Raw genomic sequence first — 60,948 nt, 5'->3', positions numbered from 1 at the left:
TCATTGCCAAATGTATTGTAATATCTACAAAGTAACAACATACAGGACTGTCTCAGAAAATTAGAATATTGTGATAAAGTTCTTTATTTTCTGTAATGCAATTAAAAAAACAAAAATGTCATGCATTCTGGATTCATTACAAATCAACTGAAATATTGCAAGCCTTTTATTCTTTTAATATTGCTGATTATGGCTTACAGCTTAAGAAAACTCAAATATCCTATCTCTAAATATTAGAATATCATGAAAAAGTATACTAGTAGGGTATTAAACAAATCACTTGAATCGTCTAATTAACTCGAAACACCTGCAAGGGTTTCCTGAGCCTTGAAAAACACTCAGCTTGGTTCAGTAAACTAAATCACAAGTATGGGGAAGACTGCTGATCTGACTGCTGTCCAGAGGACCATCATTGACACCCTCCATCAGGAGGGTAAGACACAAAAAGAAGTTTCTCAAAGAGCAAGCTGTTCACAGAGTGCAGTTTCAAAGCACATCCACAAAAAGTCTGTTGGAAGGTGTTGGTCCACTGTGTTTCATCAAGTCCAGAGTAAATGCAGCTGTGTACCAAGAGATTTTAGAGCACTACATGCTTCCGTCTGCTGAAAAGCTCTATGGAGATGAGGATTTCATTTTCCAGCATGATCTGGCACCTGCCCACAGTGCCAAAACCACCAGTAACTGGTGTACTGACCATGGCATTACTGTCCTCGATTGGCCTGCCAATTCCCCTGACCTGAACCCCATAGAGAATTTGTGGGGTATTATGAAGAAGAAGCTGAAAGACACCAGACCCAACAATGCAAATGAGCTAAAGGCCGCTATTGAAGCATCCTGGGCATCCATAAACCCTCAGCAATGCCACAGGCTGATTGCCTCCATGCCACGCCGCATTGATGCAGTAATCCGTGCAAAAGGATTCCCAACCAAGTACTGAGTGCATTAATGGACATTTTCAAATGTTTGATTTTGTTTTGCTGTTATAAATCTTTTTTTTTACTTGGTCTGAGGAAATATTCTAATTTTATGAGATAGGATTTTAGAGTTTTCTTAAGCTGTAAGCCATAATCAGCAATATTAAAAGAATAAAAGGCTTGCAATATTTCAGTTGATTTGTAATGAATCCAGAATGCATGACATTTTTGTTTTTTTAATTGCATTACAGAAAATAAAGAACTTTATCACAATATTCTAATTTTCTGAGACAGTCCTGTATGTTTAGTTTGCCAGCATTAAAAGCAGTTTTCCCGAAACAGTTATTTCACCTAGGTCCTAAAATGGCCTTGTGTAATTAGATACAGTATATTATCATGAATAAAATGTGTGTACGTGCTGATCTGGAGTCAGTTTGGTAGGATTTGGGTATGAATAAATTATTTCATTTAAAATATGGATTTTTATTTAAAGATATTCATGTAATTTGCATGCAAAATAGGTCTACCCGAACCAACGGATAACAAATTCAACCCGCGGCAACACTTCAAAAGTAGCCCGATTCCGCGGGGAAACCGCGGACCTGGCAACACTGCTCTCTGGGCTGAGGGAACATACGGGTCTCTGATCTGCCGAAAAGTCCACGTGACGTGACCAGTGGCCATGGCGCACATTTTTGTGACCCAAGATTCACGTTTCATCCGCCAATGAGAAGCCGTCCTTGCCGAAACGACTGAAATGTTTTCTCGATGCCGTACACACACATTGGGCCGTTGTCCCGAAGAAGGGGAGGGGCTTCTCTCCGTGATAATGGCGATATATTATATTTTTTCACATTAACTTAAGTGGTTGTTGACAGGCTGACGGTCTCCCACACACATTTAGCGCGTCAACACGGTATATTTACTATTTAAATGATTTGGCATATAATGTTTTTTGACAGGATGTATTTATTTTTTTCTTCTTTTTGCGGGTACCATTTAAAGAAGCTGCCAGTTGAGGACCTGTGAGGCGTCTATTTCTCAAACTAGAGACTCTAATGTACTTGTCTTCTTGCTGAGTTGTGCACCGGGGCCTCCCACTTCTCTTTCTGCTCTGGTTAGAGCCCGTTTGTGCTGTTCTCTGAAGGGAGTAGTACACACCGCTGGAGGACATTTTCAGTTTCTTTGCAATTTCTCGCATGGAATAGCCTTCATTTCTAAGAACAAGAATAGACTGGCGAGTTTCACAGGAAACTTCTTTTTTTCTGGCCATTTTGAGAGTTATCGAACCCACAAATGTGATGCTCCAGATAATCAACTAGCTCAAAGGAAGGCCAGTTTTATAGCTTCTCTCATCAGCAAAACAGTTTTCAGCTGTGCTAACATAATTGCACAAGGGTTTTCAAATCATCCATTAGTCTTCTAAGGCGATTAGCAAACACAATGTACCATTAGAACACTGGAGTGATAGTTGCTGGAAATGGGCCTCTATACACCTCTGGAGATATTTCATTAGAAACCAGACGTTTCCACCTAGAATAGTCATTTACCACATTAACAATGTATAGTGAGTATTTCTGATTGATTTAATGTTATCTTCATTGAAAAAAACAATGCTTTTCTTTAAAAAATAAGGACATTTCTAAGTGATCCCAAACTTTTGAACGGTAGTGTATATGATATTAATGTTATGACCCCAAACACGAGGGCGTTACATGTTCAGACGTTTGTGGGACGTCATCAATAAGTATAAAGCAGAACTAGTGGTTAGTTCTTCATGCTGGATGAAGGAAATTGTTGGAGCCATTTTCTCATGTGTTTTGTGACTTTGGACCTCCCACCACTAGGTGGGGCAAGGGTGCTTTAATTTGTTGTTCGTCCCTATTTAATGAGGTGAAGTGGGAGGCCAGGTGTTGCAAATGCGCGATAGCAAACAATTTTTTGACCGTCTACAGGTGAGCCACCACGTCTTGATGTGAGCCACGTCTTAATGTAAGTACCATCTGAACGTGATGCAGAGGATCCTAAATAAAACTGGACAAATAAGCGGGACTCTGAAACTTACTACAAACATGACAATGAGCAGCCTGTAGTGCCTCTCGTTAAACAGGTAACGGGGGCACTACAGAAATGATAACTGTTTCCACAGAGACAAGCCATGGAGATAAGCCCCGCCCCCTCTAAGGCGCGAATGAAGCGAATCATGCGAAAAGCCACACATGGTCAAGCGAGTAAATTCACGGCAGTAGTGTTGTGAATATTCACAACGCTTTTGCTGTGATTAAGGGTTCTGATTATTTGAAGCTGCCTGGAGTTGTTGTGAGATTTTATTCAAGAAACAAGAAAATAAAGGTCTCCCCGCTGGTTGCCTGAATCGAAAGACTTCATGATTTTAAGAGGATTCACGATTCTGACGGCCGGGACTCTGGTTGTTCATGGAATCTGTTAGTGTGACGTTCTGAATATATCACAACACGTCGTTGAAATCCTTTAGGGCAGGCTAACCTTAGAGCGGGCTAACCTTAGGGCGGGCTAACCTCAGGGTGGGCTAACCTTAGAGCGGACTAACCTCAGGGCGGGCTAACCTTAGGGCGGGCTAACCTCAGGGTGGGCTAACCTTAGGGCGGGCTAACCTTAGGGCGGGCTAACCTCAGGGCGGGCTAACCTTAGGGCGGGCTAACCTCAGGGTGGGCTAACCTTAGGGCGGGCTAACCTCAGGGCGGGCTAACCTCAGGGCGGGCTAACCTTAGGGCGGACTAACCTCAGGGTGGGCTAACCTTAGAGCGGACTAACCTCAGGGTGGGCTAACCTTAGAGCGGACTAACCTCAGGGCGGGCTAACCTTAGGGCGGGCTAACCTCAGGGTGGGCTAACCTTAGGGCGGGCTAACCTTAGGGCGGGCTAACCTCAGGGCAGGCTAACCTCAGGGCGGGCTAACCTCAGGGCGGGCTAACCTCAGGGTGGGCTAACCTCAGGGCGGGCTAACCTTAGGGCGGGCTAACCTCAGGGTGGGCTAACCTTAGGGCGGGCTAACCTTAGGGCGGGCTAACCTCAGGGCAGGCTAACCTCAGGGCGGACTAACCTCAGGGTGGGCTAACCTTAGGGCGGGGTAACCTCAGGGCAGGCTAACCTCAGGGCGGGCTAACCCAAGGGCGGGCTAACCTTAGGGCGGGTTAACCTCAGGCCAGGCTAACCTCAGTGCGGGCTAACCTTAGGGCGGACTAACCTCAGGGCAGGCTAACCTTAGGGCGGGCTAACCTCAGGGCGGGCTAACCTTAGGGCGGGCTAACCTCAGGGTGGGCTAACCTTAGGGCGGGCTAACCTTAGGGCGGGCTAACCTCAGGGCAGGCTAACCTCAGGGCGGGCTAACCTCAGGGTGGGCTAACCTCAGGGCGGGCTAACCTCAGGGCGGGCTAACCTTAGGGCGGGCTAACCTCAGGGTGGGCTAACCTCAGGGTGGGCTAACCTTAGGGCGGACTAACCCTAGGGCGGGCTAACCTCAGGGCGGACTAACCTCAGGGTGGGCTAACCTTTGGGCAGGCTAACCTCAGGGCAGGCTAACCTCAGGGCGGACTATCACACACACACTCACACACGCTTTATTTACCTCTGACGGAGCACAGCTGCGTTAATAAAAGTTTGATCTGAATTCCTTCTTGAAAAATAAAAATAACATTCATACGAAATCTCAATTAATAGTTCTTAAGATGTTTATAACTTTATTATAGGTAGTCAGGTATCGGGGTGAGTGATATGGCTCAATCAAATACGAATATATTATGCAATAATGATATTCATCACAAAATACTGACAAGTATTGAATTATTCATTTCAAGAACATACAAATTGCATCAACATTTGTGTTATAGTTTTATTTGCAACGGTTCTCCTTCAATACTCAATACCAGTCCTTATATAAAAACATAAAAAGTAAAATAAAATGTAACAATAGCAATAATAAAGTGAGAAAGAAGGTGAAAATTGTTCTGTGGAAATGTCTTAAGACTTTCATTGCTGGCCGATAATCGCAAATAAGTACAAATAATCTCTGATGAGACGTTTTCATCTGATCTGTTTCCCTCTGAATGAAGGTGGCGCCCCAATATATAACAAATATGACATGTTTTATTCTAAAGCAACACTACAGCAGCTATGATCTATATGTATATCCATCAAATGCAGTTATAGAAAATAACGTGAAGCTCATCTGCAGGTGATAATGTGTTAAAGTTGTTTCTGCTGCCCCCTAGTGGCCATAATACCAGTTATGAAGTCATTTAAAGGGATAATGTTAAATGAGATTTGGAAGACACATTGTTGGCAAAGATGAAGTGCTTGTAGACCATGTGGGGGTCCAGGCCCCTCGGTCTTACACTGAGCACTTGGGACTTGAACACTGGCCAAAATAATGATGACATGTGGTCCCAGGGGGCGTCGCAGGGCCATGTTGCTGCCTTGCTCATCTGCACTGTCGGCGGGAATATATTTTGTAACGCCAAAGGAGTGTGTTTTTTTTAAAGATGTTTTGTAATTTGATGATGAAACCAGAGAGAAACCTCTGGCTAGCATCTCCGCTGCTATAAGTAGAATTGTACCCCTCCCCCCCCCCCCTCCCCTAGAGCAAGCCCCCCTTTAGCCGCGGGGGGCCGCTCTTCACAAGTAAACACAGTTCCTGTACACGTCTTGAAACGTTTGTTTAGGTCCCTCACTCACACACACACACACACACACATACTTGCATTCAACAAACACAGGAAACCACAGATCTGCTTCTGTGTCACACACAGATGTCTCTTGAAAATGATGCAGGCCGAAGCTGAAGGTAGGCTGCACTGTCAGGTCACGGGGCTCTGGGGGGGGGGGGGGGTCTTGGGGGTCTCAAAGACACACACACACACAGAAAGATGGCGCCGTGCCAACGGCTGCTTGTTTCAGTAGTGGCGTTTTGCTTTTATTTTATTGTCTTTTTTTGCACTTTTCCTCTCTTTTTCTTTTTCTTCTCTTTCACGATTGTCTTAGTTACGGTCGGACACTGGACCATAACTACTTTTTTCGTAACTTCTACTGTGGCTTTTGTTCACTTTGTCGTGTGTATCGGAGAGCCACAGCAAAACAATGACGGGGACCGTCGTCTACTCGCGTGCTCAGCTGATCGCGCTGTGCAGACCGCTGCTCCTGCCTGGAGAAAGACCTGTGATCCCGCTGGAGCTACGGAGAAGGGCTCGCGGCTGCAGATCGGGTGTCAAGCGGAGGGCTAAAACGAGGAGATACAAACCCTCGGTACCGTCGATCATAACGGGGAACGTGAGGTCTTTGGCGAATAAGACGGATGAGCTCGGCGCGCTGGTAATGTCTGAGAGGATCTTCCGTGAGAGCAGTCTCTTGTGTTTCACTGAGACGTGGCTGCACGCGGACTTTCCGGATCACAGCGCGTCCGTGCCCGGCTTCAGGACTGTTCGGGCTGACAGAGACGCTACACAGAGCGGTAAGAAGAGGGGGGGCGGGATCGCTGTTTATGTGAATGAACGGTGGTGCCATCCGGACCATGTGTGCGTGAAGGAGCGCTTCTGTAGCCCGAACATTGAACTGTTGGCCGTGGGGATGCGCCCGTACTATTTGCAGAGAGAGTTCACGTCCGCCATTGTGGTTGTCGTGTACGTGCCACCATCAGCTGACACTGAGGAAGCTGTGGAGACCATCCACTCCACTGTGTCTGCTCTGCTGAATCATCAGCCTGGAGCATTCATGGCTATCACTGGTGACTTTAACCACACCACATTGGATAAAGCTCTGCCAACCTTCCATCAATACATAGACTGCCCAACAAGGAGCAATAAAACTCTGGACTTGCTGTATGCTAATACTAAGGACGCATACAGTGCCACTGCCCTCCCCCCCTCGGCAGGTCTGATCATGACCTGGTCCGGCTGACACCCAGGTCTGTTCCTCTGGTGACCACCAGGACTGTGAGGAGGTGGTCTCTGGAGGCGAACGACGCTCTGCAGGACTGCTTCGAGTCAACGGACTGGGATGTGCTGTGTGGACCGCATGGGGAGGACATCAACAGGATGACCGACTGCATCACGGAATACATCAAGTTCTGTGAACACACCACCATCCCATCACGGACTGTGCGCTGCTTCCCCAACAACAAGCCCTGGATCACCAGGGACCTGAAGGCGCTTCTTAACAAGAAGAAAGCTGCTTTCAGGTCTGGAGACAGGGATGAGCTGAGGAAAGCCCAGCGCAACCTAAAGGTGAAGCTCAGGGAGGGCAAGGACTCCTACAGGAGGAAGCTGGAGGCCAAACTCCAGCTGAACAACACTAAGGAGGTGTGGTCTGGGATGAAGCAGATAACTGGCTTCAAGGTGGGAGGGAGACAGCCAGGGGGCTCCCTGGAGAGGGCCAACGAGCTGAACTGTTTTTTCAATAGGTTCAGTTCACAGCCCTCTCCTGTCTCCTCCACACATCACACCTCCCAAACACCTCCCCCTCTGTCCCCCCTGCTGAGCTGCACATCCACCGAGCCCTCAATAACAATGGGCTCTTCCACCTCCCCTCTCTCTGTGACGACTGACCAGGTGAGAAGACAGCTGGAGAAACTACTCCAGTGCAGAGCTGAAGGTCCTGATGGCATCAGCCCCAGGGTCCTAAAGACCTGCGCCACCCAGCTGTCTGGTGTCCTGCAGCGCCTCTTCAACCTCAGCCTGAGGCTGGGGAAGTCCCGTGCTGTGGAAGACGCCGTGCCTGGTCTCTGTCCCAAAGAAGTCAACACCATCTGGCCTCAACGACTACCGACCGTCGCCTCACCTCCCATGTGATGAAGGTGCTGGAGAGGCTGGTCTTGGCCCACCTGACCCGGCAGGTGAAATCGTCGCTGGACCCTCTGCAATTTGCTTCCCAGCCTCATGTGGGAGTGGACGACGCCATCATCTACCTGCTGCAACGAGCTCAGTCGCACCTGGATGGAACCGGTGTCTCTGTGAGAGTCACTTTCTTTGACTTCTCCAGTGCATTTAACACCATCCAGCCACTGCTGCTGAGTGAGAAGCTGCGGTGGTCAGTGTGACGCGTCCACCATATCCTGGATCACTGACTACCTCACAGGCAGACCACAGTTTGTCAGAATGGGCCGTGTGCTGAACGGTGGTCAGTGATGCTGGAGCCCCACAGGTAACTGTTCTGTCTCCCTTCCTCTTCACCCTGCACACCAGTGACTTCCAGTACAACACGGAGTCATGCCATCTGCAGAAGTACTCTGATGACTCTGCAGTGGTCGGGTGTATTAGGGATGGACGGGAGGAGGAGTACAGGGCAGTGGTGAGCGACTTTGTAAAGTGGGCCGATGAGAACCACCTGCGGCTGAACGTGGCCAAGACCAGAGAGATGGTGGTGGACTTCAGGAGGAAGGCGACAGCTCCTCCACCTCTGAGTGTCCTGGGAGTGGACGTGGACATGGTGGAGGAGGACCAGTACCTGGTGGAGGAGGACCAGTACCTGGTGGAGGAGTACAAGTACCTGGGCGTCTCCATCGACAGCCGACTGAACTGGAAGGCCAACATCAACGCTGTGTACAAGAAGGGGATGAGTCGACTCTTTTTCCTGAGAAAGCTTCGATCCTTCAACGTGTGCAGCAAGATGCTGGAGTTATTCTACCAGTCGGTTGTGGCCAGTGTGCTGCACTTTGCCATTGTCTGCTGGGGGAGCAGCATCGGAGCCGGTGACACCAGCCGTCTCAACAAACTGGTTAGGAAGGCTGGCTCCATCATCGGCTGCCAGCTGGAGCACCTGGAACAGGTGGTGGAGAGGAGGACGTTGAAGAAACTTGTGTCCATATTGGACAACCCGGACCACCCGGACCACCCTCTCCACCACCTCCTACAGGGACAGAGGAGGACTTTCTCCAGACGTCTCCTCACGCTGCCACAAGGACAGATACAGGAGAACATTCCTGCCGGCGGCTATGAGGCTCTATAACAGATCACCTCTTGCCAGATCATAGTGCAATAACTACAACAATAACTGAATACTTACACTATGTTGATCTGCACTTCACACATCTCATTTGTTTGCACTACACACATACACACATTTCATTTCATTTGCTCTGCACTCATACACACACTTTGCTTTTTGCACTCTGTCTATATTTAATATTTTTGTATTTGATTTGTCAGTGTTGTTGTGTGTTGTGTATGCATGTGTGTTGTATATTTACATATATATTTTGTTTTGTATTTTACTTTTATTTTACTTGTATACTTCTATATCTTTCATCCCTGTTTCTTATATTTTGTGTTTTGTTTTTTATTCTTGTGTGTTGCTGCTACTGTCACGACAAATTTCCCCTTGGGGATTAATAAAGTATATATCTATCTATCTATCTATACACACTACTTGGCTGGGGAATCTTATATTCAGGGAACCAGAACATCAAGTAAAACAGCCGTCCCCCATTGCAGTAGAACTGAGGTTTAAAGTAACACTTGCAACTCTCAAAAGTACGTTTAAATATTGTACCAGAGTACTTTCCCTTGAGTTGACCCAGTGCTCTCTTATGTCATCACAATGTTCACAGTATAGGAAATAAGAATGTTTTGCTATGCATAGAATGAAATGACAGATCCATTGGGGGATTTAAAATGTAATGTGGCGTCATAATCAAATTCAATGTTAATCCTAATATTGATATGCTACACTTTAATGAGACAGTTTACACATTGGCACTCAACATTATCTGGCATACAGTTAGAGCCATACATTATAGTACATGAAACATGAAAGATTGCAAGATGCACAGTGATATAATGTATATTATATATTTATATGTATATATATACACTACCGTTCAAAAGTTTGGGGTCATCCAGACAATTTAGTGTCTTCCATGAAAACTCACTTTTATTTATCAAATGAATTGAAAATTGAATAGAAAATATAGTCAAGACATTGACAAGGTTCGAAATAATGATTAATATTTGAAGTATTAATTTTGTTCTTCAAACGTCAAGCTCAAAGGAAGGCCAGTTGTATAGCTTATATCACCAGCATAACTGTTTTCAGCTGTGCAGTCATGCCATCTGCAGAAGTACTCTGATGATTCTGCAGTGGTCGGGTGTATTAGGGATGGACGGGAGGAGGAGTACAGGGCAGTGGTGAGTGACTTTGTAAAGTGGGCCGATGAGAACCACCTGCGGCTGAACGTGGCCAAGACCAGAGAGATGGTGGTGGACTTCAGGAGGAAGGCGACAGCTCCTACACCTCTGAGTGTCCTGGGAGTGGACGTGGACATGGTGGAGGAGTACAAGTACCTGGGCGTCTCCATCGACAGCCGACTGAACTGGAAGGCCAACATCAACGCTGTGTACAAGAAGGGGATGAGTCGTCTCCTTTTCCTGAGAAAGCTTCGATCCTTCAACGTGTGCAGCAAGATGCTGGAGTTATTCTACCAGTCGGTTGTCGCCAGTGTGCTGCACTTTGCCATTGTCTGCTGGAGGAGCAGCATCGAGCCGGTGACACCAGCCGTCTTAACAAACTGGTTAGGAAGGCTGGCTCCATCATCGGCTGCCAGCTGGAGCACCTGGAACAGGTGGTGGAGAGGAGGTCGTTGAAGAAACTGGTGTCCATATTGGACAACCCGGACCACCCTCTCCACCACCTCCTACAGGGACAGAGGAGTACTTTCTCCAGACGTCTCCTCACGCTCCGCTGCCACAAGGAGAGATACAGGAGAACATTCCTGCCGACGGCTATGAGGCTCTACAACAGTTCACCTCTTGCCAGATCACCCTAACCCTTCTTATATTTGTGTTTTGTTTTTTTATTCTTGTGTGTTGCTGCTACTGACTCGACAAATTTCCCCTTGGGGATTAATAAAGTATATATCTATCTATCTATCTATCTAGTCTTCTAAGGCGATTAGCAAACACAATGTACCATTAGAACACTGGAGTGATCGTTGATGGAAATGGGCCTCTATACACCTCTGGAGATATTTCATTAGAAACCAGACGTCTCCACCTAGAATAGTCATTTACCACATTAACAATGTATAGTGTGTATTTTTGATTTATGTTATCTTTATTGAAATAACAGTGCTTTTCTTTGAAAAATAAAGACATTTCTAAGTGACCCCAAACTTTTGAACGGTAGTGTATATTTATATATATATTTATGTATTTATATATATATTTCTATATATATATATATATTTTCTTTAAATATATTTCTCTATATATTTGTATATATATATTTTTATACATTTATATATTTTTATATATATATATATTCATATATGATAATACTCGGTAGACACTTGTGCCACCAGCCCTGCGGTTACCAGCCATAACAGTAAAATCTGCTTGTCTTCACTTGCATGTGGTTGGCCTCAGTAATTCTTTGTGGGTACACTTACTTACAACTTTCAAACGATTAAAAAGAGCCACATAATAAAATGACATATAAACAGTTCAAGGGGACATTAAAGTTCTGAAGCCTTAGATAAACGTTTGCTCATAAAAACGCACCAATGTGTGTACTTTCACATCTGTTTGTGTAAAAGATTAAACAAACAAGATACGTGTTATAAGCACTCAGGCTACCGGTTTCCCTCCATTTATAGCCATTGTGCTAAGCTACGCTAACCACATCCGGACACCTACTTCATTTCACTCTCAGAGGGAAAATCAATTCGAAAAATGGATTTTCTTTAAGAATGAATAATACATTAAATCATCAACTTGAAAAAAATAGCAAAATAAAGCACAGAATCAAGACTAAATTGAAAGTAACCTCGCTGTCTTTGCCTTTCCACATGCGAGGATTCATGGGTTGATAAGGAATCTTATTTTCCCCTGCATGTTAAAAACACTTGCTCTGCTTCCTGAACCAGATGTAGCACAATGAAACTCAATAGTAATGGATAATTGTTAGAATGTTTCCATGACACTGCACAGACTACAGTCTGTTATAACTAATCTAGCCTCAATGCTACGATTTAATTATTTCATTTTGAATACTCACCGCTACATATTGCAATATTTGCTAAATGCATGCGCATTGCACAATAGTCCGTAGGTCGTCGGGGAACAACGAGTGTCAATGCAATTGCGTTTTCGGTCCACATACAAAAACTACGAGGTAAAAAATACGTTAGCATGCGCGAATGTTCCGACCCAGCGTGGATGCAACAATTAGCCAGTTAGCAAGCGAAGCAACTAGAATGAAAGCCTCAAGAGCGCTTCTCAAAATGTATATTCAAGACGTGTGAAATAGTCAAGACGAGACCGTGGGCTCAAATTTGATACGACGAAAGTACACCAGCGAAACGAGAGGATGACGTGACAGAGTGACCGGTTCCCCATCCGATCCCAACATGGACACTGGAGACACATATGAAGACGATGTGTCGCTGTTATCACGTTGTTCTGGACGCAGTCAGGGAACCAGAGACATGTTAATGCCAGAAGTGGTTCATGTTTTCACCTTATTTTATAAATAGGCTACAATCATTTGAACAATACGGACTTTCTGGATTCCTCATACCACACTACTGCAGATTTAAAATGACTGGGTTGGACTGGCGAAGCAGCTTTGAAGCTTTTGGACCGCAGTGTCTGTCGGGCGTTCTTCAGCAGTACGTTTGGGGCATTCTGCTCCCGTTTGCCTCCAAACTTTAGCTATTCAGAGGAAACATCCTCCGCACGGCGTCCAAGTCGACGCTCCTCCTGAAGGTGTCGGTGGTGAAATAGTAGGCGACGGGATCCAGTACTGTGTTGAGACATGCCACCAGCAGGCTGTAGCGGTATGCAACCTGCATCCGGTACGGTATGTCTTCTCCATACAGAGAGAGGTGGACCAGGATGGCGTGGTAAGGCAGGAAGCTGAGGATGAAGATGAGGAGGCTGGTGACGATCATCCTCTGGATCTTCCTGCCGTCCACCAGGTCGGTCTGGGCCGCGGAGCTCCGGCGGACGGCACGGGCCAGACCCCAGGAGCAGATCAGCATGAGGACGAGCGGGATGCCAAACCCCACAATCAGAGTGGTTAGAACCACCGCGGGCTTCGTGGCGTAGACCGGCAGGCCGTTGAAGCAACCTTTGTGGGTGACTTGTGGGCGCTTCGATAGGTAGATTGGCACGCTGGCGCCGAAGGTGAGCATCCATATTCCGAGGCAAACCAGCGGCGCTTTCTTCCTCCCCGCCTGGACGCGGGTCGACATCGGGAAGCTGACGGCCATGCAGCGGTCGAAGCAAATGCAAGTGAGGAGAAAGATGCTCCCGTACATGTTGGCCTTCAGGACCAACCCGAGGACTTCACACAGCCACTGGGGGAGGCCGTCGAACCCCAGATGGTAGTAGATCCTCATGGGCAACGTGAGGATGAGCAGAACGTCTGCTATGGCCAGGTTAGTCATGTACACGATGGTTTGTGATCTGGATTTGGTGAGGTGGAAGAAAAAGACCAGCGCTAGGAGATTGAAAATGAACCCCACCACGGAGATGAAGGAGTACATGCACACAAAGAAGATGTTGGTGTGTCCGGCGTGGTCGGCGACGGAGCTGTTGTTCCACATCGTGACCTGAGGAACAGAACAGGGAGAAGGGAGTGGTTAGAGGAAGTCCAACGCTGCGTTCACTCTCGCAGGAGTTTACTCGCTTGACCATTTATGGCATTTTTTTCGCATCGTTTGATTCCTTCGCGCCTTAAAGGAGGCGGGGCTTATCTCTGTTTTTTGTCTCCGTAAAAACAGTTATCATTTCCATGAAGAACTAACCACTAGTTCTGCTTTATACTTGTTGTGGAACATCTAACGCCCTCGTGTTTGGGTTCATAACTTCTAAATGACATGTATGTAATAACATTAATATATCTATATATATATAGATATATTTATTTATTTATACATGACATCACCCGTAGGTTCACACAGCTCGATGACTTTCACCTCTTGTCTGAATGTCTCTTCCAGCTCCACTAGAGCAGCAGTTAGGTTCACCAGCGGTGGAGCAGCTCAACTCTGATTGGCTCTCGCAACTCGACGTCGGGTGTTTTTTTCCGCCAAAGTTGAAATATTTCAACTTGAAGCGAAAGAGGCAAATTTTTTGCCGCCGCACAATTTGCGTGAAACGCAACCATTCGCGTCTGTAAGTTAACTTTGCACGCGATGTACCCGCACGAAAATGTGCAGCGTGGTTGAGGAGGTGACCCCATGCTAAGCCCCGCCCCCCCACGCTCACTAACTGGACTCCCTGAAGAAATATTGTCTTATTTTTGCAACAACAACAAAAAAGAATAGAAGCAGACAGAAGGCGACAGTACGTGTTCGGAGAAATGATCCATGATGTCAAACTGATTCAGAGCCTGACACCGGTTAAAAAGATAAAGCTGGAGGTCAGTGAACCACCACGTCATCTGGCAATGAAATGAATGAACAGCACTATTCCTGTATGTCTTTATTCACTGTTACAATAATTAAAAAGCATAAGCCATGTGTGTATACTTTCAGTTTGTATACAGTCGTATTAATGATGTGCTAACTGTGCTAAGGTTAGCTCCACTGGGAGCAATGACGATCTTTAAAATATTCTTATTTTTTAGTCAGAAATGTGATATTATATGCTGTGAAAATAGAATAATACACATCTTTAAGTGCAGTTTAAAAGAACAGTGTACCAAAGTATATATTGTTCAATATTATCATCCGTGTTATTCTACAAATATTGACGATGATCGCTTATTTCTGACATCAAAGTCTGACCCCAGAAACGAGGTCAGGCTACTGCAGGCTTCATTGTGATAATCTACTAAATCTACTAATCTTGAGTCTGCCAGATGATCATCTGGCAGAATCAGTTTTAAAATCAAAAGAGGTAATCATAATATCCAAAAATATGTGTATATGTATATGTATATTCAATGTGGGCCAATGATAATATGAATAAAGCGCCGTGCATGAAGAGGAGCGGCGCCTGTGTTCTCAGTGCAGCTCCTGGTGGAAAGCAGAACTTACGTGTGTTAGTTGCGTTGATGCAATCTGCAATTTATAATCAAAAGATCTTTAATGTTTTATGGGGATGAAATAAAACACTTTATATCATCAAACATAATAATATTAATAAGAATGCATTTAATTTATATAGTGCTTTTTAAGGTACTCAAAGACACTTTACAATCCTGTTACATTCACACACCGTAGACACAGCCACAGGGAGCAATTCAGGGTTAAGTGTCTTGCTCAAGGACACACCGACTAGGGCGGGAATTGAACCGGCAACGCCCGACAACTGTTTGTTAAACTGGGCGCACCTGATGCCCTTGCTATGACTCCATTACAGTGCACATGCTCACACACACTTACAGTCTGTTTCCATCAGCACATGCATGTTCTGTTCTTCATGTGAACTTGCGTGTGCAGGAGAACACGCTGCAGCTCAGGTAGAAAGTGACTTTACCTGTCGAGTGATCAGAAGAGGTGAGAATCCAGAGGCAGAGGAGGGAAGTGTGTGTGTCACCCATCAAGTGTTTATAACAGGGTGTCACCTCAGCTTCCTGCCACTCTGTGTGAGGCACAGGAAGTTGACCAATATTCAGATGTCTCTCTCTCTCTCTTTTTTTTCTCTCTCTCTCTCTCTCTCTCTCTTTGAAACCTGCTGCTGTAATCATATTAACACGTGAGAAATGCTTGTCAACACATTGATATTTTGTCTGATTGAATCAATTTAATTTATTTCTCCCTTTTTTTAATCCGACCCTATTTCAAGGCCTGTTCCAGTTCAAGAGCCCCTCATATACATGTAGCATATATTCACACAATTTAATGTGTATATGTATGATTAATATTCAGATGTATTCATTGTATATGTGATTAACAGCCAGTAGCTCTGTGTTCTTGTTCTATTTGTGTTCTTGTTCCTTATTTATTTTATTCTTATTTGTCGTGACTCTTTTCTCTACCTGCACTTCTTACCTTTTCCTTCTCTCTGCTGTTGAATTAATACAAGTTTATTTCATCTTAACTTATCAACGCAAAATAATTAAATCAGCGACGTGTTGGACATTTTTAAGTTCATAAAATAGAAACACTTCCGGTCTGATTTGACACATTAGCACACTGACACGACTGAGAGGAAGCCTGCGGACAAGTTATATAGGCCATGACGTCATTAATACTCAGTCACCGCCTACCAGTTATATCCTGTTAGACAGTGCCCCCTAGTGGATAACACATAAACAACATTAACGACTAATGAAACGTAAAGATAACGTAACACAGATCGACTATATGTACATCTAGAAAGAGTCATAAGAAACATAAATATCCGACAGTAGAGCAGAGATGTAGAAGTTGAGCTATTTAACAACATTGTGAGGGATGGAGGAGACCTAGACCTCGTGGCGCAACGGTAGCGCGTCTGACTCCAGATCAGAAGGTTGCGTGTTCAAATCACGTCAGGGTCAGTCGTTTTTCATCAGTGTCGTGAAATGTGTTTTTACATTTTACGGCCAACATGTTTCAGGGGTGAATACATATAATTCGTCAATGCCAACATGAAGTAGTTATCATAATAAGAAGACTGGTTTGAATAAAAAGGGAACATTAAAAGTCCAACATTTAAAGTTTCAGTCATGCAAAAGTATGTATACATATTAAAAAATGTAGTTATATGAGTATAGAAAATAAGTAAATTGGAAATATAGAATAACCTTTAATGTCTCTTTGTTATGTATCGCTTGTTTGATGTATGTGCTATTAAATGTTTTTATATTTTATTACAATTTTAGTCGTATATTAAATATTTGCTCTAAGTAAACATTGTATTGGAGCTATTTATTTTGACATTTGTATTTATTTTTATTTTAAAGTAATATTGAATATTCATTGGTAATTTAGGTTATATTTTGATATGTTAGAAGAGCTTTTTTCTCATGATAGTTTTAGTTTAGTTTATTCATTGCGATTGTTATTTAAATATGTGTAGTTGTAGGATTGGTTACTGATTGCGTAACACTGTGTTTATATGGAGGTGTGGGTAGCTTCAGGACCAGCATGCACCTGGGTTGCCGATCGTGTTTTACCAGCACACGAAGGCAGTGTCAACATTTTTGTTTTGTAAATACATTACAAGAATAATTACATAATGGACATTACTTTCTTTTGGCTGCGTCAACTTAAACCCACACAGTGTGTCAGTGGCAATTAGATTTAAAACCATTAAAGAACCCAAACAAATGGATCCTATTTTATTGTTTTATTATCTCAATGTTGTCGCTGGTGGAAGCAGAGCCGACTTTACCTTTTGAGTTTTACAGTCAGGCCGTTACTCTATACTACAGTATTCATTCACAAGTCATTTATTTTGTCTGCCTCCTCTGTTAGCTTATGTTCAGAACTTTATTACAAAATATCTTTAAACATATAGAGTTACAAATACAACATACATATTTCTTGTTTGTTTTGAACCATCTACAGTCTACGATCGAAACAAGTAAATAGTCGAGGAGTTCATAATTCATGGATCACCCCAGTCATTCCTCTTGAAGAACTTTAAAACAACGATGATGATTTGGACAGTGGCTGCGCTGCATTAATGAAGATGATTACGATGATGATGATGATGATGATGATCCCCGTCATTTCTTCTTCAAGAGGTCATGGTGTGTAGTAGTTGAGCTCACTGAAGGCAGAGAGGCGGGGGTTACTTTATGTACATTTACATTATTACTGGTCAGGATGACACACACACAAATACTTTTGTTGTGAAAAGCCATCCCTCTGTTTTTGTTACAAGAAAACAGTTAACTGTAACATCGACACTGGAGGAGCTCGACTTCTTTCAATTATCCAGCTGAAAGATCCATCACAGTGGTTTTTAGGTGCTAAATCTAGCAAGAAAGTTGCCAAGTCAGCAAAACTGACAGCTCAAATCACCTGATTGGACAAGCTTATGACAGACACTGGATATATATATATATATATATATATATATATATATATATATATATTTATATATATGTAAATATATACATATATGTGTATATATATATGTTTATATATGTATATATATATGTGTGTATATATTTATATATATGTAAATATATACATATAATTATATATATATGTATATATATACATATAAATGTTTATATATGTATATATATATGTGTATATATATATTTATATATATATAAATATATACATATATTTATATATATGTATATATATATATATGTATATACCAACCCTGCTTTTAATTTAGCCCCCAGCCTTGTGGGTGTAAACCTTAATTCCAGTCGCTGATTCCTTTTTTGGGGGATACTTTTGGGCATTTTTACAGACTTATTGGTTGGGGTTCAAAGGTCACATGTTCGTCGTTGACTAGAGACGTCTTCCAACCCTGAGCATTTGCGAAAGAGCAAAATGGCCACCGTGTGAATACGGTGAATCCCGACTGAATAGAGACGAGGCAGACGGCGGTGCGTTCGAGTGCATCCTTTCAGAACAAGTAGAAAGAACAACCCCCCCCCACACACACACACACACCTTTTTAGTTTCTCCTGTTACCGTTCTCTGCTCTCACCTCTTTGCCGCAGGTGCCGCAGATACATCCAAAGAGTCCGTTGATCATCTGGATGAGACAGAATACGAGCTCCACGCACGCCGCCACCAGCAGGGTGGAGAACAGGCCCACGTTGAACTCCACCACGTTCTTGGGCAGTATGCACCATGTCCACTGGTCCTTATCGGACAGGTAGCTCCCGCCGCTGCAGAGGAGGAGAGCGATGAATTTTATTTAGCCGACGCCGGAGTCCTCATCGATGTGAGCGGGGTCCGCCCGCGGAGGACGTACGTGTTGTTGAAGGGCGTCCCCCATTCGGGGATGGGGTGCAAAATGTTGCTCCACAAGCAGGTGGGCCCGTTGGAAAGGCCCAGGGCGGCCACGCTCAGGCTGTACACGGCGCCGACCGCGCCCAGCGCTGCAAAACCAATGGACAGGAACATCTGCGTGGAGGTCAGATTCAACCGTGACACACTGCGACTGTCTGGAGAACTTCATATTTACATTTGTTTATGTCCATCACGGACGTCTGTATTTTTTTATGTCACCTTTATTTTCTTTTTTTATTGCGACATTAGCTCCCTATTAATTTGTTGACTGTTTCTGCAATGCAAATACACTTAATTATTAACTTTTATATACTTTTATTCCGTCTGAATATTTAATATTGCTTATGTATTTTTCTTACTGTTTTTATACTTTTTAATTAAAAAAAATATTACTGTTCTACTGAGCACCTGCTGCTGTAATCCTGCAATTTACCAACTGAGGGCCTAATAAATAAATATCTTATCTTATCTTAGGAGTGTGCTTTTGGATTTCTTAAAGAGACAGTGGTTTGGTATTTGGCGACATCTAGAGGCGTGGTTGCAGGAGGCCGACGTAAACAAATGCCAGAGGCGGCGTTTGGTTTGTCCCTTCTGGGCTACTGTAGAAAGACGGTGGACTACGTGAAGAGAATATAGATATGTTTAGATATATCTTTTATCAAAAACGCATAACTCTTCATTCATGGTGATTATACACTCATAAAAACATAGTTCTGAATATAATATTCCATTTCTGCAAATAGTGCGACTGCACTGTTCCTTTAAGTGTCTTCTGTGACCTCATTTTATATGACATTGCTTGACCTTGGACTTCAAGTGCTGCTATTGAGGAGCCACAGATAACAATTGTGAAAATCAGATTTGCTTGAGTGGAGTAATCGGGTAACATCGGAACGTATTCCTTTGACCGCAATAAACACATAATATTATATAGCGTCCCCTTCGTGCAGCTGCCGTAGTGCCGTTCACGATACAACCACTAGGGGGTGCAGAGTCAGACTCTTACTTTGTATCGAAAAAGTGTCACAGTACAGATTCTTTAATGTCTTTTTTTAAAAGAAGATTGTTACGCTTCACAGAGAAAAGTGTAGAGGATGAAGTATGAGCGTGATGGTGATAACATGGGCGTGAACGTGTCTCCCGGGACTCACCCCACAGCGGTTGGCACAGCAGCTCTTAGTGCTGGTCAGGTGGATGTGGATGGCAGGAATGAGGACCTGACAGCAGAAGAGAGAGAGGCGTCATATTTAAGATACGTCATGAGAGAAAGAATCACATTTCCATGAAGACGGATCAACAGACGGATACAATAAAAAACAAACAAATGAATGAAGTCGCTGATATCCTGACTTTTAATCCCCAAGTATGAGTCATGCTCCAAATACCGTGGAGCCTACAACTCCCACAATGCAACACGCCTCGTCTCAGTTTGAAAACACAGTTGTAATTCACGATGACGTCATCTGGGTGTTTTTCTTCTTCTTTTCTTTCTGGTTTTGACGAAGTTTCCTGAGAGCCGCACTAAAGGTCGGGTCGGACTTCCCATGATGCATCCTGCTCTCTTAAAAAACGCTGTTCCCGTATGAAGAAAACTGCTCTTGTCAATTACGTCCAAAGTTAAAACGTATTTTCAACCAGATTACATCCGTCGGTGACGTATCGCAAACATAGGACCTTCACCCAGGTGACTTTCACCCAGCGATTTAGGAGACTTTCACCCAGGCGACTTTCACCCAGGCGACTTTCACCCAGGCGACTTTCACTCAAGCGACTTTCACCCAGGAGACTTTCACTCAAGCGACTTTCACCCAGGAGACTTTCACCCAAGGGACTTTCACCCAGGAGACTTTCACTCAAGCGACTTTCACTCAAGCGACTTTCACCCAGGAGACTTTCACTCAAGCGACTTTCACCCAGGAGACTTTCACCCAAGGGACTTTCACTCAAGCGACTTTCACCCAGGAGACTTTCACCCAGGAGACTTTCACTCAAGCGACTTTCACCCAGGAGACTTTCACCCAGGAGACTTTCACATAGGAGACTTTCACCCAGGAGACTTTCACATAGGAGACTTTCACCCAGGAGACTTTCATCCAGGATACATTTACATAGGTGACTTTCACCCAGGTGACTTTCACCCAGCGACTTTCACCCAGGAGACTTTCACATAGGAGACTTTCACAGCCGTTACGCAACAGATGTATTTATCTGTAAGCCAAACCAGGATGTTTTATTAAATTTTACCGAGTAGTGTTGTTGTTGTTGTTGTTGTTGTTTTTTAACAGTTACCACGTTTTTAAATGTGCGTAATCTGGGAGAAAATATGTTTCCGGCGAACGTAACTGAGACGGAGAGAATGCCGTTTAAGCTGCACGGGAACGCCATTTTGAATCGGAGACAGGGTTACGCTCTCTTCCACCAGGTAGTCTGAGTAGATATATATATATGTATGTATATATATATATATTTATGGACCTTAATCCCATGTATTCTTCCCTCGAGCTACTCACTATGACTCCTCCCCCGATCAGGCCTGCCATGTATTTGACCTCCTGGGTAATGCGCGGCGTTTCCTTTCCGTCCTCGGACGCGTACGTCGTTTTGAAGTCCGGGAAGAAGAGCATGATGTTGCAGATGATGGACACCGCCGCCATCACGTAGAGGGGGATGGCGATGAACTTGGAACAGGCTCCTGTGCACATGGTGTCTGAGGATGGTCGTCGAGAAGGTGAACAAAATAAAGACAAACGTCTAGAAATCCCCAAAAAGTACGCTCCTCTTCTGAGACGTCAACGAGCAGCTCGGTGCATCAGGTGTGACAGAAGGGAAGGGTTTGACGAGATATTTGACGGTTTGGAGGGTGGAGGGTATGAAGGTGGAGCTACGGGTGATAAGCCGGAGTATCACCCGTTTTATGGCCCAGACTTTATGCCATGGGTGTGTGTGTGGGTGTGTGGGTGTGTGTGTGTGTTTGTGTTTCCTAAAGAGCCATAAAGCCTGCGGTCACACAACAAACGCCTCCTGAACAGAAGACACATGATTAAAGTTATTTTCTTTAGGAGATTTATATGAAATCCTTTTGGCTAATGGTGGAAAGTAACTAATTATTTTTACTCGAGTACAGTACATGTTGGAATACTTGGCTTGGGTATCTCTATAAGGTCAATAATTTACTTTTTACGTCACTACATCCAACTGCTTTAAAAAAATACTTTTTGAATTTTTTTAAAAAGCTTATAAAATATTAAGCTTTAAAAAAATAATTCAACAATCAAACATCTGAACACATGAGGTATTTTGACAATCCTTTATTTCACAATCACAGGGGAATATTTTGAGTAAAAAGTAATATTAATTCTAATATTACTTTCAGTAAACTCTCGTTTTTCTGAACTTGTGCATATTTACTTTGACTGAACACACAAACACACACAAACACACAAACGCACACACAATCAGCTATTGTCCTGCAAACTGTGTGTGTGTCTGTCTGTCTGTGTGTGTTGGTGTGTGTGTGTGTGTGTGTGTGTGTGTGTGTGTGTGTGTGTCTGTCTGTGTGAGTGTGTCTGTGCGTATGTGTGTTGTTAATATAATACACTGTATACCTTCTGAAGTTGAACATTAATATATTTAGTAAATTCTACATTAGTGAACAATATTAAAATATTATAATATACTGTAATAATTATACATAATATACTGTAATAATAATAATACATAATAATATACTGTAATAATAATAATAAATAATAATATACTGTAGTAATAATAATACATAATAATGTACTGTAGTAATAATAATACATAATAATATACTGTAATAATAATAAATAATAATGTACATTAATGATAATAAATAATAATATACCATAGTAATAATAATAGATAATACATAATAATGTACTGTAATAATAATACATAATATACTGTAATACTAATACATAATAATATACTGTAGGAATAATAATTCATAATAATATACTGTAGGAATAATAATACATAATAATATACTGTAATAATAATACATAATAATATACTGTAATAATAATAATAAATAATAATGTACAGTAATGATAATAAATAATAATATAATGTAGTAATAATAATAGACTGTAGTAATAATAATAAATAATACATAATAATGTACTGTAATAATAATACATAGTAATATACTTTAATAATAATACATAATAATGTACTGTAATAATAATAAACACAATAATATAATGTAATAATAATAATACATAATAATATAATATAATAATAATAATACATAATATACTGCAATAATAATAATAAATAATAATATAATGTAGTAAGAATAATAATACATAATAATGTACTGAAATAATAATACATCAAAATATACTGCAATAAAAAAACTGTAATAATAATAAACACAATAATATAATGTAATAATACATAATATACTGTAATAATAATAAAATACTGTAATAACAATAATAAATAATAATATACTGTAGTAATAATAATTCATAATAATGTACTGTAATAATAATACACAATATTATACTGTAATAAGAATAATACATAATAATATACCGTAATAATAATAATATAATACTGTAGTAATAATAATAAATAATAATGTGCTGTAGTAATAATAATACATAATAATTTATATATATTTATATATTGCGTCCAGAAATCTGACTCAGAATAATGTGGTGGAGCATAATAAATGTACTTAGTTACATTAGATGATGCAACTGCAGGAGAAAGGAACATAAACAATGAGAAAAACAATCCCAGTGGTGTAATAATAATAATAATAAAATGTAATAATATAATAATAACAGTACATGAAGCAGAAATATGTCTTGGCTGATGTTGATTTAATGTTTTTTTTATCGCATATATCACATTTAAAAACACTGTTTCTATACAACTTTGAAGGGACTTATCGAACCTCATTTCTTGTTCTGGTAGGAACTCATCAAAACGATTATTCATCCTGAGGAATGCAAATTATGCAAATTACAGACACAACAAAAGTCCCCGTGTCCACGTCTCTTCCGTCTCTTCTGAGTCGGCACGTCAAGCTTTTTTTAAATTAACCTGAACGAGAAGTATCTTTTATCAGAACCGAGATAAATAGCTTCCATTTAGAAGAAGGACACGTCCGTGTCGTGTGTGTGTGTGTGTGTGTGTGTTTGTGCGCACACACACACACACACACACACACACACATAACTGGAAGCTCTTTATCTGGGTTTGATTGTTTCTACATAGAAGATGATATAGTGACACGGTTCCAAAAACGTACAGCCTAGTAGAAGGACACGTCCGTGTGTGTGTGTGTGTGTGTGTGTGTGTGCGTGTGTGTGTGTGTGTGCATGGGTGTGTGTGTGCGTTTATGATTTCATTACCTTATCCGTGTCTTATGACACTGTATTCAAATGTGTAGGTATAGGGAGTATGCAAATGGACTTTGGCCAACAGCTGTCATAGATACGCACACCTAAACACACCTACACACACACACACACACACACACACACACAGTCATGCTGTTCCATTACTGCCGTCTTATCTCTGGAGAAGTGAAGTTTACCCTGACCCCTGAATCTATGAGTATGTTATGAGTAATAATGAAGAGCAATGACAGAGCCAGAGTCATTGAGATACTGAGAAATATCCATATATATATGGATATATATATATCTATATGTGTGTGTGTGTGTGTGTGTGTGTGTGTGTGTGTGTGTGTGTGTGTGTGTGTGTGTGTGTGTGTGTGTGTGATCTGTCCGTCTGTCCACAGCCTCATCATGTATTCGTTGTGCTCGTTTATGACTGTATGTTTCGAGGACATCTCCCGGTTGCTATGATACGCAGTGATTGTTTATTGGCTGCTGACTCGTCTCTCCTCCGATCAATAACCGCTTCACAACGTCCGTAGAGCGGTTTGCTTTCGTTCTGCAGATCACTGCCAAAAAGTTATGATCGGCTAAATTAAGGCGCGATAAGAAATGAATCCATGTTTTTTCTGTTCTTCATCGCCATCTTGGCTGTAAGGGGGCCCGGGAGGGACAATCGAGTGAATCATAGATCGTCTATAACAGGGGTCACACATATGTTGACCAATGGGTGTCCAGGACTTTAAACCAAATTTCCATGACCATTTTTTAAAAATCTTGGTGTATACATGAAAAAGTGAGAACATGTCGTATTTAAACTAACAAAGAGAATTCCAAAGCATACATTATATAACACAAATGACACAAATGAATGATAAACAATAGTTTGATTAAAAGAATAAACATGTATGTCTTTTCAGTTACGGTGCGTTACGGTGCGTTCACTTGCAGTGCGGAAAACGTGGGACTATGAAGAGAGCGTCTGCTGGCTTATATTTAGAGCGTCATTCTTTTAAAAAGCTTATTCATTTCTTTAAAACTCAGTGTAAATTAACATATGAATATAACACATTTTCCATGACTTTTCCAAAACTTTGAGGATTTATTTTTCTTTCCCAGGACTTTTCCAGGCCTGGAAATAACCATTTCCCCCCCCAGGTTTTCCATGATCGTACAAACCCTGTATAAGTAGTTTGTGGTCACCAGAAACAAAAAACACAGTGAAAGGGTTAAAGTTGGAAGACACGGACGAGTACCAGCAACCTGTCAATCACAAGGAAGCCCCGCCCTAAAGAGTGGAGATGGAGACCCACCGGTTGGTGGAGATCTGCACTGTGAGGACATGTTTTTGTCATCAGTCCCTGAACCAGTCACAGAGGAGGTCAAAGGTCTCGGACCTGGACTCAATGGATGCATTTAGAGACCATCAGTATTTAACCTCCACTGGTGAGGACCATGGCACGCTGACTTCATCACTATAGTTCGCAGTATTGTTGTCATATTTCCAAGATAATCAACAACCTTTTTTTTCTTTCTTTTTTCCACAAAATAAAATAATAAATGAGTTTATAATCAGCTGGCCCTGGAGTTTAGACTCTCAGGTTAACGACCTCACTGTTGGTGATTGACTTTCCAAAGGTCGAATGGCGATTTGTGTGAAAGTAATCAGGATAAAGATGAATATTAAGATTTGACTCCATAAACATTACAACCCCGGAAAACAAACCTCGGGAATCACAGCTTTAAAACTCACGGGGAGCGTGATCGTCGTCTTAATTTGGTGAAATACAGATTTTAATGGAATACCCCCCCCCCTCTGCAGGATCACAGCTCTGTGAAAGTTCTGCAGTGTTTATCTAAACGACGATAATAATAGACCTGCGGACGCTTTATGGCTTTCTGCTTTATGGCGAAGGTTCCGTTAACCTCCTCTCCGTGCCTGGTACTGCCACTCTGACACTCACACACACCCACCCACACACACACACACACATGATCTGCATGCGTGAGGGAAACCAGGAGAATTCAAGGGGAGATCCCGCTCTTTGAATTACAGACCAGCACAAGAACAGGTCCACTGAGTTGATGAGGGCCAATAAAATCAGGCCGCATAATTAAGTGTTAAAATAAATATCTCACCACCGGACCGAGAGTCCAGCTGCTTCCGGTGCCGTGGAAGTTGAGCCTCCCGCAGATAAAGAAAATAGGGTAAAGATTTGAACTAATAGATAATTCAATTCAGTTTATTTGTATAGCCCATTTTCACAAATTATACATTTGTCTAAGAGTGCTTTACAATCTGTACATCAACGTGAAACTCCCCCAGTTAATCCAGGGTTCACGCGCATGTTGACCGATGGGCTCCAGGACTTTAAACCAAATGTCCAAAATGTACATTTTGTGAAATCTCGGTGTAAACATAAAAAAGTGAGAAAATGACGTATTTAAACTAACAATGAGTATTCCAAAGCATACAGTGTCACACTTTAAATGACAAAATGAATGAGAGACAATAGTTTGATGAAAAGAATGAACATCGATGTCTTTTCAGTTACGGTGCGTTCACTTGCAGCGCGGAAAGTTTGCGCTGGAAGTAAGAAAGAGCGAATTGCAGCTTAATTTTTTAATGTCTTTCTTTTTAAAGCATATTATTTAAAACTTTTCCAAATGTTTTGGGATTTTCTTTTTTTCAAAGTATTTTTCCAAACCTGGAAAAGTCCTGGAATTTATAAAATGGTTATTTCCAGGACTTTTCCAGGTTTTCCACGACCGCACGAACCCTGTGATGACTTATGTTAAAGACGACGACTGTTATGTTTCAATGTGACGTCATCAAACGGAAAACTTTTGGTGGATTCAGGAGAAAATGGGTATTATGGGATGTTTTCTTATGTTATGTAGCCTAAGAATCTCTCACTGGAGCATTAATAAACATTTAATAAACATACGCAGGCTCCCCCCCAAGCCCATGGAGAGCGTAGCGTGAGAGATAACGCTGACCCAGCTCAAGGTACAGCCAACTGTGTGTGTGATTAAGTCTTTCAACATCAAGGTGTGTGTGTGTGTGTCTCCCCACAAGGTTGCAGGTATTTATGGTCTCCAGCGGTGGAAACATGACGCACCAGTTATGTGAAGATATCCCAACAGGGAAGTAGATCATTATAAATTATTAACATACAATTAATATGTTCTCATCGAAGCCGCCGGACTCCATCCATAAAACACACCTCCTTCCTCCTCCGTTGCTCTCCCCTTTTTTTATCTATTTTTTGGGAGTTTCTCCTGAATCCGCCGTGAGGTCAAAGGTCAGGGATGTCTGTGTACAGACTGTAAAGCCCTCTGAGGGGAGGTTGTGATTGGTGATATTGGTCTTTATGAAATAAACTGATTGAAATTCAAACTCCTAAAAAAGACATGAAACGGTCTCTCTACGTCTCTGCTTTTAGAGTTTCTTACATTCTTAAACTAAACTAGCTTGATGGCGCGGCTGTGTCCAGATGGCGCGGCTGTGTCCAGACGCCGTCGAGGTAGCTCCGCGGAGATTGTGCGCTCTTTTAGTTTTTGTGTTTATTTTTAATGTTTTCTTTGCCACAAACACATCGGCACTAACAGCATACGACCGCAGCACACTTTTGGACATAAACTTTTGCGCAAAACAAGGGTTTTTGTCCACTTTTTCCATCGATCCAGCGTGGCCGGCCGAGATCGTACGAGCGAACCACAACAACAATAGTGGAGCCGCTACTACGGGGGGACGACGAAAACATCGAGGGAAACGGAGCGGAATTCGGAACAGACTGAGAGTTCAAGCCCACCGTCCACCTCTGCCCAGCATCCTTCTTGCCGTTAGTCTCTGGAAAATAAGATGGATGATGTTAGGGCAAGGATCAGATTCCAACGGGACATGAGGGACTGTAACATCTTTTGTCTGACGGAAACATGGCTGACCCCGCTGGTGCCGGATCGAGTCATATGCCCAACCGAGTCCTTCTCTGTTTTCCGTGCAGACAGAACGGAAGAGTCTGGTAAATCTAAGGGTGGAGGGGTTTGCTTCATGACTAACAACAAGTGGTGCGACCCCAAGAACATTAAGACTCTTTCTCGTTCCTGCTCGCCGAACCTGGAACATCTGACGATCTCATGCCGTCCATTCTACCTTCCCCGGGAGTTCAGCTCGGTCATCACCACAGCCGTCTACATTCCACCACAAGCGGACACCGACGTAGCACTATCGGACCTACATGATGTGTTATGTCGGCATCAGAACAAGTATCCCGACGGCTGTGGTGGTGGCTGGGGACTTTAATAGGCAAACCTAAAAAAGTCATGCCGAACTTTCACCAGCATATTACGTGTGCTACCAGAGGAAAGAACGTTGGACCACTGCTATCGCCATTCAAGAGAGGCTACAAGGCTGTCTCTCTCCCTCCGTTCGGCAAATCAGACCATGCCGCCATTTTTCTGCTTCCGGAGTACCGACAAAAGATCGCGGAAGCGGTAGTGACGAGGAACGAAGCGGTGGTCTGACCAATCAGAGGCTGAGCTACAGGACGCTCTGCGTGTCGCGACTGGGACATGATCCAATCCAGTTCCAGTGACGCCAGCGAGTTTTGGAAGTAGCAATGAGCCTCATAGCAACGCTTAGCGGACACCATCGTCCCCACGGTAAAAGCTAGGGTCTTTCCTAACCAAAAGCCGTGGGTTGATAGATCCATCCGTGAAGCTGTGAACGCCCGCACTGCTGCCTATAACTCCGGTCTTGTATCCGGCAACAGAGACGAGTACAAGGCAGCGGTCTATGGACTGAGGAGGGCGTGAAGGAGGCCAAGAGGAGGTACCGAGACAGAGTGGAATCACAGATGGAGCAGCGCGACACCAGGCGCCTATGGCAGGGGCTACGGACTATCACAGACTACCAGAGCAGACCCGCGCTATGGTGAGTGCCGACGCATCCCTAGCGGACGACCTGAACTCATTTTATGCACGGTTTGAGGCTAGCAACAACAGCGCTAGCTCGCCGGCTAACAACAACACCGTTAGCGTAGCCGAGGTGAGTTCTACCGCTGGGGATGAACACACACTCTCTGTGACCGAGCACAGTGTGAGGAGGGCTCTGTTGAGGGTGAACACCAGGAAAGCTGCAGGTCCAGATGGCATATCTGGACGAGTACTGAAGACCTGTGCTAACCAGCTAGCTCCAGTGTTCACCACAATATTCAACCTCTCCCTGGCTGAGTCCGTGGTCCCCGCCTGCTTCAAGAGATCCACTATTGTCCCTGTGCCCAAGAATGCTTCTCCAGCATGTATGAATGACTACCGACCGGTGGCCCTCACCTCGGTGGTCATGAAATGCTTTGAGAGGCTGATAAAGGACTACATCTGCGCCTTCCTCCTTCCTCCATGGACCCGCTGCAGTTTGCTTATCGCCCAAACAGATCCACGGATGATGCTGTCTCCCAGGTACTGCACACCACACTCTCTCATCTGGACAGCCAGAGGGGGGGCTATGTGAGACTGCTGTTCATTGATTATAGTTCAGCTTTCAACACCATAGTACCCTCCAGACTGGCGGCAAGCTGATTGAGCTGGGACTGAACACCCCTGTGTGCTTGGATCCTGGACTTCCTGACCGCCAGGCCACAGGTGGTCAGGGTGGGCAGACACACCTCCAAACCCCTCACCCTGAACACAGGATCCCCCCAGGGTTGCGTCCTCAGCCCCCTACTGTACTCCCTGTACACACATGACTGTGTGGCCAGGTTCAGCTCAACACCATCATCAAGTTTGCGGATGACACAGTGGTGGTGGGCCTGATCTCCGACAACGACGAGAAGGCCTACCTGGAGGAAGTTGCTGATCTGTCACTCTGGTGCCAGGACAACAGCCTCATCATGAATGTCACCAAAACTAAGGAGCTGATTGTGGACTTTAGGAGGGTACAACAACAGAGGACGTACTCACCACTGGGGATTAACGGGACTACTGTGGAGAGGGTGAGCGGGTATAAATACCTGGGAGTCCACATCACCGAGGATCTGACATGGTCAACGAACACAGACACTCTGGTGAGAAAGGCAAGGCAGCGCCTCTACCACCTCAGGCAGCTGAGGAAATTTAAAGTTTCCCAGAGGATCCTTCAGTCCTTCTACTCTGGAGCTGTAGAGAGCGTCCTGACAGGAAGCATCACAGCCTGGTTTGGCAACTGCTCCGCTCAGGACAGGAAGGCTCTGCAGAGAGTAGTGCGTTCGGCTGAACGCACTATTGGAACTACACTCCCTACACTCCCCACCCTGCAGGACTTGTACACCAGGAGGTGCAGAACCAGAGCCGGCAGGATCATGAAGGATCCTCACCACCCCAACAACAGACTGTTTCAGCTGCTGCGGTCAGGCAGGCGCCTCCGTAGTCACGCTGCAAGAACAGAGAGACTGAGACGGAGTTTCTTTCCTCAGGCCATCAGGACTGTGAACTCCGACCTCACCAGGACCCCCACATAGACCCACACAACTGCCCCTCTTAGGCGCACACACACACACACACACACACACACACACACACACACACACACACACACACACTTACTGTAAATATTGTGTTGTTTTTTATTGTAAATAGTGTGTACTTGTTGCCCTTGCACATTCCTGCTGAGCATTGCCACTTTCATTTCACTGCACACCCTGTGTGTGTATGTGACAAATAAAACATCTTGAATCTTGAATCTCTTGAATCTTTTGTTGGGCAAGTGTTTTCCTTTTTACTCGGTCACATGATCAGGGGGGCGGGGCCTAAAGGAGCTGTGGTTTAGGTGCGTTGCTGCTGAAGGAAATATAAACATGTATTTTCATCTTTAGCAGAAGTTGTTGTTACTCTGTTGTTCATACGATTCCTCTGTAGTTTGTTTTTCTTCTTCTGTGGTAATCAATAAAAATGTCTTTCAGGATTAATAAAGTTCAATCGTATGTGTCGAAATGACTTCTGGCAGTTTTTAGAACCGTGTCACTATATCATCTTCTATGTCTACAAAATACAACTAAATAAGGAGAGGCGGGTCCGGCTGTGTGGCTCCTCTTCTTCAACACGCTCAGCGTTGTGAAGTTAATAATTAGTCATCTTATCTCGCCGTTCTCTCGGATGTGAAACCCATCGGTTCGTTTCATCAGCTGAATTTATTATACAAACAAATATCACAGTGAAACAAACAAAGACTTCTCAAATAACTGGAAAAATACATCATAAATACTCAATAAACAAGATGCATTTACATCTCCCTCGTACGCGTGGTCTGTATTTGTGTTTCCTTTTCTTGTTTTTTCGTTATTGTTTTCTCATCTAGAAGCACACAGTGTTCAAATACTGAAATATATATATATATTTTTCAGGAGTTCCTGAGGACTCTGAAAGGGAGTCCGTGTCCCGGGATGATGACATCGGCGGTGCGCAGCGCCTCCTGGCGGCTCACCTCCTGCACTGCGGTGTCCATGCTCAGATCCCGCCAGCTGTCCTCATCGGAGCAGCACTCAAACAAGTCCCCGGCAACGAGCACCGTGCCGGCCGAGGTTCCCGTCACCTGGACGCTGACGTGTTGTCCCGTGTGGCCCGGACTGGGAACGACGGACACCTGTGTGGGGGGGAAGGAGACGCCATCAGAGCCAATGGGGAACCCGGCAGGACTCCCCCATCACATGAATCAGACCAGACTTATTATGCACCATAGACACCATAGACATCTTGCTCCACCTTGCTCCACCTTGCTCCACTGCCTTCAGATGCTCTTGTTGTTTATATTTATGAAATGGTGCAAATACAAATGGGACAACGTGGCTGCAACATACCACGTTACCATGACTACATGAAAATATTGTATGCAATTGTGGGTATTTATTTCATACTTTCTACTCCCTGGTTTGAACGTCATTTAAAATAATCCATTTACTCGATTTTGTCAGAAACATCAATGACAAAACAAAACGTTCGCAGAATAAATCTGTGATATATATATATATATAAACAACCATATTATATATATATATATAAATACACACACATATATATAAACATACATGTATATATAAACAAACATATATATATATACACAAACACATATATTTACACACATATATATATATTATATATATATATGTGTGTAAATATATGTGTGTGTGTATATATATATATATATATATTATATGAAATCAGAGGAATGCAAGTTCAGACCATATATACATTATATATATATATATGGTCTGAGCTTGCATTCCTCTGATTTCATGTGTTTTTATGTTCTTCTTTCATCCTTAATGTTTGGGGGTAAATGCAACACGCACGTACTCTTTGTTTACCTTTTTTCTCACGCCTCCATGCTTCATTTGGTAACTGCATGGTCAACCACACATTGCTATGCATTGTGGGTAATTCTCTTTGACAAGAGAGCCCTCAAACACTGTGACAGCCCTAACCCCTCACGGACTTGGCGGGAGCGCGCCTCACTTTAAACTACCCTCAGACCCCCAGAGAGACTCACGTGCTCGTCAATGCAGTGCGCGTGCCCTGCCGCCAGCCCGTTGGGCCGGTACACGTCCCCTTCGCTGACGTCATATCCGACGATCATCAGCGCGGTTTGGAAGAGACTCAGATTCCCGACGTGGTCCGAGTGTCCATGAGTCCCCACGACCACGTCGATGTCCCCCGGGCCCAGACCCCTCTCCCTCAGGGTCCTCAGGAGGAAGTCCCGGTCCCACGGCCCGCCGGTGTCCACCAGGACGGTCCTGGGTCCCGTGATGAGGGTGATGGTCCCGTCGGCCCGGAACGACCCGTCGGTCTGGGGGCGACAGTATCCGGATTTAAGGACCGACACGGAGTACGGCTGGCCGGGGAAGTCCGACTCCGAGAGAGGGACGGTTGTAAACCCCCCACAGACCACTTCACGGCCGGCCTCCATAGACGACACGGGACAGGGTAGACGAGTGCCTCCTCTTCTTCTTCTTCTTATTGGGATTTTATGGCGGATGGCATCCGACTAAAGGTGCATTACCGCCATCTACTGGACTGGGGTATGGCCCAGAGCTATCCCTCCAAAATAAAATACAATAAATAAAACCCAATCTACATCCTTCCACTCAACCCGGTTTCCTTCAGATATTGCAGCACCTTTCCTGCCCCATTCTTCTTCTTCTTCTTCTTCTTCTTCTTCTTCTTCTTCTTCTTCTTCTTCTTCTTCTTCTACTTCTTCTTCTTCTTCATTCTTCTTCTTCTATTGCTTTTTATGGCAGTTGGCAAACAGCCACCCACTAATCTGGAGTGTGAAATTAATTAGTAAACCACTTATACTAAAAAACGAACAAACATAAAAAATAAAATGAATTCTCAGATTGTACTCATTAGTCTGTTGCCTCTAAAACATGCCTCTTCTTTGTCTTTTTCTTCTTTTTTCTTCTTCTTCTGCTGCTTTTTTAATGGCAGGTTGCAGCCGTTGCATAGCAGGAGCATACCGCCACATACTGGGCACTGTGAGATAACTTCAAATATATTTAGTATTCATAATTAAAGACAAACAACAACTCGAAATAAAACATATATATATATATATTACATCCAATGACATATTAATATCTCCGCAACTACTTTCTACTGCACCCGTCATTCTTCTGATGACGAGGTACTTCATGGATATATCTTTACATTCACAGAGCATTTATTACTGGAAAGGGATCACTTCTCATACGTGAATCATCCTTAATATTCCACTTGAATAAACTTGTGCACACATTATTAAACTAAGATATTCACTTGTCTAAGTCTGCTACCAAGCCACATTTAAATATTCAAGATATAGATATTAATGTTGGTAAGTTAGTTGTAGTAAAATAGTCATAAAGAGATGAGGAGCACTTACAGATGCTATTCAGAGTCTATGAACATATGATGAAGGATAAATCTATCGATGATTATATGATTGATAAAATGATGAGAAGGGTGTTTACTTAAAACAAATGGATCATAATTCAATTTGTAAACATATTTTAAAGCTCTGTCGTCTGACAGCCCATTGAAAGTTAACACAATTATTTCAGCAGTGCAACAAAATAGGTCTATTAAATGTGGTCTCCTAAATATTCGATCTCTGTCATCTAAAGCTGTGTTACTGAATGATTTAATATCAGATAATCACATTGATTTATGTTGCCTAACTGAAACCTGGCTGAGCCATGAAGAATATGTCTGCCTGAATGAATCGACTCCTCCAAGTCATATTAATACTCACATTCCTCGAGGCACCGGTCGAGGAGGTGGAGTAGCAGCCATCTTTGAATCGAGCCTATTAATTAATCCTCAACCAAAATTACACTACACCTCATTTGAAAGCCTTGTTCTTAGTCTTTCACATCCAACCTGGAAAACACTACAGCCAATTCGATTTGTGATTCTGTACCGCCACCAGGTCCATATTCAGAGTTTATATCTGAATTCTCAGAATTTATATCAAGTTTGGTTCTTAAAACCGATAAAGTTATTATTGTTGGAGATTTTAATATCCATGTGGATGTTGATAATGATTGCCTTAGTGCTGCATTCATCTCCTTGTTGGACTCGATTGGCTTCTGTCAGAGTACAGAAACCCACTCACAGCTTTGGCCACACGCTTGATCTTGTTCTTACTTATGGCGTTGACATTGAGCATTTGAACGTCTTCCCACAGAATCCTCTTCTGTCAGACCACAACCTCATAACTTTTGAATTTATACTACCGGAGTGTACTCCGTTAGTCAAAAGTTTCTACACTAGATGTCTAACTGATAGTGCTGTAGCTAAATTTAAAGAAGCGATTCCTTCTGTATTTGATTCGATACCACGTCTCAATATAACAGAGGACTCCTGGTCTAACTTTAGTCCGTCCCAGATTGATCATCTTGTTGACAGTGCCATAGGCTCTCTGAGAATGACACTGGACTCGATAGCCCTCTGAAGAAGAAGACAGTGAGGAAGAGGAGGTTTGCTCCTGGTATAACCCTCAGACCCGCAAACTGAAGCAATCGTCACGAAAGCTTGAACGCATATGGCGTTCAACTAATCTCGAAGAATCCCGCTTAGTTTGGCGAGATAGTCTTAAAACATATAAGAAGGCCCTCCGTAATGCCAGAGCAGCCTATTACTCATCAATAATAGAAAAAATAAAAACAACCCCAGGTTTCTCTTCAGCACTGTAGCCAGGCTGACAGAGAGTCACAGCTCTGTGGAGCCGAGCATTCCTATAAACCTTAGTGGTAATGACTTTATGAACTTCTTTAATGAAAAGATTTTAACTATTAGGGACAAGATTAATAATCTCTTGCCCATAACCAGTGCCAATCTGTTCTCAAGTGGAATGGCCTTGGAAACCGCTGTATGCCCTGGTGTATATTTGGAGGATTTTCTCCTATCAACCGTGACCAATTATTTTCAACGGTTTCTACTTGAACACGTCTACCTGTCTCTTGGACCCCATCCCGACGAGGCTGCTTAAAGACGTTTTGCCTTTAATTGGCGGCTCTCTATTAGATATTATCAATGTGTCTCTGCTAACAGGCCACGTACCACACTCCTTCAAGGTGGCTGTTATTAAACCTCTCCTGAAGAAGCCCACTCTGGATCCAGAGGTATTGGCTAACTACAGACCGATCTCTAACCTCCCTTCCTCTCCAAGATCCTTGAGAAAGTGGTCGCAAATCAGTTGTGCGACTTTCTACATCATAATAGTTTATTTGAGAAATTTCAATCAGGATTTAGAAAACACCACAGCACCGAGACGGCACTGGTGAAAATTACAAATGACCTCTTAATGGCAGCAGATAAAGGACTCCTCTCTGTCCTGGTCTTGTTAGACCTTAGTGCTGCATTCGACACCATTGACCATGACATCCTGTTACAGAGACTGGAGCAGTCGATTGGCATTTCAGGCACGGCACTAATTTGGTTTAAATCCTATTTATCAGATCGATCTCAGTTTGTATTTGTAAACGATGATGCCTCGATAACCACCAACGTTAATCACGGAGTTCCACAAGGTTCTGTGCTTGGACCAATTTTATTTACCTTATACATGCTTCCTTTGGGCAATATTATCAGGAAACACTCCATAAACTTTCATTGTTATGCAGATGACACTCAACTATATTTATCGATAAAACCAGAGGAGAGCAACCAACTCTGTAAAATTCAAGCATGTCTTAAAGACATAAAACATGGATGACCTGCAACTTCTTGATGTTAAACTCAGACAAAACCGAAGTAATTTTAATCGGCCCTGAGCACCTCAGAGATCAATTATCTGGTGATGTGGATTCTGTAGACGGCATTGCCCTGGCATCCAACACCACTGTAAAGAATCTTGGCGTTATCTTTGATCGGGACTTGTCCTTTAACTCCCACGTAAAGCAAATCTCAAGGACTGCATTCTTTCATCTACGTAATATTTCAAAAATCAGGCACATCTTGTCTCAAAAAGATGCAGAAAAATTGGTTCACGCGTTCGTTACTTTGAGACTGGATTACTGCAACTCCTTATTAGCAGGCTGCTCTAATAAATCTCTTAGGTCCCTCCAGTTGATCCAGAATGCTGCAGCTCGTGTTCTCACTAAAACTAAGAAAAGAGATCACATCACTCCTGCACTAGCTGCTCTGCACTGGCTCCCAGTAAAATCAAGAATCACTTTTAAAATTCTTCTCTTAACCTACAAAGCCTTGATTGGTGATGCTCCATCATATCTTAAGGAGCTTGTCGTACCATATTGCCCCACTAGAGAGCTACGCTCACTAAATGCGGGACTACTTGTAGTTCCTAGAGTCTTAAAAAGTAGAATGGGAGCCAGAGCCTTTAGTTATCAAGCTCCTCTTTTATGGAACCAGCTTCCAATTTCAGTCCGGGAGGCAGACACAGTCACCTCGTTTAAGAGTAGACTTAAGACCTTCCTCTTTGACAGAGCTTATAGTTAGGGCTGAATCAGGTTTGCCCTGGTCCAGCCCCTTGATATGCTGCTATAGGCTTATAGCTGCCGGGGGACGTGTTAGGATGCACTGAGTACCTATCTCCTCTTTTTCTCTCCTTAAGGATGAATTTTCATCTCTCAATCACACGTTACTAACTCTGCTTTCCCCCCGGAAGTCCTTTTGACTTTACGTCTCATGGGGTCATCGGACCCTATGAGACGGCATAGATCCTATCTGCCTGATGGATCGTCTGGGTCGTGGAATTCCTGCTCATGACTACGCCACTGTCCTGTTGAGACTCCGACCACTCCTCCTCCCCACCGCCATCTGCCTGATGGATCGTGGAGGTCTCCATCGTGGAATATGCCTACTATGAACTATTCATACACTCTGTCATATTCATTGAATGTATTTTAACTCTAAATCTGTCCTTCTGTACACATTACATCTATTGCATCTGTCCATCCTAGGAGGGGGATCCTCCTCTGTTGCTCTCCTCCAGGTTTCTTCCCTTTTTTTCCCCCTGAAGGGTTATTTGGGAGTTTTTCCTGGTCCGATGTGAGGTTTTGGGGCAGGGATGTCTATGTGTACAGATTGTAAAGCACTCCGAGACAAATTTGTAATTTGTGAAATTGGGCTATACAAATAAACTGAATTGAATTGAATTGAATTGAAATCTGTATTTAACCAACATGGAGCATCTCTGTTCAGTCTGACCATATGAAGCCAATGGTCGTGTGTTTCTCCGTAGCTGTAATAAGCCGTGCATTCACCGGAGTTCATCTTCAATGTGTAACTAACATATACTGCATATCATGGATGTTTATTACTGCGCTTACTGCGTATGTTTCCGCACATGAGAACGTTTCCTTGTTCCCAGAAGGCCAGTAAATTCAGATTACCCATTAACGGATGTCTGCTGACCTCCAATGGAACGAGACTCCACAACACTCCAGTCTCAATGCAACGAGCTTCACCAGCACCACCATAATACAGCTGTGAATATGAACATCCGTGGTATAGTGTATTGTTAAAAAGACACACCAGAAACCAGATTTGTATACCTTTTTTAAGAACTAATCATAAAATTAATCAAACAATCCAAACACCCTCAAACACCATGCGTATTGAATGTAAAGTCAATGATTCTCTTTTCACCAGGTATGCAGAGACACCGTTATTAATAATATGATTAGAGATCATTTTCAAGAGGGGTGGGGAAAACACATTATTTATTATGAATGATGACCTCCCGTATGAAAAATGGGACTCTAGTTCAACTCCATAGGAACTGGAGGATGATGTGTTTTTAGAGCCCAACCAGGAAGTACTCAAGAAAAAGCTCAAACTCAATAAAAAAAACTCCATAAAAAGCCAATGAAACTTCTTCCTCTGCATTTACTGTCACATTTTATATTGGGACTCATTGTTGCAGCCTTCTATATTTATGGATAAAACGCCAGATGAAGACTTCATAGGGGCGGCTGTAGCTCAGTGGGGTAAGGGGGTCGTCCTGCAACCCCAAGGTTGTTGGTTCGATCCCGGCTCTCCCCATTAGTTGTTGCAAGTCGAAGTGTCCTTGAGCAAGGCACTGAACCCCCAGTTACTTCCCGGGTGCATCACTGCAGCCCACTGCTCCTTAATAACTAAGGATGGGTTAAATGCAGAGAACTAATTTCCCCTTGGGGATTAATAAAAGTATATATCTTATCTTATCTTATAAAGAAAGGAACATCTGGAACATAGAAGACGGAACATATTGAGAGGCTACTCCAAAACCACAATCTCACTTGTTTCGCCCCAACATGAACAATGTGATGGATATCATGAGCTTCATGAGATATGGTTGTATTGCGTGAGATTGTGCAGGCGTGTCCAATAAACTGTTGACGCTTGGCAGGAGAATATCACCTGTAACAGTCAGGGTTTTAGAATATCACAATCTGGTATTTCATATATTTGAAATCCCAGATTTTCATATATCTCGTATATTTGTATACTTTAAATGGTCCTAATGCGTCCTATCATCATTCAGGAGGAGAACATACCCTCAGTCACATTTAAAGACATGAGCTCAAACACTTTAACTGTAGAATATAACATTTTCATAAGGTTATAAATCTCTATCTTCATCTGAAGCCACGTGAAAAACACTCTTTAGAAATAACTGCAGAACGTGGCAGACTTAGCCAACGTTTAGCTGTGCACATGGGTTGGGACAGTAAAGATGGTAATAAAAGATATATCCAAAGTCTCAAGTCCAGACAAAGTCTCAAGTCCAGACAATAATGTGACCAGACGGTCTCACAGGTAAACAAGCGGCTCATCTCAGTGGGTAAGTCGTTTCTCTCTTCACATTTCACGGTTTCTAAGGTTTACAGAAAGCTCCACGAAGACCGACGTGACTTTGGTCGTGAAATTAATGACTTCTTGGTAAAAACAAGTGTTTTGTTTCATAACCAGCGTGGATTGTGTTAGTAGGTGAATGAAGTGTAACTGAGAGGTACTTTTAAATGGTGTTGTTGGTAGGAGACTGGTTCATGATGACTGTGTGCATGTACACTGTGTTGTTAGTGTGTTATTAATGTACCTGACCCCAACAGACTAGAAGCAAACTGCATATGATGGAGGTCGTTTTAGGGAAGGCGCTGTGGATTTGTTCTGGTTGTATAGAAGTCTATGTATGCTTCATGTGTAAGAGCTGCATTTTCTCTACTGACCACCAGGGGGCGACTCCTCTGGTTGTATAGAAGTCTATGCTTCATGTGTTAGAGCTGCATTCTCTCTTCTGACAACCAGGGGGGGGACTCCTCTGGTTGTATAGAAGTATATGCTTCATGTGTTAGAGCTGCATTCTCTCTACTGACCACCAGGGGCGACTCCTCTGGTTGTATAGAATTCTATGCTTCATGTGTTAGAGCTGCATTATCTCTACTGACCACCAGGGGGCGACTCCTCTGGTTGTATAGAAGTCTATATCATGACTCTACTTCTCTTGATGTATTCCCTCAGTAAACATTGTAAACATGAGTTTATGTCTGAATCTCTAGCTTCAAATCTTCTTCTATACAGCATGATGTCATCATTTCTTACATTATGCTCATTTGGAGTCAAACAGACCATAAAGTGGAGAACACTTAAGGGCGGGGCTACAAGGTGATTGACAGGTCGCTGCTTCTACCATCTCTACGTCACTTCTCTGCGTTCCAAATATGGAAATTTCTGTTTATTGGTTGCAAAACACAACGTCACGGGGACAATGAACTCAATGCTTCAAAACGATGACTGTGCAACATGTGTTATATATATATATATATATATATATATATATATATGTATATGTATGCTGGCATCTGTTTAATGTCCGTCACATATCTTTACCGGCTGCTGACTCTGGATGGAGGAATGGCGGCGAACACTCCGAACCAGCCTGAGCTCAACCTCAGCAGGAAGCAGGTATTCGATGCGCCGCTTCCAACAACGATAACGCAACGATAACGCAACACGGCCGCTTGTGTGTGTGAGTCAAACATCGCTGTGTCTCCTCGACAGAATAGATCTCTGGAGAGGAGCCGTGCCTCCAGCTCGGCTCCGTGGATCAAACCCAACCTCAGTGACTTCCAGGTGAGCTAAGCGTCCCGCAACATGACGACGAGGCGGCGTGACGACCACGTGGACGCGTCACACTCGTCGTATCGCTTCTACTCCCTCAAGGTCAAGGATCTCCAAGAGCCCTCGCACAGCTTTCCTCTTCAAGGAGCTCCTGCTGCCGCGAAGGTGAGCATCAGAGTGTCGATGTATGGGAACAAATAAATAAAGAGATGCCCTAGGATAATCTTTTCTTTCCCTCCAGCCCAATCTAAAGGTACTGCAGAGTCTGCAGGAGTGCCTTCAACTTCTCCGTGAGCTGGCGGTCGAGGTCAACGACATCCGCCAGGTACGCAGCGCATCCCGCCGGCTAACACGAAAGAGAAGCCGGGTTTCCACCGTCTGTGGTGTCTGCATGTTCCCCCCGTGGCACAGCAGGGTTCTCTCTGGGTTCTCCGGCTTTCCTCCCACAGTCCAAAGACATGCAGCTCAGGTTGATTGATGTATGTGAGCGTGACCCTGCGACCCTGAACAAGAGAAGCTGTTCAATATAATGGATGGATGGATGTTAGTCCATTTCACGTGATGTTATATCCCTGTGATACAACCGGCAGAAAGAACACAACCGTTCACAAGTTTGGGGTCATCAAGACAATTTTGGGTTTCCCATGAGAACTCACACTTTTATTGATCAAATGAATTTCAAAATGAATATAAAATATAATCAAGACTTTGACGAGGTCAGAAATAATGATTTTTTTAATTGTAAACATTAATGTTCTTCTTCAAACTTGTGGCCCAACGGAAGGCCAGTTTTATAGCTTCTCTCAGCAGCATAACTGTTTTCAGCTGTGCTTACATGAAAAGGGTTTAAAGGGTTTCTACACCTCCATTAGTCTTCTTAAGCGATAACACAATGGACCACTAGAACACTGGAGATGGGCCTCTATACACTATGAAGAGACTTCATTAAACACCAGAGAATAGTCATTTACACATCAACTATGTAGAGAGAGTATTTATGATTCATTTAATGTTATCTTCATTGATAAAAACAGTTTCTTTGTGACCCCAAACTTTTGAACAGTGAATGCATTATACGGTCCACATTTTGATGAAGCAGTGATAAACTCACACAATTTCATAACGTAAACATTTTGATTATGATCATTTATTGAACATACATGTCCTTCTTTTGCTTGATTTAGGGCAAGCGAGGCGGTAAGACAGCGGCACCAGTAGGGGGCAGCAGCGAGCCGGGCAGCCTGGAGACCAGCAGGAGTCTGATCCTCCAGTGGGCCGAGGAGCTGGAGAGAAACATGGTGATTAAACATGATTTAATAATAACCCCTATTTTTATTTCTGCAGTGTAATTAGACTAATTGTTCCTCTTGGTGTATTATGTGTTTCCTCGAGGCTCATTGTGTTTAATATGTTGTTATTGCTTTAGTTTTTAGCAAGCTGCTTCTGGCCTTCACCTTTACTTTTATTGTCCTACATTGATTGTACCGTCATCTCTCTGGTTATTATTCATTCTTCTCCCAGCCGGCAAAAAAAGGAACCGAGCCGACGGATGAAAAGACAAGAAGAAGAAGAAGAGACAATGAAGAAGGAAAGGGAGAGAAAACAGAAGAGGAGGAACAGAATGACAAGCTTCAGGGGTGGGCGATGGAGCTGAGGAAGGCCCAAGAGGTGTGTGTGTGTGTGTCTGTGTGTGTCTGTGTGTCTACAAGTGTGTCTTTGTGTCTTTGTTTGTGTATGTGTGTGTGTCTCTCTGTGTGTGTGTGTGTATGTGAGTGTGTTTGAGAGAGAGTGACATAGAAACCAAATTCTCACAAACCAATGTTTGTGTGTGTATGTGTGTGTGTGTGTGTGTGTGTGTGTGTGTGTGTGTGTTTCCAGTCCAACAGCGTGTCGGATGAGGAGCTGAAGAAGCTGCTGTACTCCAGAGGACCAAAGAGGTCGAAGCTCGCCTCCATCCTTCCACTGCTGGAGTTTGTGACTTGGTCCCTTTTATCAGAGGACACAGAGGTGTGTGTGTGTGTGTGTGTGTGTGTGTGTTTGTGTTGGATTAGTCTCCTGTAGATGAAAACACGTTCTGCCTCCCAACTGTGTGTCTTTTTTAAATAAATAAATACATTTTACTGCGGCAGCAGAAGTACTTGGTTAGAATAAGTACACGTGTCACGTAAGAGGTGTTTGCTGCATGAGGTAAATCTGTAAATAACGTTACAAAAGTAAGTCAACATTGACTTGGTTTCCCTCCCGAAGGGGATTGTCTCGTTCTTTACACTCCGCCGGTGGCTCTGAACCTGTAATTATGATGAGAAGGTTTAAAACATGGCAGCAACTTCCAGGTCAGAAAAGTGAAGCCGACGTGGAAGTGCCTTAAACTAGCATTCTTTCTAATGTCCACCAGAGGGCGACTCCTCTGGTTGTATAGAAGTCTATATAATGACTCTACTTCTCTCTTGATGTATTCCCTCAGTAAACATTGTAAACATGAGTTAATGACTCAGCCTCTAGTGTCAAGTCTTCTTCTATACAGCATGATGTCATCATTTAGTACTTTATGCTCATTTAGAGTCACACAGACCGTAAAGCATGAATATTCCTCCGCAGGAGGCGGTGTCGATGCGCTGGCTGCCGACCAAACAAAAGGCCTGGAGGACAGGAAGTGGAAGCCCCAGATACATCCCTGACTCAGGTGACTAGAGAAGATCACCAACTATAAATATTGATATAATATAAGAAATATAAGTATCTGCTGCATACTTATGAGACGCGATGGTCTTTTCCTTCAGTGTGGCAGTGGATCCGGAGTGCCGCAGGTAATCTTCATTTCACAACAGAAAATAAGCAAACTGAATCCCGTTTTACGCCCTCACGGTACCGTTTGACCCCCAGTGTCGGTCCAGTTGGATGTCGGCACCAGCCCGTCCCGGCTGTCTGTGTCCTCAGACCGCCTGCAGGTCCAGGAGGCGCTGGTGCGGTCCGCTTTGGCCTCACGTGAACCCGAGTGGCCCTACGTGCTGGGCGACGTCACCATCGCCGCGGGGAGACACTACTGGGAGGTGGAGGTGTCCCCCAAGGGCGGCTGGAGGATAGGCGTGATGTCAGAGTCCGCCCCCAGGGGGCGCCGCTCCCCCATGTCCCCGGAGAGAGGATACTGGGCCCTGTGGAGGAGCTCCTCCGGTCTGTGGGCCGGCACCGAGGAGCCCGCCAAGCTGCACCGGGCGGCCGCGCCCCGGCTGCTCGGGGTGTACGTGGACGTGGGGGAGGGGCAGGTGTCTTTCTACGACGTGGAACGAAGCGTTCACATTTACACGTTCTCCGATACCTTCGGGCGCCGCCTCGTCCCCGTGTTCGGCCACCTGGACCGAGACACGGTGCTTAGAATCAGACCGGCACATACGATGAAGATGTAGGATTACACGATGAAGATATGCTCCTCACTCGTATGACTTCCTGTGAGGTTCCTTTTGCACACATGACTAGATGGTGATCGTAAAATACGAGTCATAAGCTACTTTAAACCTTTTTTCATCACTTGTGAACAACGTCGAAAACACTAAGGAATATCATGTTGCCCCTGATGTCATGAGGAGGCAACAAATGACCCCATAATATCCTCTAATAATTCTGATGGTTTCATAGCATTTTATTTTTGTTCTTTTCTGTGTGTCCTATCTGTACTGCCTGTACTAGGTAGGTGAACACAAAAAAATCAATAAATATAATTTTGAATGATAAAAAAACTATGAAATAAATTGTTCATAGTTGTTTAAAAAAAAGTAAGAACAATAAATAACCACAAAGAAATAAGAATACAATTGAATATGATTGTCTGATTTATGCTTTGTTTGTTTTTTCTTCATAAAATCTCAGAAAACCCTTTGAATCTGTAGACTACTGCCTAATAGTCTTATTATTGCCTAATAGTCTTATTACTGCCTTATAGTCTTATTATTGCCTAATAGTCTTATTATTGTCGAATAGTCTTATTATTGCCTAATAGTCTTATTATTGTCGAATAGTCTTATTATTGCCTAATAGTCTTATTATTGACATTGCTATGACAATTGCTCATATGCTGTCAGCCTAAATAAGTATATTTATTATTTTTGAACAAAGGTTAAATGTTATTTCACAAGTTTAAAAAAGTGCCCCAATTTATTTTTAAATGCCCCTGGATTCAGTCAGTAGGGGCAAAAAATGCCCCCTAAAAATATGTAAATACCATAATTCCATAAGAGCCATCAAGTGCCACTGAAGTGCTAATCTGTTTCTATAATTAAATATTTGTGTAAGAAGAGCAATCAAGAGACAGTCAACAAGTAATAAAACATAATACATTGCATCACTTTGACAAAGTAATTCCAATAGTTACATAACTCAGCACATATTTAACTAGTAATCCGGAACGACGTGTTTCGAGTAAATTGCAGCGGAACCTTTGTCTTGTAATTGCAACACAAGCTGGCGGAGCTCTTTTAGTGTTGCATATTTGAACGCCAGCGTCACATCTCTCTCTACCATGGCGGAAGAAGCTGTTTTGGTTGAGGGGTCGTCCTTTATGGATCCCTTTAAAGGGCTATTGCTGACTTATTTTATGCCGGAATCATGCTACGACGAGTTCTTTCTCGATTTCAACTTCCTGGACGGTGAGTGGCTCGATAAAAGTTCATTTCCGGTCCCTCGGCGACCGAGAAGACACCTTGCTCAAAGAGTCGTAAACCAGCTGTGATGTCGTAACGCTATGCACAGAAAAGCATCTGACAGATTTAGTTAATTTTAATTACGCTATAAAACACGACATAACCCGTTTTTATTTTGTGTTATTATTATTTTGTATTTCATAATATTTTTGCCTGATATATAGACACGTGTATGCCCGTGTGGTTAATTTGCATTGAACATTAATATAATGACATACATTCACAGTGAAGAAAATATCATTCAGAGAAAACTGCACCGTCAGCTAGTTACGTCACACCTGTCAGCTCAGTGTGTCTCTTTCAATAATACGCAGTAATAATTCAAATGAAACGGAAACATAGGGGCCTGTATATTAGAGCGAATTACGGAATAATCATGAAGCTGAAATTGCATACTTCTTACTTTTAGTGCATACTGCGTCTACCCTTACAAAGTACGTACTGTTGCATAAAGTACACATTGAATTGGGACGCGCTGCTTCCTCATCGCGTCGCTTCTTGAACTGTGTGTGTATGTGTGTCTGCAGATACTTTGACATGATCTATATGACTTTCATGACACTTTTCTTCTTCATATTGTGTTGCAGTCCCATGTCTGAAGGTGGTGCTGAGCAAAGGCCTGGGGATCGGCATCATCCTGGGTTCAGTGATGGGTAAAGCCTCCACTTCTCTTTAAGATTCAGAATCCAGTTGGGACGGCGGATTTAGTTTGTGTCTAAAATTGAAACGCACCTATTACTCCTCACGCATTGTATGTTACGAGATGTGAAAGTATCATGACGTGAAGGCGACACGTTCATCTCTCTCTGAGAGAAATAAAGAAGGAATACAACTGTGGAAACACGGCCAATATTCAGCCTGTGCACTTGTATTTATTTGTTATCTGATTACACATAATGCATGTTTTTGACGGGCCTTGTTTAATTTTTTCATGGCTTCTTCCGATTATCTGACTGATCCTGACTGTCGTCTGATGCCCTGCTCCGTTTCCTTCACGTCTCCTCCCTCCTTGTTCACAGTGAAGCTGCCTCAGATCTTCAAGCTCATGGGAGCGAAGAGCGCCGAGGGCCTGAGCTTCCACACCGTGCTGCTGGAGCTGCTGGCCATCACGGCGACGATGGTCTACAGCATCGCCAACAAGTTCCCTTTCAGGTTGGCGCCGCATTTAAAATCACAAAGTAGAGATTCACGTGGAGCTCGGACTTGGAACACTCGCACGATGGTCACCGCCGAGCGACCCGCCGCACTGTGTGTGGGTGTTTGTGCAATGTGTGGAGTCAGACGTGGAGTAACCGTGTGGTGGTTTCCTCAGTGCCTGGGGCGAGGCTCTGTTCCTCATGCTGCAGACCGTCGCCATCGGCTTCCTCATCCAGCACTACGGAGGGAGAACCAGCCGAGGTACGACGGCGTGCTGCGGTCGCTCCGCTTCGTGCGGAGAGTCAGCGTCTGAGTACAGAAACAAATTCAATTTAAGATCTTAATCAAACCTTTTGAATTGGAAGGAGTTCCTTCGGGCCTGTGTTTCGGATTTTGATTCGGTTCCAAGATTTGATCCGCTCGCGAATCTCTTCATTCAAGCGTCTTCAAGGGTGAACAAAAAAAGCCGCTCTGACACGCGTCTGAGCCGGCGGCGAGGAGCTAACGGCGCCAACAACGGAGTGTTGACGGAGCTAACGGTTTTTCCCTGAGGGTGGTGGCTCGCATATGGGGGGCGTGGCCAACTCGGCTGTCAAACAACCGCAGGGGAGAGCGAGAGCGACTTCGTTCCACTATTTCTTTACGCAGCTCAGAGTTGTTTGCTGCTATCTTAATGCTCTGGATGTGGGGCGTAGCTCCTTCGATAAGACTCCTGGGGATTCAATTCAGTTTATTTTATATAGCCCAATATCACAAATTACAAACTCTCCTCAGAGGGCTTTACGATCTGTACACGTCGACGTCCCTGACCTTTGACCTCACATCGGATCAGGAACAACTCTCAAGAAATAGATAAAAAAGCTTTCAGGGGGAAAAAAGGGAAGAACCCTTCAGGAGAGCAACAGAGGAGGATCCCTCTCCAGGATGGACAGAAGAATAGATGTCATGTGACCAAAAGGAATCATTACAGAGTAACAACACATTATTATGAGTATGACAGATGCATTTCATTCAAGGTCAACAAAGCAATTGCAAAAACTAAATATTTGGCCCATTATGTTAAAGTACGAGGAACTGTACATCGTAAAAAGCCTTTGAGTCCTTGAGTCCCTCGGCTCTCCTCTCCCCCAGGCCTCCTGTTCCTGGTGGTGTACTTCGGCCTGCTGGCCCTGCTGCTGTCTCCTGTCACTCCCACGTCAGTGTCGACCTCCTTACAGGCCTCCACCATGCCCGCAGTCATCGTCGGCAGGGTAGGCCACACAAGTTTTAATACATTTATAATTTCATTAATATACACGACTGTTCAAATGTTTGGGGTCACCCAGACAATTTGGTGTTTTACATCAAAACTCACACTTTTATTTATCAATTGAATTGCAGAATGAATATAAAATATAGTCAAGACATTGACTAGGTTAGAAATAATGATTTTTATTGTAAATATTAATGTAATTCTTCTTGAAGGCCAGTTTTATAGCGTCTCTCACCAGCCTACCTGTTTTCAGCTGCGCTCACATAAAAAGGGGTTTTCAAGGGTTTTCTACCCCTTCTACCCTTAGTCATCTAAGGCGATAACACAATGTACCATGAGAACACTGTAGAGACTTCATTCAACACCAGAGAATAGTCATTTACACATTAACTATGTACAGAGTGTGTTCATGATCATTTAATGTTATCTTCATTGGAAAAACACCCCAAACTTTTGAACGGAAGTGTGTGGTAAATCAATTCTGTTTTTCATCTCATAATGTATGTGTGTGTGTTGTTCTCAGCTGATCCAGGCGGCCTCTAACTTCCGTAATGGGAACACTGGTCAGCTGTCTGCTGTCTCCGTCTTCATGCTGTTTGCTGGATCCCTCGCTCGCATATTCACCTCCCTACAGGTGTGTGTGTGTTTGTGTGGGGGTGGGGGTGGGGTTCCGTCTATAATATGTATAAACTAGGGCTGTCAGCGTTAACGCGTTAATCTATGCGATTAATTTGGCCGCGTTAACGCACTAAAATATTTTAACGCAATTAACGCAACTTTTTTTTTTTTTAAACCGCGGCAGTACGGTTTGACACTGTTTCCGTTTTTAAAACAATTATTTCTCCGCGAAAATAAGGAGCAGAAATCAGTTTAACTCGTGGATGAATCAGTCGGGTTTCCTCCTGCTCCTCCTTCCTCCCGTCTCCCCCTCTGATACACAGAGGAACGGAGGGGCGACGTGTCGGGTGACGCGGCGCGGAAAGAACTCGTCACACGAAACCTTCACCGTGATTGGTCAATCCGTTTTGGTAAAAACAACCAATGAACACTCAGTAAATCACAAAGGACCTCCCACCTCACAGGTTAGGCTCATTTAGCAGCCTGTCAGTCAGAGAACCAGAGGACACGGCGCGAGGACAATGAGGCTCATTTCAGAGCTGAGATTGTTCTGGAATGTTTGATGTATAACACGTGGGGGTGTGTCACATGCAAAAGACTTTAAACGGTGAATTTAATTTATTTTGTAAAATGTATCAAATGAGCCCAGCCTCCAGAGGATTAACGTGACATATTTGAATGTCAGTCAGTTACCAAGGCCACTGGTTCTGCTGCTGTTCAATATTAAAGATGACAGGACCAATGGGGTCTCAATATTTTTTTTTTTTTTACTAATCTGATGTTTCACTGAAGAAACAATTTATCATCCACGATATTAAATACCTCGCTGGCACTGTATATGTAGGAGCCTCATTGAAAACACAGCTCTGTGTGAAGTTTTGTCTTTAAAAAGAAGGAAAACACTTTTAAGCGCGATTAATTAATCGCGATTAATTAATCGCAATTTCAAAATGTGCGATTGATTAGTTAATTTTTTTTAATCGATTGACAGCCCAAGTATAAACACTTTTTTTAAATTTTTTAAAGCCATCTCATTTTGAGCTATCTTCTTCCAGGAAACTGGAGACTCTCTGATGGCCCTCACCTTCGCCACATCGTCGACCTGCAATGGCGTCATCGCCCTGCAGGTCCTGTACTACTGGAACAGCCCCGCGCAGCGCAAGAAGAAGCGCGAGTAGGCCGAGGGCGCTCGCTGAACTTCAATCCCAGGAGCAACTCTCTTCTTTCTACGGCCAACTTTTGGACGTTCATAGAGAGCAGTGTCCAGGACTCGTTGGACCTGCTGGACGAACGCTTGACTTTTGGGCCCACCGGCTGTACGATTGACAGAATACACTGAGATTACATTCCTCTTGATCCTCACCGCTGTGTTAAAATGTTTGAGAACAGTTACTTGTCCTCGGATGCCTGTAAAAGAATCATGTTGTTGTTTCGTCATTTCCCATAAACAGGATTCCACTCGAGCCCCTGTCCTCCTGTGTTCTGTGTGGAGAGGTGAAGAGCGTCATGCCCTCACGCTGGGTGACGTTTACAAATCTCTACGATATTGATGCAAAATTCCTAAAAAAAAATATAGATGAAACTAAAATCTAAATTTTTTTGAATTCCTTGATTCTCAAAAAAACAACTGACGCCATCATTTAATGGTTCACAATTGACTCGTACAAGGCCATTACTGAAACATAGGACACATATATAAATGAAGGTGGAAAAGGCAGATCTAACAAAGACTCATTTTCAACTCCTCAAAATAAGAACGTGAAAGCCACCGCTGTTATGAAACCGGTGGTTCTTTAGGCTGAGAACAAACAAACGAGTAAACAAAGGGCAAAAAGAATGATTTAAAAATGTTTGTCAAGAAAAACAAGAGTTTGTTTGTTGGAACAAACATGAAACAATTAAATATTTAACAAGAGCCACAAACAAGAAGAAAGGTTTTGATGAGGTAATGATACAAATACAGTTCACACATTCAATTCAGTTCAGTTTATTTTGTATATCACAAATTTGCCTCAGGGCTTTACAATCTGTTCACAGACATCCCTGCATGGGATCAGGAAAAACTTCCAAGAACTAGAAAAAACCCTTTCAGGGGAAAAAAGTGAAGAAACCTTCAGGAGAGCAACAGGAGGATCCCTCTCCAGGATGGACAGACGAATAGATGTCATGTGACCAGAAGGAATCATCACAGTTACAACACATTCAATGAGTATGACAGAGTGCATGAATAGTTGGTCGTAGGCATGGACCACGATCCATCAGGCACATGGAGGTACATGTAGTGACTACTGACATATTTCTGACCATCAACTGCGTCGCTTCCTCTAACGCGCTCAGCGCCAGTGACTCGCATGTCTCGAGAGTTCACGGAAGCTAAATGATTGACAAACAATGTCACATCTCAAACGTTGATGAAAATTGACCTTTTTATTTGGGTGAACACAGACACACATTACCATGGCAACAACTCTCCATGATCACCGCCTCAGTTTCTGCATTTCCATTGCCTCTTATGGACCCAGCTTCACCTTCAGACACAGTCACCTCATGTAGACTGAAGACTTTCCTCTTGATAGTCTTATAGTTAGAGCTGAATCAGGTTCACCTGGTCCAGACCTAGAGATGCTGCTATAGGCTTAGAGGCTGCTGGGGGACGGTTAGGATACACTGAGCACCTCTCTCCTCTTCTCTCTACTTATCGATGCATTTACATCTCTCTATTGCACATTATTAACTCTAATTTGTGACTTCATGTCTCACAGGGTCTATTGGACTATGGGCTTGTAGTCTGTTGTCATAAGAGTAAAGTGTGTTCTGTTATGATGAGTTCATGTGTTATCTTGTAAAATGTAGTACTGATGAGAAACTTGAATGAATCCATTTTTTTTAAGGAGATGTTTTTCACAGCAACATAAAATATTAGAGAGAACTATACCGAGTTTAACTTTCTAATGCTACCTATAGGCAGCTCTTAATATCAGCAAAACTACAAATGACTACAATTGATTTTGCTAAATAAAAATACAATCTTTATTTCCTTTCTCATTTTCGTCATGTGTTTTAATGCAAATCACACAAAAAGCAAAGTACATGTAAATAGTTGATGATCCTAATAAATATCTGAGGTCAGTAGCTTCAGGCCGATTACAAACATTGTGTTTATTAATCGTGGATGCCTTTTGTAATATTGAAATATCCCATTGTAGATTCCCTAATTGCAAATACAACTTAAACGTTTGGGTAACAGTTGCTGTTCCGGTCCACTAGAGGGCGCTGGGTTTCTGCTGTCAGCAGGATGAGACTGTAGACGTTAATACAAACAGTTGAGTTATCAGGTGCATCATTTATGACCGTGTTGGTCAGTCAGTTTGCTTGACCGACAAAATTATTCTGCTGCAATAAGAAAGAAGTGAAGAGAGATCTTATGAGATAAAACACAAAGACCAACTGCAGATGAAAAAGGTAATAAATCACACTATATGTTATTGTTTCTAATCGTGATCAGGTCTTATCATTCAGTGAGTATCATGAGAAATAAGTCTCTAACTGCCCTCGTTTGGTGGTTTACCGTCTCTTTCTGACGGACCAGGGCACCCAGTTCATGTCAAGAACACCGAGAGAACTTTACAGGTTACTGGGCATCAAATCTATTCGGACCAGTGTGTACCACCCACAGGCCGATGGTCTGGTGGAGCATCTGGATAAGACTTTGAAGTCCATGAGCCGTGCATATATTAATAAAAATGAACGTAATTGGATGTGTCGGATGTTACGTGAGAATTTGCTCCAGGCCCAGCGTCAAAAACGTCTGTACAACAGAGGAGCCAGGCTGAGACAATTCATACCGGGAGAGAAGGTACTTGTGTTGCTTCCTTCTTCCAGCTCAAAACTCCTTGCCACGTGACCCTTTGTGGTCACACGGCGAGTGGGGGATGTCGACTATGAGGTGGTGCGTTCTGACAGGGGCGGAGCTACACAGATCTGCCACCTCAACCTCCTAAAAGCATGGAGAGAGGCGGAGTTTGTTTCTCTGGTGTCCTCGGTATCTGAGAGAGGAGCTGGGGCCTGAAGTCCCAAAGTCCACCAATCCGGCCTTGCTCCTTTATGAAGACCGTCTTTCCGGGACCCAGAGAGAAGACATTGCCCAGTTGCAAGAGCAGTTTGCTGATGTGTTCTCTCTCCTGCCAGGGAGCACAAACCTCATAGAGCACCAGATTGAGACGCCTCCGGGCGTGACGGTGCGGTCACGACCCTACAGGTTACCTGAACACAAGAGTAAAGTGGTTCAGAGGGAATTGGCTGCTATGCTGGAGATGGGGGTAATAGAAGAGTCCCACAGTGCCTGGTGTAGCCCCATTGTTCTTGTGGTCAAGAATGATGGGTCTATACTCGGGCTGCAACAACGAATCGATAAAATCGATAAAAATCGATTATTAGGAAAGTTGCCAACGAATTTCATTATCGATTCGTTGTGTCGCGCGATTATTACGCCACTCGATAAGTCGCGGAGCTGTTTGTGTATAAAAAACAAATAATTTAGTTGCGCGAGTGGAGCGGAGGTAGAACGGAGGTAGAGCGGAGGTAGCGGAAAGACGACCAGAGAGATCATCGGAGAGACCCGTAACGTTGCTCTGAAAAATATGGCGGAGGCAGAAAAATCCGTTCGACCCAAGTCATCCAAGGTGTGGGAGCATTTCACATTAAACACAACAAAAAAGTGTGTGCTATGTAAGCTATGCAACAACAACATGGTGTGGCACGGGAGCACCACGGTAATGATTCAGCACCTTAAGCGAAAACATGTTGGAGTCCTTGATGAGGAGGAAGGTTCAACAGCAGGGTGAGTCACGACAGAATCCGACTTTTGTTTCGTTTTGAAGTGAGGAACATAACGCCCTCCAGCAGCTCTTTTGGTGCCGCTGTTTACTCGTTAAACAGCTAGACTCGCATGACAAGTTATAGCGTTAGCTCGAAGAGCAGTAATGCAGGTGTATACTATAGTTTGCATGACTAGACACCTTTTCTTCCACTCGCCTTTTTTGGCCCGTTAATTTTTCAATCTGTCATGTATATATTCTTTGCTTTGTCCCATTTCGGTTATTGTTGACAAATATATTTGTGTATTGTACTTTCTGATTTCATTTTAAAGTTATTTTGTAGCACTTGATCATCTTAAGCGGTTTTTAAATGTGGTGTACAAATGAACATAACTTGCACCTCCTAAAATGATGGTAATCATTTAATGAATAAGCTTGTGTGTGTGTCTGCTCTTTGGGTTACTACCTTTACACAACTAGTAACTAAAACAATAAGTATGCATTGAGTTGATGTAAATATTGCTAGTACACATACTCAAACTATGTTTTTTATTCCAGAAAAAAACAGCAAACCATGAGAGGATTCTTGACCGGAAATGCACCATGTACACCACAGCGAGCCGCTGTCTTGACTGATAGTATCCTCAACATGCTCGTCACTGATATGAGGCCTCTGTCCGTGGTTGAAGTTGACGGCTTTACGAAAATGATCCATACCTTGAACCCTGGTTACACTCTGCCATCCAGGACCCACTTCACAAATCTCATGGAGAGAAAATATGAAGATATTTTCATGAAAGTGAAGAGTGCAATAAACACCACCACCAGCAAACTTGCTCTCACCACAGATGTGTGGACAAGTGTAGCAACTGAAGCATACCTTGGTGTTACATGCCACGACATTACAGATGACTGGGACATGCAGTCAATCTGCCTCACCACCATGCCATTGCAAGACAGACATACTGCAGCTAACATTGCAGAGTGGTTGGAGCAGGTAGTGGCCAGATATGAAATTTCTCCAAGCAAAATCATTGCCATAGTACATGACAATGGTGCCAATATTGTGGCTGCAGTGAATACGGGAGACTGCTTTCTCAGATAGAGCACCAAACACGGTGATTCTAGCGATGGTCCTTGACCCAAGGTTTAAGAAACTGAAGTGTCTTTCACCTGATGAAGTCCTACATGTTCAGACCAAAGTGCAAACAATGGCACTTGAAGAGAGAAGGGAGATGGGTCAGCATGGCAGTTGCAGTGTCACGAATACTCAGCCACTCTACTTGACTCACTCCTTGGTTCTGATGGTGAAGATGAGGATAGAGCAGGCGAAGCTGATGATGTTTACGTCCAAGTGAGGAACGAAGTCCTCACATACTTTGGAGAAAAGAGCCTTGCCAAGGAATAAAACCCATTATTGTGGTGGAAGGCTAACAATGACCGATATCCCATGTTGGCCAGGCTAGCCAAGTCTTACTTATGTATCCCTGCCACCTCAACATCATCTGAACGGCTGTTTTTTGCAGCAGGAAACATAGCCTCCAAGAAAAGAGCGAGCCTGAGCCAGGAGCATGTGGACATGCTCACATGTTTGCATTGCAACGCAAAGTGGCTGAACAAAGTGAGTGAGTGAGTGAGTGAGTGAGTGAGTGAGTGTGTGTGTGTGTGTGTGTGTCTGTCTGAGTGTAAGAGTTTGAGTTGAGTGAAGAGGAAAAGTTCTGATGTTCCAACAAATCCTGTTAAGTTTTCTGATCTGTATTTTTCTTGATTTTTTACTATTTATTGTTGACAGCTCAGGTCCCTTTAAACATTTAAACAAAAATATAAATATTTGTGCACTTTATTTTTTTAAAGCTTATATACAGGACTGTCTCAGAAAATTAGAATATTGTGATGAAGTTCTTTATTTTCTGTAATGCAATTAAAAAAACAAAAATGTCATGCATTCTGGATTCATTACAAATCAACTGAAATATTGCAAGCCTTTTATTCTGATTTATTGCTGATTATGGCTTACAGCTTAAGACAACTCAAATATCCTATCTCTAAATATTAGAATATCATGAAAAAGTATACTAGTAGGGTATTAAACAAATCACTTGAATTGTCTAATTAACTCGAAACACCTGCAAGGGTTTCCTGAGCCTTGACAAACACTCAGCTGTTATAAATCTTTTTTTTTACTTGGTCTGAGGAAATATTAAAATTTTATGAGATAGGATTTTAGAGTTTTCTTAAGCTGTAAGCCATAATCAGCAATATTAAAAGAATAAAAGGCTTGCAATATTTCAGTTGATTTGTAATGAATCCAGAATGCATGACATTTTTGTTTTTTTAATTGCATTACAGAAAATAAAGAACTTTATCACAATATTCTAATTTTCTGAGACAGTCCTGTATTTGGCTGATGCATACATGTGTATGCTTTTTGTGTTAGTCCGTTTATAAACATATATTTTTTATTTTTATTACTTTAAAAGCTCAGGAATGTTCAAGGAGCAACCTGTTTGTGCACTTTCTAAAGATATTTTGCACTTCTGTTCTGTTTTTTAATAAATGGTTCGAATTAATGTTGTTGTTTTTTTTCCCCCCATTAATCGATTAATCGAAAAAATAATTGACCGATTAATCGATTATCAAAATAATCGTTAGTTGCAGCCCTAGTCCATTCGGTTCTGCGTGGACTATCGCAGGGTGAACGATGTGTCACGGTTCGATGCTTACCCAATGCCCCGGGTCGACGAACTCCTGAAACCAACTGGGCACTGCACGTTTCTTTACCACCCTGGATTCTGGCATAGATTGCAACGGTGTTGGACCGTTCGTGTATGCCTCGGAATGGTACTACTTGTGACCACTTCTGGTTATGTGGTACAAGCAACAATAATTTATGTTGTAGGTGAAAATGTGGCGTCACTTGGTGGGTACACGCAGAATGTCAGCACTTCCAAGTACTTCTACAGATATTGTGAGGTACAAAGAGACAAAGAGTACAACTTGAGAATGTGCATCAGAGGTTTGCGCGTCAGCGGTTTCCTCTACGAACAGTTGATACCTACAAAGCAGTGCAGTAGTGTGATGTAGATGTTGTCAAAGGCATATATTGTGACTCAGGCTTTAACTCTCTGACATATTTTCATATATGTCAGCCAGGCCTACCATGACTTGTTTGAGGGAGTTGTAGCTTATGACTTGCTATTTACTTGCGCTACTTTATAACATTGTTAAGATACACAAATAGAAAGCTTAGATTACAAATAGCAATGTGCATGAGTGAGACACATACATAGATATGAAGGATTTGTTTGTGTGTATATGTGTACTTCTCTGAATTCATGGACAGAGTCAAGGTACTGATAAACTCATACAAAGTCCCACTCAAAGTCCATGAGCTTCATCAAGAGGGTGCACACATGCGGATTCAGGGATGTCGCTTTCTTTTGGACCATTCGCCCACTCTTCTTGCTGGTCACTTTTCCCTGACGTGCCTTTGTCCCTCTCTCTGGGTTGATTCCAACACAGCTTCTGGCAAACATGACAAGGTAAGATAAAAATATACCACTTCTAGCTGTTGTTAATGGCCACCACATAGTTAGCATAATTGTTATTTGTTCTACCTTGTTTATAATGCATATTAGAGTAGATATATTGGGAAATTGAGCAATATTTTGTTTTATGAGTGTCACATCCTTGGAATGTGCAAATTCTGGTGTTTGTTCTTCAACATAAGTACACGTCTTTATTACAGTTGTGGTGTTTCGCCATGTGGTTGTTTTCAGTACTGCTGTTATGTTATTTGGCAACCAGAGAACTCTATGGAGCACAGAAAGTTGTAACGACTCGTGTGTAGACCCAAATGCACCCTCGACTCCAGGGATCCTTCGAACTTATATTCCACACTCTAGAAACGGCAGGCAGCGTATCAAGAGGACGAAGGGCTGGTAGGTTCTCGGGGAGTTGGACTAGCGGGTTAACCAGGGACAGGCAGGGTCGGCAACAGGACAGAGTATCAACAGGACGAAGGGCTGGTAGGTTCACGGGGAGTCGGACAAGCGGGTTAACCAGGGACAGGCAGGGTCGGCGACAGGACAGAGTATCAACAGGACGAAGGGCTGGTAGGTTCTCGGGGAGTCGGACTAGCGGGTTAACCAGGGACAGGCAGGGTCGGCAACAGGACAGAGTATCAACAGGACGAAGGGCTGGTAGGTTCTCGGGGAGTCGGACTAGCGGGTTAACCAGGGACAGGCAGGGTCGGCAACAGGAAATCCAACTAGACACAAGTGCTGGAGAATCTGGCATAGAAAAGGAAGAACAATCTGGCAAGGTGTAGGTGTGTGTGTGTGTGTGTGTGAGACTATATAGGGATTTGATTAGTGATCAAAGACAGGTGTGTGAACAGGTGAAGGAAGTCAGACTGATGAGGTGGGAGTGACTGAACCATAAAGTGAGGAGCTGAACTGTGACAACAGGTGAAGAGAGTTAGACTGACGACGGGGAGTGAGGAGGGTGTGGAGCTGAAACTGTGACAGAAAGGTTTATTTTGGCCAGGAATTAATGAAGTGTATTTCTAGTGATTCTGAAAGTAGGGTTCGCAAAATAATTTAAAAATAAAATTGTGCTGTAATGTTAAAAAATGCATATCTACAGATGGGAACCAAAGCCATATGTGAGCCAGGCTAAAGCACAATATAATTACAAAGCACCTCTGATGAGGCATTGTGCTCTTGTGGGGTTAGCTTCGCACTTCCTCATTTCATCAACTAACACTCTCACAAACTGCCGTCTGTCAGATGGCGAGTGTCTCTTACTCAGTGGTCCCCAAACTACGGCCCACGGGCCGGATACGGCCCGCTTCCACATTTGGCCCGGCCCCCTGAACAATACCAGAGACGCATTATGAATTTTTTTTCAGTCTGGCCATGCAAATCCTAGACCAGCCCCTATCAAATAGAACGAAATAATGGCGAAAAGGTGAAAAGGTTAGGTAAGAGCAAATTGATTCAGAATGCAGGGTAGTTAACCTGCAGTGGTCAAACGATTATTTTTTGGTTCAATGCAAAGAAAAGGCGGTTTGTCTCATCTGTCAAGAGGCGGTGGCGGTATTCAAAGAATACAATCTGCGCCGACACTATGAATCCCGTCACAAAGACAAATATGATAACTTGCAAGGCCAAATGCGAGCAGACAAACTCTCAAAGCTAAAAAGTTGAGTCCTAGCTAAGCAGAATACATTTGTACGCCAAGCTCAGCTGAACCAGTCATCCGTTCGGGCCAGCTTTCGGGTTGCTCAACTGATAGCAAGCAGCGGTAAACCTTTCACTGATGGAGAGTTTATCAGGAAATGTTTGAATGTTGTCACGGAAGAGGTTTGTCCCGAGAAGAAAGATGTCTTTAATGCCGTGAGTCTGTCGGCGAGTCCAATCACCAGACGCATTGAAGAAATCGAGGGTAATGTATATGCCCAGCTACAGCAGAAGACAAAATAATTAGACTTTTTTTCATGAGCACTGGATGAGAGCACGGACGTGCAAGACACAGCGCAGCTGCTCATTTTTATTCGTGGAGTTAGCGCAAACTTTGAGATGTGCGAGGAGCTGGCAGCCCTCCAAAGTCTCAAAGGGACTACAACGGGAGAGGATATTTTCGGTAAAGTATGCCAAACCATGAAAGAGTTGGACCTAGACTGGCAAAGCTTGCCAGCATCACAACTGACGGGGCTCCTAGTATGGTGGGCGCGTCTCGTAGTCTAATAGGACACATGAACCGGGAGATGGAAGAACGGGGTTTTACCGCCCCGATACAAGTCCACTGCCTCATTCACCAGCAAGCCCTGTGCTGCAAAGTGTTGACGTGGGATTCTGTCATGAAGGTGGAGGTGTCATGCATAAACTGTTACACCCAGACCCTCTGGGTAGTTCTGTGTTCACTGTCGGTTTCTGTTGTGTTGTCTGTCACTCACCTTGTCTCTCGTTTCAGACTCCTCCCTCCTTGTGTGCCGCCCTCCTGTGATTGCAGACCCCGCCCTCATTGTTTCCACCTGTGCCTCATTCCCCTGTGTATTTAGTCTGTGTCGACCTCTTGTCTGTGTCGGTTCGTCTCTAAATGTTGCCCAGTAAAAGACGTTTGCTTTTTTCGAAATCTGACTACCTCATTTCTGCAATTGAGTCCTACTTTCCGTGGCTCCCCGTCAAGTCGTGATATAAACGTCATCAGAGCAAAGGGACTTACACACAGGCAATTCCACCAATTCCTGTCTGAACTGGAGTCTGCGCACAGCGATGTGCTGTACTACACAAAGGTCCGATGGTTGAGCAGGGGCAGAGCTTTGAGGCGTTTTTACTAGCTGCTACCCGAAATTAACGCATTTCATTCAAAAGATAAATCGGGCGCAGAGCTGATCGACCCAGAATGGAAATGGCAGCTCGCATTTTTAACAGACGTGACAGAAATGCTGAACAGCCTTAACTTGCAGCTACAAAGCCAGGGGAAACCCATTTGCGACATGTATTCTAACTATAGCTTACCTTATCTGCAAACCTGTGGTGAGGAAGTTCAAGAAGTGGACCAGTGAGGCTCTGGAGGATCTACGGGCGTGCTTTGACTGTACTGACTGGGATGTCTTCAGGACTGCTACCAACAGCCTGGATGAGTACACAGAGGCTGTAACTTCCTACATCAGCTTCTGTGAGGACAGCTGTATTCCATCCAGCTCCAGGGTGAGTTATAACAACGACAAACCCTGGTTCACAGCGGAGCTCAGGAAGCTAAGACTGCAGAAGGACCAGGCATTCAGGAGTGGGGACAAGGACCTGTACACAGAGTCCAAATACAGGTTTAGCAAGGCGGTGAGAGATGCTAAACGACTGTACTCTGAGAAACTGCAACAGCAGCTCTCAGCAAACGACTCTGCTTCTGTCTGGAGAGGGCTCAGGCAGATCACCAACTACAAGCCCAAATCACCCCACTCCATGAACAATGTGCTTCTGGCAGACGAGCTAAATGAGTTCTACTGCCGCTTTGAAAGACAATGGAGCAGTCCTGAGACCATCCCCCACAGCCCCACCAACAAGCCACAGACCATCAGCCCACCCTCCCCCAGCCCATCAGGGGCTCACACCTCTGGAGCACCCTCCATCAACTCAGCGACGCCCCTCGTCATCCTGGAGAGAGCAGTCAACAGGCTGTTTAAAAAGCAGAATCCCCGCAAAGCAGCGGGCCCGGACTCCGTCTCCCCCTCCACCCTGAAGCACTGTGCGGACCAGCTGTCTCCGGTGTTCACCGACATCTTCAACACCTCGCTGGAGACATGCCACGTTCCAGCCTGCTTCAAGGCCTCCACCATCATCCCCGTCCCCAAAAAGCCCAAGATCACAGGACCCAATGACTACAGGCCCCACACACTGACCTCTGTGGTCATGAAGCTCTTTGAACGCTTGGCCCTGTCACACCTCAAGACCATCACCGACCCACTCCTGGACCCCTGCAGTTCGCCTACAGAGCCAACAGGTCTGCAGACGATGCAGTCAACATGGCCCTTCACTACATCCTCCCGCATCTGGTCTCCCGACGCACCCACGCCAGGATCCTGTTTGTGGACTTCAGCTCTGCCTTCAATTCCATCATCCCGTCCCTGTTGCAGGACAAGCTCTCCCAGCTGCACGTGCCCGACTCCACCTG

General features: G+C 43.5%; 5 protein-coding genes and 1 non-coding gene across 6 annotated transcripts; 3 read left to right on the top strand and 3 right to left on the bottom strand.

Annotated features, from left to right (window-relative positions):
- Positions 1-12,587: 12,587 nt before the first annotated feature.
- LOC130212173 (lysophosphatidic acid receptor 6) lies at positions 12,588-13,487 on the bottom strand. Its single transcript, XM_056443311.1, has one exon. The coding sequence runs from the start codon at positions 13,485-13,487 to the stop codon at positions 12,588-12,590; it is 900 nt and encodes a 299-aa protein (XP_056299286.1).
- A 2,813-nt stretch (positions 13,488-16,300) lies between these two features.
- On the top strand, positions 16,301-16,372 carry trnaw-cca (transfer RNA tryptophan (anticodon CCA)). The gene has a single exon. It is a non-coding gene; the product is annotated as a tRNA-Trp (tRNA).
- Positions 16,373-17,231: 859 nt separating this feature from the next.
- Positions 17,232-21,542, bottom strand: tm4sf21b (transmembrane 4 L six family member 21b). Its single transcript, XM_056442958.1, has 5 exons — positions 21,311-21,542; positions 19,952-20,017; positions 18,763-18,914; positions 18,493-18,676; positions 17,232-17,589 (listed from the first exon to the last, which is right to left on the bottom strand). The coding sequence occupies exons 1-5, from the start codon at positions 21,500-21,502 to the stop codon at positions 17,587-17,589; spliced, it is 597 nt and encodes a 198-aa protein (XP_056298933.1). The 5' UTR covers positions 21,503-21,542; the 3' UTR covers positions 17,232-17,586.
- A 9,783-nt stretch (positions 21,543-31,325) lies between these two features.
- Positions 31,326-33,208, bottom strand: mblac1 (metallo-beta-lactamase domain containing 1). The gene is made up of 2 exons (XM_056442796.1): positions 32,700-33,208; positions 31,326-31,796 (listed from the first exon to the last, which is right to left on the bottom strand). Exons 1-2 carry the CDS (start codon positions 33,114-33,116, stop codon positions 31,554-31,556), a joined length of 660 nt encoding a protein of 219 aa, XP_056298771.1. The 5' UTR covers positions 33,117-33,208; the 3' UTR covers positions 31,326-31,553.
- Positions 33,209-42,394: 9,186 nt separating this feature from the next.
- Positions 42,395-44,546, top strand: LOC130211622 (butyrophilin subfamily 1 member A1-like). Its single transcript, XM_056442495.1, has 5 exons — positions 42,395-42,421; positions 42,632-42,760; positions 43,352-43,436; positions 43,534-43,560; positions 43,637-44,546. Exons 1-5 carry the CDS (start codon positions 42,398-42,400, stop codon positions 44,155-44,157), a joined length of 786 nt encoding a protein of 261 aa, XP_056298470.1. The 5' UTR covers positions 42,395-42,397; the 3' UTR covers positions 44,158-44,546.
- A 704-nt stretch (positions 44,547-45,250) lies between these two features.
- mpdu1b (mannose-P-dolichol utilization defect 1b) lies at positions 45,251-49,917 on the top strand. Its single transcript, XM_056442496.1, has 7 exons — positions 45,251-45,393; positions 46,035-46,100; positions 46,467-46,599; positions 46,760-46,845; positions 47,716-47,834; positions 48,360-48,470; positions 49,510-49,917. The coding sequence occupies exons 1-7, from the start codon at positions 45,267-45,269 to the stop codon at positions 49,630-49,632; spliced, it is 765 nt and encodes a 254-aa protein (XP_056298471.1). The 5' UTR covers positions 45,251-45,266; the 3' UTR covers positions 49,633-49,917.
- The last annotated feature ends 11,031 nt before the right edge of the window (positions 49,918-60,948 follow it).

Source organism: Pseudoliparis swirei, chromosome 21, assembly GCF_029220125.1.
Source record: "Pseudoliparis swirei isolate HS2019 ecotype Mariana Trench chromosome 21, NWPU_hadal_v1, whole genome shotgun sequence".
Taxonomy (NCBI): domain Eukaryota; kingdom Metazoa; phylum Chordata; class Actinopteri; order Perciformes; family Liparidae; genus Pseudoliparis; species Pseudoliparis swirei.
This window is presented reverse-complemented; position numbering and strand designations above follow the sequence as displayed.

Coding starts and splice junctions, on each gene's coding strand:
- tm4sf21b (XM_056442958.1), bottom strand. CDS start 21,502: ATGTGCACAGGAGCCTGTTCCAAGTTCATCGCCATCCCCCTCTACGTG. Junction 20,018..21,310: donor TGATCGGGGGAGGAGTCATA/GTGAGTAGCTCG, acceptor TTCTGCTGTCAG/GTCCTCATTCCTGCCATCCA. Junction 18,677..18,762: donor GGGACGCCCTTCAACAACAC/GTACGTCCTCCG, acceptor CCTCCTCTGCAG/CGGCGGGAGCTACCTGTCCG.
- LOC130211622 (XM_056442495.1), top strand. CDS start 42,398: ATGGAGCTGAGGAAGGCCCAAGAG. Junction 42,422..42,631: donor AGCTGAGGAAGGCCCAAGAG/GTGTGTGTGTGT, acceptor GTGTGTTTCCAG/TCCAACAGCGTGTCGGATGA. Junction 42,761..43,351: donor TTTTATCAGAGGACACAGAG/GTGTGTGTGTGT, acceptor ATTCCTCCGCAG/GAGGCGGTGTCGATGCGCTG.
- mblac1 (XM_056442796.1), bottom strand. CDS start 33,116: ATGGAGGCCGGCCGTGAAGTGGTCTGTGGGGGGTTTACAACCGTCCCT. Junction 31,797..32,699: donor CGCACTGCATTGACGAGCAC/GTGAGTCTCTCT, acceptor CCCCCCACACAG/GTGTCCGTCGTTCCCAGTCC.
- mpdu1b (XM_056442496.1), top strand. CDS start 45,267: ATGGCGGAAGAAGCTGTTTTGGTTGAGGGGTCGTCCTTTATGGATCCC. Junction 46,101..46,466: donor CATCCTGGGTTCAGTGATGG/GTAAAGCCTCCA, acceptor CCTTGTTCACAG/TGAAGCTGCCTCAGATCTTC. Junction 48,471..49,509: donor GCATATTCACCTCCCTACAG/GTGTGTGTGTGT, acceptor ATCTTCTTCCAG/GAAACTGGAGACTCTCTGAT.
- LOC130212173 (XM_056443311.1), bottom strand. CDS start 13,487: ATGTGGAACAACAGCTCCGTCGCCGACCACGCCGGACACACCAACATC.